Here is a 72089-nt window from a genome sequence, read left to right as displayed (position 1 = left end):
CAGTTTCAAATCTTAGGAGTGCCACCTACAAGGTGTGTGATTTTAGGAAAGTTAATTCATTTCTCTATGCCTCCATTTCCTCATTTTTTAAATGAGAATGATGACAATAATACATGGGCTCATTTTAAGGATTCATAAAGTACTTATAGTAGTGCCCAGCACATGGATGGTGCTTATAAATATTCTTAATATTTTCATTATGCAGAAGAAATGGAAGTTCAGAGAAGATAAGTGACTTATCCAAGGTCCTATTGCCAGAAGGGTCACAATCAAAGCCAGAACCCAGACCTTCTGGTTCTTGTCCTAGCACAGTTATCTCTCCCACAAGCTGTCTCTTCCACCCCTTCTCTAGAATCAACAAAACAATTATTAAATTGGATAATTCAGTAAGCACATTCTGAATCCCATCTCTGTTTGCTGATTTTTGGAATATTCACACTTTTAAAAAATTTATTTGCAAGGGACAGAAAAGCATTCCTCCCGTTCTCTGTAACTCAATGCATATAGGAACCCATACCCCACAATGAGCTTGGAATTGTAGGTCCTGGCATGGTAGACATGAGGTTAACAACAACAGTGCCTTTTGGGGCTTCTCACTGGAAAACTCTCAGATGTGCAATTTGGGAGCCTTGTAGATGTTCTCATGGACTCAAAGAACTGAGAGAATTATAGGTCAGATCAACTAATTAAAATGCCTCAGAACAATGAAAACTTCAAATAATTGGAGTGGGTGGAACTAATCATCTTCCCAGTCTTATGAACGATCCTCCTGAAAGTTCCTGATCTGAGACAATTATTCACAAGCTCATCCAGTGTTTATGCCAGTGGCCCCACCACCTTCCAAATGAGATCTTAGCTTTACCTTTGCCTCTATCCTAGTGCTTGTCCCTCAAGTCCACCAGGTCACTAAGTCCTATATATGTAGAGTGGCCAAATAATTTATTATCTAAGCCAGGATGCTTCTGAGAGTGAGGGGGTGATATTAACACTTACACTGAGACAACTGGCATGAGCATGGACTATCCTGGGCAAACCAGGACATGTAGTCAGCCTGACCTAGAGCACTTGCAAGATTGGTTTAATATCCAGAAATGAATTGATGTAGTACATCCTATCAATGGAATAAGAATTTTAAAATCACATGATCATATCAATATTTGCAGAGAAAAACATTCGAAAAAATCTATCACACTTTTGTGATAAAAACATTCACCAAACTAGTAATATTCATATAACAGAAGTGAACTTCCTCAACCTGATACATCATACTTAATGGTGAAAGACCAGATGCTTTGCCCCTAAAATCAGAAACAAGACATGGATGTGGACTTTCACCACTTCTATTCAGCATTGTTCTGAATGTGCTAGCCAGAAAAATTAAGCTAAATAAATAAATAAATAACATTTAGATAGAAAAGGAGGAATTAAAGCTATCTCTATTTGCAGAGGACAGGATCTTATACATAGACAACAACAAGAAATCCACCAAAAAATAAACTACTAGAATTAATGTGTTTAGAAAGATTGTGGAATATAAAACCAATGTACTTTCCTACACTTGCAATGAATAATCAAAAGATGAAATAAAGATAACAATTTTATTTACAATAGCATCAAAAAGAACAAAATAAATTTAATAAGAGAAGTATCTTGTATCCTGAAAGCTACAAAATGTTGTTGAAATAAAGAATATCTATATAAATGGAAAACTTCCAATGTTCATGGATAAGACAGAAGTCTTAACATTGTTATGACAGCGATACTCCCACTGATCTACAAATTCAGTGCAATCTCTACCAGAATCCCAGTTGACTTTTTAGAAATTAATAAGTTGATTCTTAAATTCATTTAGAATTGCAAAGGACCCAGAATAGTCCCAAAAACATATCTTGAAAAAGAAGACTGAAGTAGGAGAACTCACACTTCTTAATTTCTCAACTTACTTCAAAGCATGTAATCAAGAGAGTGTGGAACTGGTACAAGGACAGACATACACATCAATGTAATAGAACTGAGGTTCCAGCCAAAATGAACCAAAGACCTAAATTACAAGCAAAAACTGTGAAATTCTTAGAAGGAAACATAGGAGTAAATCTTCGTGAGTTCAGATTTTGGCAAAGGATTCTTAGGTTTGACACCAAAAGCATGAGCAACCAAAGAAAAAATAGATAAACTGGACTTTATTGAAATTAAAACTTTTGTGCTTCAAAGGACACCATCAAGAAAATAAAGACAACCCACAGAATAGGATAAAACATTTCCAAATTATATATCTGATAAGGGATTTGAGTCTAGAACACATAAAGAACTCTTATAACAATAAGATAAATATCTCAATTAAAAATAGACAGAGCATTTCTCTGAAGAAGATATACAGATGACAAATAAGCCCATGAAGAGATGCTCTACATCATCAGGAAAATACAAATCAAAACCACATGAGATACCAATTCATATCCACTAGGATAGCCAGGATAGAAAAGTCAGATAAGATCAAGTGTTGGCAAGTATCTTAGTTCAGGTTGCTATAACAAAATACCTTAGACTGGGTAATTAATAAACAACAGAAATTTATTGCTCACAGTTCTAAAGGCTAGGAAGTCCAAGGTCAAGGTGCTAGAAGATTCAGTGTCCAGTGAGAGCCTGTTCCTCATAGATGGTTTCTCCTATGTGTCCTCACATGGTGAAAGGGCGAAAGAGGCAAACAGGCTCCCTCTGGCCTCTTTTCTAAGGGCACTAATGCCATTCACAAGGGCTCTACCCTCATGACCTAGTCACCTCTCAAAGGCCCCATCTCTTAATACCAACACATTGGGGATTAGATTTCAATGTACAAATTTTGGAGGGACACAAACACTCAGACCATAGCAACAAGGATGTGGAGAAATCAGAATCCTCATAAACTGCTGGTGGGAATGTAAAATAGTTCAGCCACTTTGGAAAACCTGGCAGTTCCTCAGCTGATTAAACGTAGAGTTATCATATGACCCAGCAATTCTAGGTATATACCCAAGAAAAATGAAGACATATATCCACACAAAAACTTTTACATTAATATTTATAGCAGTATTATTCATACTAGCCAAAAGGTGGAAACCACCTAAACATCCATCAACAGATAAATGGATAAATAGAATAGGATAGATTCATACAACAGAATATTATTCAACTGTAAAAAGAAATGAAGTCCTGATATATGCTACAACATAGATGAACCTTGAAAACATTATGTTGATGAAAGAAGTCAGTCACAAAATATGACATACTGTATGATTCCGTTCATATGAAAGTCCAAAATAGGGAAATCAATATATGTGGAAAGTAGATTAGTGGTTGCCTGGGGCCATGAGAGTGGGGAATGGGACATGGGGCTGATAGCTAAAGCGTATGGAGTTTCTTTGGGAGGTGATAAAAATGTTCTGAAATTGAGTCTGGTGATGGTCGTATGTATTTGTGAATACACGAAAAACCATTGAATTATACACTTCAAATAGGTGAATTGAATAGCCTGTGAATTATAGTGCAAAAAACTCTTTTCAAAAACTTTATACAGAGTTATTTTGTTTTGAATATGATAATTCCAGTATTGGATGTCCTTTGAGTTTCTTTCTTCCTTCACGAAAGCATGTTTCCTTGTCTGTTGGTCTTTAGCCTAGAAATACATTTGGTTGATCTTTATCCTAGAAATCTTAAGCGCTTAAATGGGGCATGCTCTTCTCCAGAAAAAAAATTGCATTTGCTCTGCCAGTAACTTGAGGACTCTGTTCACCTAGGACCAATATGGCTTCCTTTCAGAATGCTAGCTTAATCCAGGGGTCTCAGGTTCATCGCTCCAGCTTTGTGCAGATGCAAGAGTTGGTTTTCTGTTCCATTGCTGCTGTTTAGCATTTAAGGCAGCCTCACTTCAGGTGCCTGCTCACAACTCACCTCTGTGGTTTTCATTAAGCTCACAGATCGTGAGCCCAAAATTGTACTAAAGCTTAAGTCTTACGGAGAATGTGATTGTGTATAAGGAATCTTCAGGGAATATAGATGACCAGAATGCCCAAAATGGAAGCTTCCTATGCAGGGTTGTTTTGGGGGTTTTTTTAACATTAGTGTCCATGGGAAATTTATGTCATTGAATATGGCTAATTTGGTCTATTATTCCTCCCTTTTTTTAGCACTTATGGGAATATTAGGAATTGTAAACTAGTCTTCCTTCCAAAAGAAGGCATTAAGGTATTTAATTAACAGAACACTATATGACATACACAGTAAATATGAAGTGTGCATTACCCAAACCAAGCTAATCATTGGAGCTATCTGGGGAACTTTTTAAAAATATGAATACTAGGGCTCTACTCATGGCAAGTCTGCTTTAAAAGGTCTTCCTATCAGTTCACCAACCCCATCTGCAAGCCAGGTATCCATTGTCCAAACCAAAAGTAGAATTATCTTTGTTATTAATGCTATTAGAAAACATATATTAAAAGATTACCATGAGAAGGGCACTGGACTAAACTTTACTTGGATTATTATCTCATGTATTTATCACCACAGCCTACAAGAGATATACTAATATTTTTCTCACTTTACAGGTGAGGAAAGCAAGATTCAGAAAGGTTAAATAATTTGATAAATGTTTTAGCAGGGGTAAAGCTGGGCTGCTGTTACAGAGACCCAATAATAATTCAGTGATTTATTTCTCACATTACAATCTGGGTCCAGCACAGAGCACTGGCAGGCAACTCGGCTCCATGTGGTCATTCAGAAACCCAGTTCCTTCACCATCTCATCTGCATGCTCAAAACTGACATGTGGGGAAGAGAAAGAGAGCCTGAAGAAAGCATGCCTACTGTCTGCAGGTGTCAGTCCAGAAGGGACACATGTGTCTTCTACGCTGATTCCACTGGGGAGAACTGAGTCACATGGCCACATTTAACTGGGAAATGGAGTAGGCAGCCATGTGCCTGAATACAATTCTTTCACTGTGGAAAAGGTGAAAAGAGTGGATTTTTATGGACAATCTCTGACACAATTAAGATTAGAAAGGTGTTCCTTTAGTCCAAGATACCATCATCTCTCATTTGGACTAATTGTCTCCTCTCCCTACTTCTACCCTAATCTCTGTATTGCATTCCCCACACATCAGACATAGTAATTCATGGTAAATATAAGTCAGATTTTGTCATTCTTCTGCTCAAAATCCTTTAATGGCTTCTCTTCTTATCCAGAATAAAATTCAAAGTCCTTAATATTGCTGACAAGTCCCACCGTATCTCACCTCTAACCACTGCTAAGGCTTTATTTCTCTCTTCTCTCCATTGTTCATGCTGGTCCAGCCACACTGGCCACTCGACCTCTTTCTTAAGCAGGTTCAGCCATCTCCCACCTACAAGCCTTTATACTTGCTGTTACAATAAGAAGCCAGCTAAGAGAAACTCAAGAGGAAGAGCATTGTAGGCAGAGGGCAGGGCTAGAACAATAAGCATGAAAGTGAAGCTGACATGTCCAAAGAACCAAAAGATATCTTGTGTGGATACAGCAATCAAAGAGAAGTGGGGAAGGCAATAGGTGATGAGGACAAAGTTAGGCAGGGGCCAGATCCTGTGGGTGGCTTTGTAAGACAGGGTAAGGATCCTCTGTTACACCCGAGTTCAAAGATGGGAAACCATTGGAGCTTTTCATGCAGGAGAGTGACACTGTCTGATTTAAGCTTTAAAAGGATTGTTCAGGCTGATGTGTAGACTATGAAATGCAGACCACAAGCCTGGAAGCAGGGAAGCAAGTTAGGATGCTTTGCTTTTACCCATTCACGTGTCTCCATTCCTACTCTCAACTAGTCTTCTACTCATCCATCTCCAGGTGTGTCACCTCTTCCATGCATGAATGATTAAATTAATAAATAAATGAATTTGTATTTTAACGTACACCATAGGGACTTATTCATGTTCAACAAGCACTTAGTGAGTGCTTTAAAAGCATTTGCAAGGTACCATGTTCTGTGCTGTGGTTAGTACAATTATGACCAAGGTACTCTCTTTGCCTTTTAGAAGCTTTAAGAACTAAAGTTCATTGAGGATGATGTTACAGACACCTATAACTAAAACATCAGGAAGAAAGTGTTAAATGCTTTAAAAGAGTTACAAGTAAAGTTCGAAGTGGACTTAAAAGGAATGGGTGATCATTTCAAGATGGAGAAATTGTGAGTGATGTCATATCTGAATGGAGTAAGACTTGGACAGGTGAAAATTATCAGGAAAGGCATTTAATTCTTTCAAAATAAATGGATTCAGAATCTTAGAGCAGAAAGAGATAGTAAAGGTCACTTAGTCCAAAAGTGAGTTTCCCCAAGTAGATCAAATTATTTTATGGCTGAACAAGTACTCTTTCAACCTTACACTTTATGGTTAAATCTTAAACACAGTTGGTGATGAGACTGCATCCTTAAAGAGCCACAACATTCTGGCATAAGCCTCCAGTCTATGACTGGATCAGTAATAAAAATACAAAATAATAGATACTAGGGCTTGGAAGAAGTGTCTGGGATTATCTGTTAAAGTCTTCTCTATTGCCTATTCCATAATACTTCTGTGATCTTCTAGCTATCTCAACTCCAATATTGGCATTTACTCTCTCTGATTCAAATATGTAATTTACCTTCATGGTAGAATAGAGAGAGCTGATGATATTTAATTTCCGCTTATTTCAGGAAGCTCAGCCAAACCAATAACGAATGTATACTTTGGAATTTTGTCTATTTGAACACTCACAACCTGCTGCTAGCCTTACAAAATCTCAGAAGTTTGATACTGAATAATATAAAGAAAAAGCATCATAATATTCACTAGAGAGAAGAAATAATTGATTTTTTAAGTAAGTCTTGAAAAAGTAAATAGTGTATGTTCAAACAAAGATTAGTGAGTTGCTACAGTCATGACTCAGTAACACTGGACTTGGGCATCTACTGATAACAAGGGTTTACATTTAGCATTCATATGAAGACTGTGTCTACAAACCTCAGCAGTTTCATGATACTGCCAGATAAGAGGTTTTAATTTAGCTCTCAATTTTCCACACAATAGAGTAATCCACTGTAACATCCCTTATAGATCAAAGATGCCTACATTTTCAGGGATGGAGGATTAGGCTAAGGATTAGGTAGAAAAGTTATTGCAATTCTCTGTCCAGTCTGGGTTGACAAGAACCCCTTCACTTTTCTCTGACAATGTTGTTTTGGAGACGACAAGAAATTAAATCAATAAGTATTTCCAGGGCAATACTTTATGCCCAGCACCACATCAGGAACCATAGGTCTTAGGAAAGAAGTAAAAAATGTAGTTTCTGCATTTAGGAAATGCCCACACTTGTTCAAGAGCAAGATATGTATATTTCTGTTTCTATATAGTATAAGAAAGAGCCAGAGCGGGGGACAGAGATAGCAAAATATTAGACAGCATGTGCTATTGGTATAAAGGGAAAAGTACACTGTAAGCAGGAGTTAGAAAAGTCTTCATGGAGGAAGAGGAGCCTTCAAACAAGGGAGGGATTTACGAAGTTATATTAGAGAAAGTAAAGTGTTCCAGGTAAAGAGAATGGCACAAACAAAGACCCTAAGATATTCCCCTCATCCCTTATTAATCCATTTAGTGATCACTTAATAAGCTTAGTTCACATGAGGACCAGTAGCCAGCAACTTCAAAAATGAGCTGAAAGATGAACTTTACGAGAATGACTTAGGAAGACCTTCAATTTTCTAACCCAGTACCTACTATGTAATCAGATATCATTGAATATTTATTAAAAGAATGAGGCTTCTGCTACTTTCCCAATGCATCTTCTTTTCTTTTTTTTAATACCTAGTTCACCCATATTCTCCTATCTTTCGTGAGATTGTTTTCCACCTGCTGCTCTCACAGCCCACAGTCATCAGTAGCATTAGCAGTTCATCTGGAAGCCAGAATACTAACTCCTGGGAGAAATCAGGGACAGTGACCTGCCAGCCCCTAGCAGCTGGAGCTAAGTATAGGCCAATGGAATCAAACTCCTCTCTCTGACCCAAACCCTGAACAATTTTAGGTTTGCGTCCATTCTAAATGCAAGGCCAGCTCCAGAGAACATTGTGGAACAAGTGCTTGGTCTTCGGTGCCCTCTGACCCTCTTTTTTGTTTCCCCTTTAGAGTCTCTTTCTCTGTTCAATTGTCTGTTTCTTTAGACTAGCCATGGGCTTTCCAGAGATTCCTTTCCCTGGTAGGTGGACTTTTCTTTTGGCCACACGGAGATAGCTGATCATTTCTAGAGAAAATCATGCAATTGGATAGGTTGGTTTCTGCTATGGACTGAATATTTTTGTCCCCTTCCCCCCAAATTTATATGTTGAGATCCTGACCCCCAAGGTGATGGTATTAGGAGATGAGGTCTTTGGGAAGTGATTACGTCATGAGGTAGAGCCCTCATGAATGGAATTGGTGCCCTTATAAAAGAGACCCCAACGAGCTCCCTTTCCTCTTCCACCACATCCGGACACAGCAAGAAGAGGGTCATCTATGAACCAGAAAAGGGGCCCTCCCCTCACCAAACACCAACTCTGCGGGAACCCTGATTTTGGACTTCCAGCCCCCAGAACTGTGAGAAATAAATATTAGTTGTTTAAACCACCCAGTCTATAGTATTTTTGTTGTAGCAGCCTGAATGACTAAGACAGTTTCTTTGTATTCATTATAACCCTCTACTTCAATAGGAAAATAGAAGTAATCTCTTCCCACCATGAAATTTAAATCTATCTGCATGCATGTTCATCATCTCCTTTCCTACCATTTCAACACAGAGTTGGAATTAAGAGCATGGAGTTAAACTACCAAAGCTGTAAGGAAAATGGATTTAGTCTAGTCAGGCCCCCTCACCTTATATCCGGCTGTGTATGATTCAGCATATCCATCGTAAACCAGTTACACATGAGTAGCATTAGCACCCATGGGCGCCCACATACCCCTTGGCTTGTTGCCACTATTGTGTACTTTGGTATACAAGACAACAGATTCGAACTGCTGGTGGCAGAGCTCGCATCTGAAATAAAGCATGTCAGCTTTGCCGCGGCTACCCAATTTTTCTTTTGCTTACCTGACTCACAACCTGCACAGGACACTGTAGAGGGATCTATGAGCCAGCCCGAAAAAAGCCTTAGACTATCATGTACTAGCAATGTGATCTTGGGCAAGTCTTCTAGCCTATCTGGGACTAAGTTTCCTGAAGAGTAAAACGGGGGTGATTTTAGAACCCACCTCACTGGGTTGTTGTGATCTGATAAAAGAAAGCCAATAAATCACTACAGTAATCAATAAAGCAAGCTCTAAGTTTATTTGCTTGTCAGGCAAGGGAACATGTACCAGTGAAAAAGTTCACTGAGTGAGGGAATGTTAGGAGAGTTATATAAACATTAAAGAAAGAGGCAGGTGGGGTTCACAGTGGTTATGCTAATTAACAATACAAAGTCTGCACTCCAGGTAGGAAAGAATGAGTTCATATGTCTGTGTAAGTCCCATTTTTCACTGAGCAGGAAAGAACCCTCGGTCAGACTCAGTGAAGGTCTGCCATTTAGGTTCACTCAGAGTTCTCTGTCATGTTTCAGCTTCAGCTGCTTAGAACTAGCTGTGGTGAAGCACAGCATTCAGTTTTGGAATTTCCTAAGCAAATACTGTTATACATGAGAAAGTACCTTTTAAAAGATTAAATTATTTAATCCATGTAAAGCATTTAGAACATTGATGGGCATATAGTGAGTCCTCAGTAAAAGTTAGCATTTATTATTTAATCACTAAAATGCTCTGGATCCTGTGCTCTCCCACCATCTGAGAAATTTCACTCCTGAATTTTCAACTCTCTCCCTCTCTACAGGACCATTTCTATCAGCATTCAAATATATTCCAGAGCCTCTCTATATAAAACCTTCTTTTTTACTTTGTAAAGAAAAAAATGGAATCCTAAGGTCAATGAGTTTCTTTTACAAATTATTTTGGGAAACCAGGTAAGCCATCAAAAAATAAAACTAAAGTTGCATCAATATCTCCCACTTTATACCAGGAAAATTTCGACTGGATCAAAGATTTCATTGTAAATAATGAAACTATAAATGTGCCATAAGAAATCATGAGAATTCTTTAATAAACTCAGAGTAGGAAAAGCCTTCCTAACTATGACACAAAACTCAAGAAACATAAACAAAATATTTATAAATTCATTAATACAAAAATAAACACTTCTGCAAGGCAAAAGTCACTATCAACAAATTCCAAATATAAATAGAGAACTGGGAAAATGTATTTGCAAGTAATATTGAAAACAAAGGGCTACTTTTCCTAATATAAAGAAAGAATGTATAAAGTGCTAAAAGAAAAAAAAAAATTTGTTTTAAAAGACCAACAACTCAATTGTTTAAAATGAACAACAATCTCCCCAAAATAAAATATAAATGGCTCCGGATGGAAAAGGGTGAATAATAAAATACGTTCAATCTCACAATTAAAGAATGCAAATTACAATAATACTGAGCTGCCTACCATTGTTTGCTCATCAGATTAGCAAAGATCAAAAATTTGATAATCATCTGTGTTGATGAGGTTATAGGGAGACATTTTCATATTGCTGATGAGAATGTAAATTGGTACAATTTCTATGAAGGGGAATTTAGCACTATTTACCAAAATCACAACTATTCATACCCTTTAATCTAGCAAATTCTACTTCTAGAAATTTATCCTACAGATCACCCACATACATACTTCCAAAATGGCAGTATGTAAGGTTATTCACTGCCGCTTATAAAATGAAAAATATTAGAAATAAACATGGCCATTGTCAAGATGAGTTAAATCAACTATGACACAGCTACACAAAGAAATAAGACCCCAGCTCCTCCTCCACACAGCCTGTAAATGTTAGCTTTCCTCCACACCCAGTCCTGGATGGTCTCACCCATTGCCAGGACATTAAATATCTTCATAGAAAATGGCTCATTCCAGAAACCTTGTAATCATTTTCGTTGTTTCCCTTTTCTTTAGTCTCTTCACCAAATACTACTAACCTACCTAAAAAAATAAATCTTAGTAGTTTTTAAAACAGCTTTATCATTGCATAATCAACATAAAATAAACTGCACAAAATTAAAGTACATTATTTGCTAAGTTTTTTGTTTTTTTTTTTTATTTTGTCGATATACATTGTGGCTGATTATTGCTCCCCATCACCAAAACCTCCCTCCCTTCTCCCTCCCCCCTCCCCCCCAACAATGTCCTTTCTGTTTGCTTGTTGTATCAACTTCAAGTAATTGTGTTTGTTATATCTTCTCCCCCCCCCCCGGTTTTGTGTGTGTGTGTGTGTGTGTGTGTGTGTGTGTGTGTGTGTGTGTGTGTGAATTTATTTATTAATTTTTAGCTCCCACCAATAAGTGAGAACATGTGGTATTTCTCTTTCTGTGCCTGACTTGTTTCACTTAATATAATTCTCTCAAGGTCCATCCATGTTGTTGCAAATGGCAGTATTTCATTCATTTTTATAGCTGAGTAGTATTCCATTGTGTAGATATACCACATTTTCCATATTCACTCATCTGATGATGGACATTTGGGCTGGTTCCAACTCTTGGCTATTGTAAAGAGTGCTGCGATGAACATTGGGGAACAGGTATACCTTCGACTTGAGGATTTCCATTCCTCTGGGTATATTCCCAACAGTGGGATAGCTGGGTCATATGGTAGATCTATCTGCAATTGTTTGAGGAACCTCCATACCATTTTCCATAGAGGTTGCACCATTTTGCAGTCCCACCAACAGTGTATGAGAGTTCCTTTTTCTCCGCAACCTCGCCAGCATTTATCGTTCAGGGTCTTTTGGATTTTAGCCATCCTAACTGGGGTTAGATGGTATCTCAATGTGGTTTTGATTTGCATTTCCCGGATGCTGAGTGATGTTGAGCATTTTTTCATATGTCTGTTGGCCATTTGTATATCTTCCTTAGAGAAATGCGTACTTAGCTCTTTTGCTCATTTTTTAATTGGGTTGCTTGTTTTCTTCTTGTAAAGTTGTTTGAGTTCCTTATATATTCTGGATATTAATCCTCTGTCACATGTATATTTTGCAAATATTTTCTCCCACTCTGTTGGTTGTCTTTTAACTCTGTTAATTGTTTCTTTTGCTGTGCAGAAGCTTTTTAGTTTGATATAATCCCATTTGTTTATTTTTCCTTTGGTTATTTGCTAAGTTTTGACACAGGTATACACCCAAAACTACTGTCACAATCAAAATGATAAACATATCCATCCCTCCAAAACAGCTTCCTATGCTCACTTGTATTCCCTCTGGCCCACCTCTCCCTATCACCCCCAAATTCCCATGCCCAGACAGCCATTTATATGCTTTCTGTCACTATAGCTTAGTTTGCATTTTCTGGAATTTTATATAAATAGAATCATACGGTGTGAACTATTTTTTTCAGGCTTCTTTCACTCACCACAGTTATTTTGAGATTCATCTATATTGTATGTATTAATCGTTCATTCTGTTTATTGCTAAGTAGGATTTCATTGTATGGCTATAGCACTATTTATTCATCTATTAGGGTAAATACTTGAATTCTTTCCACATTTTGACTTTTACAAATTAAACTTTTATGAATGCAAAAATATACTTAGTCTATCCAATCCCTTCCATTTAAAAAAAAAATACTACGTTTCTTCCCTCTATTTTTAGTACCTTCTGTAGTCTACCACTGTCCCGCGCTACCGTCTCGCCAGCAAGAACGACGCGGCACACAAAGGATCCTTCTGCAGATCAGCTTTAATGCATCTTGAGAGGGAGAGCATAAGCTTGCCAAAAATGGAGACCCCGAGCGAGGGAACCCGCGCCCTTTATATAGAGACTGCTCCTCGCCTAGGACGTGCTCCTACCTTATTGGTGGCTGCCTAATCGGCCCAGGCGTGTTACCGAGCAGCCCTGCCCTCCACCGGAAATCAGCGCCATCTTGTAATGGCGATTTCGGGCAGCTCCTCACATCTCCCCCTTTTTTATCATTTAAAGCGGCTGGTACAAGCTCGGTGGTCGCGGGTAGTTTAGCCAGCGTTCCTGTCTTGGGTCGTCCCTCTATAGACTTTGGCCTTACCCGTCATAGGTTGACCCTATCGCCACCGGGCACCATGTCTTAGGTTGGCTCAAGTCTGGGGAAGTTGCCCGTCTCTGGACACACTGGAGCCTGTTGTTACACATAGACCTGTTTGAGCAAGGGCGAACTCCTCTGAACAAGCTTCAGGGAGGCCAGCCAACAGGAAGGGGGAAGGGGAGTCAGAGCAGGCTAATCCTTAAGCATGGACAGCCAAACGTCAGGGTTGGCCCCCTGTTCCAGGGCTAGAAATGCCTGGGCGATGACTACCCTGTCTCTCTGGGTCTGGGCTTTTAATCTGCAGACCAACCATAGTAGGAGCACAGTTCCCCCACATAAGAACATGCCAACCCCAATCACTCCTGCCCACTCCTTGAAGTGGGACACGGCCGTTTTAATCCATGAGGACAGTCCGGCTGCGAAGGAGACATCCACTCTTGTTGAATTCACGGACACAATGGCCATGCGCAGCTGGTTTATCAGGTTGTCAAATTCTCTCGTCCAACCTGTTGAAAGATGCTGGGATAATTGTTTAGACAAATTTGCAGCTTTGGTATACTTTTTATATTGGATACTGGTGACACATAACCCTGAATATTTCCATTGACACCCCAATTGAGCAATTTGCCATAAAACGTCTATTTGTTCCTGCACAAGATCCACCCGCTGGTTAACCACCATTAATCCTCCCTTCAGCTGAGCGTTTAGCGCAGTCTGTGTTTCTAGGGCCTGTGTTACCGCGGAGGACAAATTATTCAACGTGGTGGCAGTCTGTACCGTGGTAGTCAAGGAGACGGCAGCAGCTGTGGCTGCACCCGCCGCCAGGGATACGGCAGCGACTATTGCCGCAGTGAGACCAAAATCCCTCCTCTGCCTGAACAAGACCATAGTATTGGGAGCTTCTACTGGGACAGGAATCCATCTAGGCATTCGAGCAACTATGGCCAAATTGAACAGCATAGCATTCCGGCACTGTGCATAAAAGCAAGTATAGTTATCACAAGCAATCTGACTCCTCTCATCACTAATATTAGTTAAAATAAACATGAAAGGAGGATAAAGGCAAACTGGTGTTGGCAAGACAGACACATTATATCCCGGCTGCAATATGGACACACAGGTTTCAAAGCACTCGGTAGTATTCCACTGAAAAGTGGCATTTCCCCAACCACCGCCCTTTAAAAAGGCGAACGGTGAAAGGTCCGTGCAGCTGCCATTCACCCCACATAACAGCCAAACATCAAAAGGGTTTGAACTGGTCGCCATCGTGGGGTTTTGATATGTCCAATTGTATCCTGCAAAAGAAACATTATACTGGGTTCCTATATAAGGCGAAAAGGTAAATTGATTTTTCACTGCCCACCCCGTCTTCTTGGACTGGCAGCCCGTCCAGGGCGGGGTTTCCCCTTTCTTAGGGAGTGTCTTCCAAGCCTTAATGGCAGTGTTAGAAACTTGAACATAAGCACCCCATGGGAAAGCCGTCTGATCAGCGGCAAATGGGCCCTGGCCTGTTAACATATCAAAGGTCCAATCTCGCTGCTCGGGAGTTAGTGCAGCAGCGTTTGCCCTAGCCTGAGCCTGTGCAGCCTCATGCCATAGCGCCTTCCATTCCATATATTGACCCATAGTAGGGAGCGCTGCCTTAGCCAACATTTGCCAGTCAGCAGGTGTCATAGCCACAGAGGCAAACCTTTCTAACAGTACTAGGGTAAAGTTGGCGTTTGCGCCATATTTTCTAACCGCCTCTGCGAGGTCCTTGATCTGGTTATACTCGACGGGGGCATGAACTCTCCCTCCGCCCTCAACCTCAAAAACTGGGAAGGCAGCTTGAACCTTTTTCCTCACTTTATCAGAGAGGAATGAGAAGGGATTAGGGGACTGTACATAAGGGGGAGGCGCCGAGGGCGCAGGTCGTGCGGGGGTCACCAGGGGCGGTCGTTTTTTCCACTCCCCGAGTGGTTTCCGCCGCCTATCGGGATGATATCTCTCCTCCTCGTACCTGGCAGCTTCCTCCTCCAAATCGGATTCCTCACTAGGGCTGAGGGGATCGGAGTCGGACTCATCCAGATTTAAATCTTCTAATTCTTGTTTTAAGGCCCCCAGCTCTTGCATAGGGTAGAGGCCTCCTTCTTTCCCTTCCAACTTTTGTCTGGGTTTTGAAATCCCTCCTTTACCGGCAGATGTGCCAGGAGTGTCACTTTGTTGTTTTAGAATCTCTCCCTCGTCGGTAGACTTACCGGGAGGGCCCTTTTTCTTATGGGAGACGTCTCTCCTCCTGCGGGTACCCATCCTCTCACTCCGTTCAGTTTCTGACATGCTGTCTTGGACCTCCTCTAATGTATTTTGCCCTACTATCACTACCGGTTTACAGCCCTCATCTTCTAAGCAATTTTTAATAAACTTCCAAATGGTCTTGGTGCCCTGACGGAGGTCTCCCTCCGCGTACTTGCGGTCAAGGTCTCTGCCTAGTTTGTTCCAAGAGCTCAAAGTCAAGGAGCCGGAACAAGCAAACCACGGCGCTACAGGATCTACCTCTTTTACAAAATTTTTGAGCACACGGCCCCCTACCTTTATATCACGTTGTCTCAGCACGGCCTCTAACGCGGTAACCATGGACTGAGTGGAACCCATAACGCGCCCCACTCCGTGGGAGGCGCTGTGAGACGCGCCGTTCCCTTACGTACTAGAGGCTCACACAGGTCTCTGGTGCAGCTGCTTATCTACGTCAGTCTGACCACACCAACGGGCGATTTCAAAACCTTTTAAACCAACCGGATTAACCCCAGACCAAGAACAGGCATACCTCTCCGAACTTACCCTCCTGCAGTTCTGAATCCTCCCTGTCTCCAGGGGGTCTCCGAAGGTGCTGACGATGACACAAGTTCCCGGGTTTCGGCACCAAATGTCCCGCGCTACCGTCTCGCCAGCAAGAACGACGCGGCACACAAAGGATCCTTCTGCAGATCAGCTTTAATGCATCTTGAGAGGGAGAGCATAAGCTTGCCAAAAATGGAGACCCCGAGCGAGGGAACCCGCGCCCTTTATATAGAGACTGCTCCTCGCCTAGGATGTGCTCCTACCTTATTGGTGGCTGCCTAATCGGCCCAGGCGTGTTACCGAGCAGCCCTGCCCTCCACCGGAAATCAGCGCCATCTTGTAATGGCGATTTCGGGCAGCTCCTCACATACCACCATCTCTAATAATGAGTAGGTATAAAGATTTCTAACTGATCTTCTATCTTCTACTACTCATCCTACCCAATCCATTCTCCACTCTACAACTATAATTACCTTTTCTAAAAGGGCTTTCTTGTTTAAAGCCCTTCAATGATCACCATTCCGCCCACACTGACCTGGCCCAGTATACTAAGAATAAAATCCAGACTCCATAGTCTAAAAAGCCTTATTCAACCTGGCCTGTCTGACTTTATCTAAGACCACTGCCTCTCATGCTCCAATTTTATTGTATTTTTTGGCAGCTGGACCTTACAGGGATCCAAACCCTTGACCTTGGTGTTACAAGGCAGCGCTCTAATGACCATAGCCAACCAGCCAACTCTCGTGCTCTGTACTTTCTACTCCAAGTTTCTTTCACACGATGTTCCCTTTTCTTGGAATGTTCTTCCCCACTTCATCTATTGTCTTGCAACTTCTTCCATTCCTTCCCTTTAAGTTTCTGAGAAATTGATAGTGGATTATAAACAACTATCCAAATTTTCTCCCACTGTCAAAGAGATAAGAGATGAATTGAACCATTCAAGAAGTGGAGCAAGAAATCTTTAATCTAAGGAAGAAAGAAAATGAACAAGGCCAAAGACAGGAAGTACATGATGCTGATGTCCAAAGTGCTAAGAGGCATGTCCAGGGGAGTCATCAAATATTTTCACAGATAAAGGGCACATAGAAGCAACCAAAGGAAAATACGTATTACTGAAGACAATTAAAAATTAAAAGCCAGCCTTGAAGAAACATTATATTATGAAATGGAAAAAAGATGAAAATTTTTAGAGAAATAATTACTAATATGAAATACAAAAAAAAGATCTAATGTAGAAATAATAAGCATTCTTAAATAAAAGAAGCAAATGGTGAAAGAAATGGTACTAAAAGATTTAAAAACAGAAAGAGAAGACAACCCACTAGAAAAAATGCCCCAGGAAAATCTGATAAAGAATATTTAATGCCTAGACATAACCTGAAATAAACTAAAAGCTTTAGGGACATCTGTGCAGAAAAGGCAAGTCTACAAATATAAAGGCTGGGAGGGGGACAGAAACTGACTGGCCTCAAGCTTTTCTGCAGCAGCATTTAATGCCAGAAGACAATGGAGCTCTGTTTACAAAGTTCTGAGTAAAAGAATGGGTAATTTTGTGTCCAACCAATTGTACTTTAAACATAAAGACAAGAAACAGAAACAGCCTTTAAAATAAACAACAATTCCTGAAATTCAGTGCTCATGAGTTCTTTTTGAAAAAGCCATCTGACAACAAAATCCAGCAAACCAAGTGTTAAGTGAAAATAAAGAACCTGGAAATGAAGGGTTGTTCATTAAACCCATTCGATGGTTTAAAGAAAAAGCAATACTATGAAAATTACAGTTAGAGGACTGAGCAAATTTGATAATGTCAAGTAATAATAAATTTAACAGAAATATGGTGTTGAAGGGGCAAGGTAAGGACTGTCTATTCCCTCATCTTCAGAGCAGGAAGTCTGTAGATATTGTTTAAACTGAATCATTTTGGGTTTTTTTTTTAAGTGAAAAACTCTTTTGAAATTTTACAGTTATTTTTTAAAAAATAAAATTGCTTGATGTGAAGAAATTATTAATTTGAATTGAGCAATTCTACTAAATTCATTTGCTTTCTGCTATTTAAGATAAACTTAACATTTTTTATTTTTAAAAAGATTTATGGTTAGATCCTAGAATTATATCTATATATGGATATGAATACATGCCTTTCGAGATGTCTAAGACAATGTCTGCCAAATGTTAATAATAATTATTTCTGGATAGTTGATAGTGGATGCTTTGCTTGTTATGTTTTTGTTTTTGTTTTACTTTTTCTTTAAACTTTTCCATACTATTTATAAGCATGTATTGGTTTTAAAAACCAATACCTTTTAAATGGGTTCCTAGGGGCTGGCTGGTTAGCTCAGTTGGTTAGAACACAGCCTTATAACACTAAGGTCAAGGGTTCAGATCCCAATACCAGCCGCTGCCAAAAAGAAAGACTGATAAATGGGTCCCTGACTTCTGAGCTATTCCAGGATGTGGCCAGGCAGAGGGACCTTGATCAGAAGGCCCACTAGTCATGGGTCTCACACTCACAAAGATCATAAACTTAGATTTTTTTATGTTCTCTCCAAATAAGGACACACATACTATAATTGAGATACATTAACAGAATTAAGCATTTGAAATATAGGGAATCTTCTTTTTAAAATTATCTCTGGAGCCTCAAGATGTCTTTGCATCTTTCACTCTCTAAGAAGCCCTGAGTACATTATTCAAAATTAAGAAATACTGATTTAACACATTGGGGAGCATATAGCCCAGAAAAAATGACCCTAGAGGCTTCCTTCCCCTTCCTAGATCATGCCCAGTTTCAAACTTTTTACCAGGCAAACACTATGCAACCCTAACACTGCCACCTATAGCTTCAAGTACTTAACAAAACGCAGCTAAACTCTATTCACCAATTCTGGAACTTGTCACCAGGCTTTCATCGGTCACAAAAGAATTATGAACTAAAGTTTTAATAATGTTGTGCCTGCCAGAAGAATCACTGAGAAAAGTAACTTTTTATGTTGATGTCTATTCTCTAGCTGAACCACAATGAGACCTCCTACGTTTTCCGGGACGGTCCCATCTTCATATCTCTCCATTTTCCCCTAAGTCAACTTGTATGGGCCAAATCATGTGTCCTGAATTTTGGCTTGGAAATTATAGATATCTATAATTCTGAATTGCTCTCAAACTTGGCTTGTATCATTGGTGGGCATAATATATCAACTCATCTATTAGTCATTTACTGAGTCCCTTTTTATAACTTCAGCACTCTGCTATGACAGATGCTAAGACAGTCCAACAAAGGAATAGACTCTTATAGAAGCTTTCACACTATTTAGGGAGACTGAACAAGCACATTTGAAGGTTCAGAGCAATCAATTAAATAGTTGGCAGATGGAAGAGATAATTCAGTACTTCAGTAAAAGGAGGAATCCTTGGAAACTAAAGAAATCTGAGCAGACTTCACGGAGGAGGACTTGAGATGAAACAAAGGAAGAGCTGACTCTATTTTTGTTGTTCAGAGCAAGGGAAAATCAATGCAAAGTCAAGGAGACAGGATTGGGCATTAAGTAGGTCTCTGGAGGTGGAAAGAAGCACAAAATAAGGCACAGTGAAACAATTGCATATTGAGGTGTACACCAAGGGTAGGTTGAATAAGAAGAATGCTTCTAGTCCAGTGCTATGTATCTGATAATAGTAACAATATTAATCACTCATTTCATGATTACTGCATGCCAAGCACTGTTAAGAGCTTTGCATATTGTAGGGGCCCAGTGTGCAATGGCTGCAAACAGCAACCTCCTCAGTAGTGTACACAGCCTGTTGCTTGTATGGGTTGCCCTAGGGGACCTTGGAGACAGTCCTTTCCAATGGACATTCATGTCTCTGACCTAGTGCTGTCCCCAATCTAGGCTCCAGACAAGTATGCAGGGTGCCTTTGGGAAGCCCCAGGGCACAGTGGCCAGGGTTCACATTGGCCAAGTCATCAGGTCCATCTGTATCAAGCTGCAGAACAAAGAGCATGTGACTGAAGCCCTATGGAGGGCTAAGTTCAAGTTCCCTGGCTGCCAGAAGATCCACATATCAAAGAAGTGGAGCTTTACCAAGTTCAATGCAGATGAATTTGAAGATATGGTGTCTGAGAAGTAACTCATCCAGGATGGGCATGGAGTTAAAGACATTCGCAGTTGTGGTCTCCTGGACAAGTGGAAGGTCCTGCACTCATGAGGGCTTCCACTGTGCTGCCCCCTCCTTATTCATGCTCACTAACAAGTCCTATTTCCTGTCCAAAAAAAAAGAGCTTTGCACATATCATTTCATTTACTCTTTATAAATAAAATTCTCATTATCTGCCCTTCACAGAAAAAAACTTGAGGGCTCAGAAAGATTAAATAACTCACTCCATGTCCACAAACTAGTATGTGGCAGAAACAAGATTCAAATCCAAGTCTGACTGACACCAATCCACCAAGCTCCTAGTCATGACACCATCTGATATCAGGTACAGAAAATGGCTTGGATACACTGTCATGGGGACGAAAGAAAAAATTAATTCTGAAAACAATTTTGTCAACTCTTCATAGGTAAGTGCTGATATTCACCTGAGGACTCTACCTACTGGTTAATGTGGATGGATCAAACTACATAGTGTAGAAGGCACATTCCCTTCCAGTCTTGGCCATGCTACTAACCAGCTGTGGGACTCTGGCAAAGCCAAGGACACTCTGGCTCCTCTATGCAGTCTTAAAGGTCACTTTCACCTCTAAAATTCATATACCATATTTGTTTTGCATGCAAAAGTCTTACTTCTAATGACTACACTGAAAATACCTTACCACAGTAGTCGGTTGTGTTGATTTAAAACGTCCTTTTTTATAGCTCTGAGCTACTGATCCTACCACCTACTAAATATACCTTTGTTCTCCTTGGATATAGCAACAAATGCAAGTGTGTAGATTGCTTTAAAAGAAAGTGTGTCATCAATTATTACTTAATACCAGGCTGCTTACTTGAGGTTCAAGGAGTGCAAGGACTGAAGGGAAAATGGGAGCTCTAACTTAATTTGCAAAGAAGATAAGTAACAAAAGACATGTGAATGCTTAAGAAACTGGAAGGAGGCTTGTTTTTATTACTCCTAATTCAACTACCAAACCTCACTGGGTGGTGTTCAAAATATTTCTATGAAGACAATATATCTCTCGCTCTCTCCAGAGACAAGAGGCTCAATATTAGTTTAGTCCAAGGAAAAATATTTCTATCACTTGGGTACTATATTTTAATTAATTGGACATATTTTCACATTAGGCTATTGCTTGTTTTTGTTTTGTTTTTCTCTAACTGGCTTACTGAGCTCAGCTTCATAAATCCTCTGAGCAATACCCCAAAATTGCAGTGCTGTGTTTCACCTATTTCTATGACAAAATAAACTTCTTGTCTCCGTACTTTAAATGGAAATTTCTTTTTATTGTTATCATCCACTGTATTTATTTCTGGAATGTTATTCCTCATAAAAGTTCTTTCTAAATACAGATAATGAGAAACAAACACCTTGGGTCTTCTAATGTAGAGTGGTATGAGTGTTCTAGGGTAAATGTGGCTGGATTACAGCTAGGTCTTCCCACATGCCAACATCTGTAGTTTAAGAATCTGGAATGGGCGCTAAACCTTTGGCTGGACTCCCTATGCCCACAGATGGAGGGGGGAGAAAAAGGGGTAGTCAGGAGCAGCCCCGGCTCCCTCCCCAGGAGGCACAGAGGGCAGGGACCTTGGCAAATGACTTTCTTACTGGCCTTTTGTGGAGTGAGTAGACCCCAAGGGTCTGGGAGAGGGGCCAGCCCCCACCCCTCAGTCCCTGCTGCCTGCCCAGAGTCAGGCTGTGGGCATGAATGTTGCACCCTCCCTTCCTCCTTCCCGCTGCCCTTTGGGGGGTTTGATTCAGGAGTTGTTCCCAGTGTCCAAGGCTTTGATTAGAAACTTACAGTGGCTGATGCTTACTTACAAATTTTGATAGCACAATTAAAGCTTTTTGATGACAAGTTTTGAAACTGCAAAGACGATGAACAGAGAAAGAATATTGAAACTCTCAAAAACACAAATAGCATGGTAGAATCAATTAAACACTGCATTGTGTTGCTGCAGATTGCTAAAGACTGGAGTAATACAGAGAAGCATGCAGATGGAATTACAGGTCCTATTAACCCTGTGGATGCAACATATCAACCTAGTCTCTGATCTGTAATCAGAACAATGCCTTCTCAGACTGTCTTACCTCCAGAACTGCACAGTAGTGTAAGTCAGAGCAGCATTCATCTTCCCTACCAGTTGGACCTGTATTACCTACCTTGGAACGACATCAGACTTCAACATCAAATAGTACAGGCAGTGGACATTCACCACCTAGTAGCAGTCTAACTTCTCCGAGCCATGTCAACTTGTCTCCAAATACAGTCCCAGAGTTTTCTTATTCTAGCAGTGAAGATGAATTCCATGATGCTGATGAATCCCATTAAAGTGGCTCATCCCCAAAGCACTTAATAGATTCCTCTAGACGTGCCTCAGTCTTGAAACACAGCAGCTCAGGAAATAGTCTGAAGTACCCAGATACCACAGATTCACTCAATTTCCTATTCAATGGAAGAAGTGATGCTGACCTTTTTGATTCATGTGACAATAGAGATAATGATGGGGAGGCAGAGGCAGAGCAAGAGCACGGGAGTGTTATCATGCACCTGTTGTCACAGGTTAGGCTTGGTGTGGATCTTACTAAGGTAGTTCTTACAACATTTACTCTTAAAAGATCTATTTTAGAAATGTATGCAGATTTTTTTTTGTATATCCAGACCTGTTTGTGAGCATTAGTGACCAGAAGGATCCCAGGGACAAAATGGTTCAGGTTGTAAAATAGAATCTCTCAGCCTTTCATGCAGGAAGGAAAAGATCAGTTGCTAAAAAGCCATATAACCCCATTTTGGAAGAGATCTTTCAGTATCTTTGAACATTACCAAACAATACTGAGGAGAACACAGAGCTAGTTTCAGAAGGACCAGTTCCCTGGGTTTCCAAAAACAGTGTAACATTGATGGCTGAGCAGATTTCCTATCATCCATGCATTTCAGCCTTTTAGGCTGAGTGTTTTAACAAGAAAATATTATTCAGTGCTCATATACGGATCAAATCAAAATTCCGTGGGATGTCAATTGGGTCACACAACATAGGGCAGGACCGTGTCATGTCTAGACTATGGCGAACATTACATTCTCACATTCCCTAGTGATATGGAAGGTCTATTCTCACAGTGTCCTGGGTGGAATTAGGAGGAGAATGCAATATTAATTGTTTGAAAATAAGCTAGAGTGCAAATATCATCTTCCACACAAAACTTTTCTACGTGGGCAAGAAGCACAGAATTTTCGCTGAGATTTTTTTTCTGCAAATGACAAAAAGTCTTTTTGCTTATTTGAGGGGGAATGGAATGGTGTAATGTATGCAAAATATGCAACAGGGGAAAATACAGTGTTTGTAGATACCAAGAATTTGCCTATAATTGAGAAGAAAGTGAGGAAGTTGGAAAATTAGAATGAAAATGAATCCCTCTGCCTTTGGAAGGATGTAACTTTTAACTTAAAAATCAAAGATATTGATGCAGCAACTGAAGCAAAGCACTGACTTGAACAAAGACAAAGCGCAGAAGCCTGAGAAAGGAAGGAGAAGAGGAGATTGAATGGGAGACAAGGTAATTTCATGAAGACAGAGAATGTTGGGTTTATGATGACTATTACTGAAACATCTCGGTGCTGCCAAGCGTTAGATTGGGAAATACAAAGCGTACACTTGACAACCAGGGCAGTAGGCATAATTAAAGCAACAGTCTTCCTTCATGAGAGCTATTCATTCCCTTCTTATTGCAGTGGCTCCTATCTCAGGGATACTGGACTTTCACATGCAGATGAACAATTAAAGCAAGAAAAGCTTCCCTTTTTTGCTTTGTCACAGTTATGATTTTGACATCAGTCCTGAGAAAAACTTCAGGTTTTGAAAACAAGATATCTGCTCCTTTTCCAAACAAGCTCCACATTTTGGAAAGCATTTATAAATCCAAGTCTCAACTCTGTACTCTAGTACTGCTGTTTAGATATTCAACCTGTTTCCTAGTTCATATAATCTTGGGATACACACACACACACACACACACACACACACAAATATACCCAGTGCCAGATTTTTCAGAAGTACTCCATCTACTGTAAGTATTGGTTCCTCAGAGTTATTTTAGGACATTATTGCAATGTATTAAAATCATAGGAAATTTCCTGGTTTCACCTCAAATAACTTATTTTGAAATTGAACTATTATTAAATTGTATCTAACCCTGGATTACAATTTAATTATACTCACTGCTTCTTAAGCCTTCATAAAGTAATTTTTACACACACAAAAAGAAACAATCTGGAATGGAGCCTGCATATTATTCTTTTCCAGAATTTAGGATCTCATTCACTGCATTCCTCTATTCCAGAATTTGGAATTTCACTGGAATACTTATAAAGTCAGAAACTGAAGGGTTGGAGATTTTATACTATTTGCAACCTAACAAGTGAGCCTGCTACATACAGTTTTATATACATATACTAACAGAACATGAGAGCTTTGGACCACAGACAAAGACTATTTATTAATCACAACAAAATCAGCAGCTACAGTAATATCTTGTGTCATTTCCCAAAGCCCCAGTTTCCACAGGATGAAACAATGAGGACCAGATGTTACCTGGGCAGGCACTTGGGTACATCATAGGAGAGGAATCCCCAAATTACAAAAAACTGATGTATATAGGTCTGCTGGTGACCTGCACATTCTCCCTTCCAGAGAGAGAGGGGGGACTTATATTTATTCTGGAATGTAAGCAAATCTCCCCAGAGAGAGGAGGAGGACTTTGCTCTCCCGAAATGTCTCTGAGGAGGGAGACATTTCTAAGCTTTATTATCTCTGTCTTCCAAGGCCAATTGCTCTTCAGACATCCTTAAACAGATAGCCTGAAAAATGTAGGAATGCCATGAAGAACAGTCTTCCACCACAGACAAGACTAGGGGCAGAAAGCAGTTGCCTCCAGAAATCTCAGGCCTCCACACCTGCATGCTCTGGATTCCACTCTGGGCTGTCACATCCTGAACTATCTTGGGAAAGTTGAATCCCATAGCTTGTTGGACTATCAAACAACAGCCAGAAAAGATCTGGCAAAGAAGGGGGAAAATTAAATACAAAATCAATAGGACAGAAATTAGATAACAAGTTCACAATGATGCTTGTGAAGAAATGATTTTAGAAAAATTTCTGATCTGAATGACTCATTGCTTTCTTACAGATACAAATAGCCTTGGACACAAGCAGGGAAGAAGCCATTTAAGGTGCTGATTAATGTGGATAGAGTCCCCGGAGTCTGGAGATTGCTCAGAGAGTTCTCAGATTAAGCCAAAGGAGAAATGATATTATCCGAAATGACTGGAGTGGAAAACCATTTATTCTGTAATGCTCATGTCCACTGACCACACAGTCTTGCTCCTTATTATACAGGCAAACCACAGCCCCCGTGATTATGACCAATTAAGACACTTGATTAGTATATTTCCATTTCTTAGCACAAAACAGTTGGTCTGAAATGGAACAGGCTAGAGTTGACAATCCAGGGTACCAATCAATGTACTGCTTGAAGAACCAAAGTGGCTCCTTGGCAAGAATAGCTTTGAAACTGGATTATGCTCTTGGCAACAAATCACCGAGTGCTTCTGAAAAATTGAAAGCATCTTGTCTGGGAAAGAGGCACTACCTCAATATTCTAGCTGAGGAACTCTCCTCTGGCGTTCACTAGCTGGGCAGGCAAACAGCCAAGATACAGTCTCTTCAGACTTTCATTTGCTGAGAAAAATGGCCTTTCAGACTCCTTGTGATATTTCGGGAACATTAAGCAGAGTGAAATCCAGGGTCATCTAGCAGGTTAATGATCCAAGTCATTAAATGGGCTACACTGATCCTCCTTCCCAAAACGACAATGTCAGTCATTCGACTTTTAAAAATGAGGACACTAGAAAAGAGAAGTTGCGATGAAAAAAATTGTGGGCAGCTTGCATGCTCCTTAAACTAAGTTCATGTTTTGAGTAATTTAAGAGGAAGAAGGTATAGAGGGATCTCCTCTCTCTGAATGCAAGTTATATATACAAACGTATGTAACAAATACACACACACATTACACATATATATGCGATTGCTTGTACTTTTACTTTTAGAATGCTGGATGCTATAAATTAAGTTTTAACTGCTAGGTTTATTGTTTACCTCTCTTGTAGCTAAATTATGCTTTATATACGCTATGATTAAACCAAGTTCTTTCTACAAACCATCTGCTAATGGCTTCATTTGTGTATCTTGCTTCATAAGAACAACCCTCTCAAGCTTCTAACTCTGAATTAGGCACTGTATTATTCAAGTTCAGATTTCCCATGGGTATTGTTTAATTCTTGAGATCTGGGACAAAGTTAAAAATGCTGGAAACAATGTTTCCGAGTCCTTACCTCTCCCTATTTCCTGTGTGTGTTCAAATCATTAACTCTTAAGAAAATATTTCTTGACTAAAAATAGGTTTCCCCACACAGGCTTTGGGGGCCATCTCAAGCAGACAAATCCAGAAGGGCCACAAGCCAGTCAGTCTAACAGGAAGAACGTACCATGAATGAGAGAGGCCATTCTGCTCTGGAAAATAAATTCCCACCAAGAGGAGCGGTACTCAGATAGGCATCACTGAATATAACAAAAAGAGGAAATCCTGTCTCTGTTAAAATAGAATCCAAAATCTCCAGATCCTATCGCTGGGAAGTAAAAATCCAGATAGAAGATGTCTCTGAAAAAAAGTGGCTTGTTTTAGTCCTCCTGTGAGGTAGGCAGAATTCTAAGATGACACCCAAATGACACTCATCCTTGTGAAACCCCTTCCCCTTGAAGTATGGGCAGAACCTGAAAATATAACAAGATATTACTCCTCTGATTAGGTTATCTTATATGAGCCAGCTGACTTTCTTTTTTAATTATGGTTTAAAAAATAACATGATATTTACCATCTTAGCCATTTAAAATGTACAGTTCAGTAGTGTTAAGTATATTCACATTGTTGCACAACAGATCTCCAGAAATTTTTCATCTTGCAAAACTGAAACTCTATACCACATGAACGACTCGTTCCCCTGCCCCCAGCCCCTAGCAACCATCATTCTACTTTCTGTTTCTATAAATATGACTACTGTATTAGTCCAGTTTCTGTTGCTTATAGCAAAATACCTGGAACTGGGTGATTTATAAGAAAACGAAATTCACTGCTTACAGTTTCTGAGGCTGGGAAATCCAAAGTCCATCGGGTGGTGGTGACAGTGACCCAGGGGCCTCACATTGCAAGATAGTGGAAGCAGAGAGAGAGAGAGAGAGAGAGAGAGAGAGAGAGAGAGAGACTCTCCTCTTCCTTTAAAGCCCTCAGAACCACACACTGACCACCACTTTTAATCCATTCACTACTGCATGGTCCTACAATGGTCCTACAATTCAATCACCTCTTCAAGGCTCCACCTTTCAATTACCATTATAGGATTTCCCATCTTCTTAACAGTCACCGTGGGGATTAAGTTTCTAATACATAAAACTTGGGGGACACAATTCAAGCTTTGGTGCATTTGGGGGGACACAGTTCAATCCAGTACAACTGCTTTCAATGCTTCACAAAAGTGGAATCATAAAGTGTTTGGTTTTTGTGTGACTGGCTTAGTTCTCTTAACATAATGTCCTCAAGTTTCATCTATGTTATAGCATGTGATAGGATTTCCTTCCTTTTTAAGGCTGAATAGTATTCTATGGTATGTGTATACCAATCTTGATTATTAATTTATCCATCAATAAACATTTAAGTTGCTTTCACTTCTTGGGTATTGTGAATAATGCTACTATGAACATTGGTGTGCAAATATCTCTTTGAGACCATGCTTTCTGTTTCAGAAGTAGGACTGCTGGATCACATGGTAGTTCTGTTTGGAATTTTTTGAGAAACTGCCATACTGCTTTCTACGATGGTTGCACCATTTTACTATCCCACCAACAGTGCACAAGTGTTCTAATTTGTCCACATCCTTGCCAACACTTGTTATTTTCTGGTGTCTTTTTTTTTTAAATGGTAGTCATCGTAATGAGTGTGAGGTGATATCTCATTGTGATTTCTATTTGCATTTCTCTAGTGATTAGTGATGTTGAGGATCTTTTCACATGCTTGCTGACCATTTGTATATCATCTTTGAAGAAATATCTGTCCAAGACCTTCACCTATTTTTAATTGGGTTATTTGTTTTTTGTGTTGTTGTTGGGTTTTAGGAGTTCTTTATATATTCTGGATATTAACCCCTTATCAGATATATGATTTGCAAATATTTTTCCCATTCCATCAGTTGCCTTTTCACTCTGTTGATTGTGCCCTCTGATGCACAGAAGTTTTAAACGATGTATTCCCTTTTGTCTATTTTTGCTTTCATTGCCTATCTTTTTCTGTGTTATATCCAAGAAATCATTTCCAGATCCAATGTCATTAAATTTTTTCCTATGTTTTCTTCTAGGAGTTCTATGGTTTTGGGTCTCAGGTTTAGATCTTTAATCTATTTTGAGGCAATTTTTGTATATGGTACAAGATAAGCATCCAACTTTATTCTTTTGCATGTAAATATCCAGTTTTCCCACCACCAGTCATTGAAGAGGCTGTCCTTTCTCCTTTGAGGGGTCTTGACATCTTCGTCAAAGATCATTTGGGGTCTTGACATCTTTGTCAAAGATCATTTGACCATATACATGAGGGTTTATTTCTGAGCTCTCTGTTCTATTCCGTTTGTCTATATGAGCACAGTGGACTTTAAGAAAGGAAGACTATTCAGGTGTACCTCACCTAATCACATGAACTATTTAACAGCAGTGAGTTTTCTCTGGCTGGCCACGGAAGAGAAATCAGAGGTTTAAAGAATGAGCAAGATTTGACAAAGACATGTTGCTGAGATGGATGGACCATGTGGCTAGGACCTGAGAGCAGCCTCTCAGAGTTGGGAGTGTCCCCCACTGAAAGGCAACAACAGGAAGGAAATGAATCCTGCCAACAATCTAAGTGAGCTTCAAAGTGGATCTTTCCCCTAGTCAAACCTCTTGATGATAACACAGCCATTTAACATCTTGATTTTAGCCTTAAGAGACCTGACAGAAGACTCAGCTAAAATGCGCCAGACTCCTAACACACAGAAACTGTGAGATAGTAAATTTGTGTTATTTTGTGCTACTAAATTTGTTACACAGCAATAGAAAATGAATACACCTTGGTTATACCTTCTCCTTTTGATTAGGCCATTAATGGCTCCATTGTTGGTGCCCTTAGCCCAATGGACTCCATGGCTCCTTTGTTCTTACCAAAGTTGAGATTGGCTGGAATGTGTTTCTTCTTTAATTTACTTATCTTTAGGAAGACATTTTTTAATCTACTTAAGTTTGCAAATAGGTAATACACATACACAGTTTGCAGTCAAAATACATGTCAAGATATATAGTGAAAACTCACCCTGCCACTGTTTTTCTCATCTGTCCTGTTCTCGCCCGCCACCCGTCTCGCCAGGTAATCACCGCTATCAGTTTCTTGATATTATTCCCAAGTTGTTTTTAAATGAACATATGTGACAAAGACTGTTAATTACTTTCAATATTAGTTCCCCTCTTCTTAAACAGTATTAGAATTTCTAGTTGGGCACATGGCTGCCAGGAATAAAAGCTATATTCCCAAGATTCCCTTACAACTAGGTGTGACCAGGTGGCGATATAAACAGAGGGTTATGTGACAACTTTCAGGAACCTGCCTTGATATGTGCCCTTTGCCCCTTTTTCTTCCTATTTTCCAACCTGTTGCCTGAAAATTAGAAGCTTAGGGCAAGGACAAGCCCATGCCCTAAGGATGAAGGGCATGTGAACTGCAAGGAAACTGACTCCCTGAATGTGTCATGGAGCGCAGCTCCCATCTCTGTCCTGTACTGCCTGCCCCAGACATTTGCAGAGAGAAATAAACTTCTATCTTTTTTAAGCCACTGTTCTTTTGGGGTATTAAGGCATATACTGCATCCTCTGGAATAGCACCTCAACTTTCAGTAGGTCTTTACACCATTCTTTCAAACTAGCTGCTTCTGAGTCATGGGACATGTGGTAAGAACAGAAATTTCTGAGAGAATGAGCCTATTATTGCACATCTTTGCTATAAAATGCGTCTCTGGTCAAGGCGAATGCTGAGTGGGATACCATGCTAAGGGATAAAATCTTTAAGTCAACAAATGCTGGAAGAAGCATTGTGAGAAGGGAAAGCAAATCCATAAGCTGAATACATATTTATCAATTAAGAACAAATTGCTGTCCTCTCCAAGATAAAAGGGCTCTGATGTAATAAACCTGCCACAAGGAGCCTGAGTGATCCCTCCAGGGAATGATGCCACATTATGAGATCCCCTTTGGCCTCTGCCATTGATAGGTTGAGCACTCAAGCTGTTGTGGTAGCCAGATCACTAGGGTGAGGGGAAGTCCATAACCTCTACCCCTGCTGCCACAGTCATATTATACAATATGTCACTGAGCAAGCCCCAGAATGCCTGGAGACAGAGGCTGGCTGACATGCACCCTATAAGTCATCTTGTTCATCTCATTATTGAGAAACTCCTCTGCAATGAATGATCTTTGATGAACATTTACATGGGTCAAAAACAATTTCACATTTAGTGCCCATTTAATCACATTCCCCCTAGATTTCTTTGTACCCAATCTTCCAGTATTGTTCATTCCCTGACAAAGAGTCCAGTGTGTTATTCACTATCCATAAATTAGCACTGATCCATATATGGGGCCATTTCTCCTTCCATGCAAAGTGTACAACCAAATGTGCCACCTGAAGTTCTGCCAGGAAAATTTCCCTTCACCATATTTTCTGGGTCATTTGTAAATGAGGCTGAAATACAGTGGCTATTTGCATCTGCTGGTGCCAGCACTCCTTAAAGGCCCATGTGTAAACCAGGCATGTAGCTTTTCCTCCTCTGCTAGCTGTTCACAGAGAATTCCCAAGAGGTCTTCAGGATAAGTTGAATGAGAAATAGCAATATATCAGCCAAGGTACCATGGGAGTCTGAGTTACCTGATCGTGCAGTTATTTGGGCCTTCCAGACCTCTTCAGTCTAGTCTAGGATATTCCATTTGTGCTTGATTAACATTGGAATGCTGCTATATGTGTCCAATTTTATGATTTTGTGCATCAGAGATAATTAGTATCCCATAATCATATTTCATTCAGTCTTTATCAAGATCCAGTAGTAAGCCAGGAGCTGCTTTCCAAAGAGGGAACAGTTATTTCTTAATTCAATTTTATTTATATATATTTTTGTGGAGTACAGTGCGTTGTTTCAATACATGAATATACTGTGCAATGATTCACTTAGAGTAGATAGGATAGATTTTTACCCTTTAGTTCACCCCCCATCCTTCCCTTCACCTCCACCCCTCCCAGCCTCTGGTAACCATTATTCTATGCTCTACTTTAAAAAAAAGAAAACACACACACACACACACACAAAGATTAACATCCTTGTAGCAAAAAGAACTCTTAAAAATGAATTAGAAAAATCTAAGCAGAAATTTGGAGAAGGATATGAACAGATAAGTCACACACCCCAAAGAAACTCATGTGATTAGTAAATACATTCTAAGATCTTGTTGCAAATGGGGGCAGGGCTGGCCCACCCGCCATCATCTGAGGATCCCCGGGCTTCAGCTAGTTCCATTGCTGGCCTGGATGTCAAAGAGGGAACAGTTATAAGGAGAAGAGACCATGTTTTTACTCTGAAACCTTAGGGATCTGGGCTGTGATTCTCCTGGATCTTACCAGAGACTCCATACAACATCTCTGTCTGCCACAGACATTTCCAAAGCCTCTGGGTCTTCAGGGTCTTAAGCCCAAATAGCAGGGCATTTTGAACCATAGCCTTGTCTTGATTGAATTTTTTCATTGGGAAACATTCGCAACTGACCCAGTTTGTGGGTCAGAGCAGTACACCCAAATGTGTTATATGTTACCTCCAAAATCAAAAGGGACCCATCAAGCACTGCCCTCTGTTTTCATTGTACAGAGTGCAAAGCGAATCAGCTAATCACTCACTCACAAGGGGGCTTTCTGAATGTGCCCCAATCCACTGGATACCCATAGAAACATCCCCACAATGACAAGCCCCTTGCTAAGTTTATTTCCCATGCTCTGGCATGCATGTGTTTTATTGTGGCATCTAAAGTACTGGCTACTTCCCACTCACCATGTTGAATTGATATAACTTTATTAATATGACAGACCAACATGACACACTATGAGATACAGATGATCAATTTCCCTCTGGACTATGTTATGACAAAAATAGAGTTGACGTAGCCCTGAGGTAGAACAGTAAATATACTACACTTCCTGCTTCATGAAGCCAAACTTCTTTTGAATATCTTTACTGATCACAATGAACAAAAATGTCTAGGATAAATCAATGGTAAAATATCAGCCATAAGTAATGAGGGGTTGTGCTAACTTAAACCAGTAAAGACACTACATTCAGAACCCTGGCTGAGATGGTATTACCTCCTGAATTAGCTGGCAATAATCTACAGTCATTCTCTGAGACCCTCTGGCATTTGAACTGTCCAGACAGGTGAGTTAATTGAGAATATGGTAGAAATTACTCATTATATAATTATTAAGTCTTTGGTTAAGTTATTAATCCTTGTAATTCACCCAAAGATGTGTTGCTTTTGACTTACTCTCTTGACTTGGAGATCAGGATGGTGGCAGCTCTTAGCACTCACTCCATGGGTCAGGAACCAATACAGGGGTTCTTCATTTTATTGAGTATACCTGTTACTACTCTACCACCTGGGACAAGGGAAATAAGTCTAGGGATGGGTCCAGGGTCTCACTGGACCCATTTTGGGATGGGCTTGGAACAAGACTTCATCTATCACCTAAACTCCGTAAGTCTCTTCTTAACAAGTAGACCACAATGGTGTTTTGGGTCTCCAGGAATTAGCATTACTTTAGAGCCATTATCTAGTAATCCCAGAAGGTCTGAATATAAAGGTTTTTCATCATATAGTCACCCTGGTAAATGATGCAGTTTCTTCTAAGGAAAGTTTATGGCCACACTCCATAGTCCTTCCTCAACTGGACCAACCTCCTCCTCAATCAAAGGGCTCTAAGACTGTGTACTGTCTTAGATCTTGGGAACTGGACAAAAGACCAGGTCAGATTTTTGCCTACCTTTCCTAGAATTTTTTCTGCTTATTGAATCAAGCAGTATTTTAGAAATCTGCTCATCCGTTCCATGCTTAAGGATCCCATGATCAATTAGCCACCATCACAGCATCACAGATCCCTACAGGTCAAAATATCTGACTTCCACTCAGGACCCCTGCGGCTTATTAGATTAATGCACTCTTCTCCTTGTCTCTTATTACCTTCTGGGCTCCACCACTCCTGTATTCCATTATTCTCATGGAAATTAGAAACCTAACTTCATCGTTGTATCTCCTACCGTCATTTCCAGCCCAGAGAGAACAGCTACCATAGAACTCCTCAAGGATGCTGGTGCTCCTTTTCTTTCACTAACATATTTCCTAACATCTCAGGAAAGTCTCCTCCAGACCTTTTGGGTATATGGTTAGCAGGTGGCTTATTAGCTTGCACATAAACAATCCATTGCAACATTTCTCTCTCCCTAAGCCTTTGGACTTCTACCTGTACAGTAGGAACCTCCAGAGAAGTTCTAATACATCAGCCTCAGTGATTGCATGTCACCATTGTGTCCAGACTTCAATAAAACATCACAGCACAAGAGCAAGAGAGGGCAAAATGCCCCAGACCTAGCAACGGTGGGAAGCTTCCTCTAACCCCAGGCTTGAAGAGGTGAAGGGGGCAGATATTGCCAGAATCCTACCCAATAAGAGCTGTGGCCTTTGGGAGAGGAACACAGCCACTGCCAACCCAAGGCCTAGGGGAGAGAGAGCCAGGTGCTTTCCAGTGGCCTTACCAATGGAAGCACAGAGGGTGATGAAGCCCAGCTGATTTATTCCATAAAAGGCAACTCCCAGGGAACAAAACAAGGCAGAGAGTGTAAAAAGTCAATATAGAAGGGTATAATATAGACAGTATCCAGTACTTAACAATGTATTGAGAACTTCCTTTTTTAAAAGCTGCATAGAATTTCATTGTATGTATACACCAAGATTTACTTGTAAACCAGTCCTCTGCTGGTGGATACTTAGGTTGTTTCCAATCTTGCTATTACAACAAACAATACTATAATGAATAATCTCACACATATAATATTTTCATTGTGTAAAATAAATATAACATTAAATATACATAGCATAAGATTTACATTTCAACCGTTTTTAAATGTACACTTCAGTGGCATTAAGTACATTCTCACTGTTGTGCTAACATCACAATTATCCATCTCCAGACTCTTTCCTCATTCCAAACTGAAACTCTGTACCCATTAGACAGTATCACCCCATTTCTGTTTCCCCCTGCCTCTAGTAACCACTATTCTACTTTCTGTCTTTATGAATTTATCAACTCTCGGTACTTCGCATAAGAGGGAGAATACAATATTTGTCCTTTTGTGCTGGCTTTTTACACTTACCCACTTACTTATAAGATGTTTATGGCTTATTTCACTTATTTCATACAGCCAAAATCCATCCATGTTGTAGCATGTATCGGAATTTCATTCCTTTTTAAGTCTGAATAATATTACATTGTATGCATGAAATTACAATATTTTGCACATATGTTAACATTTTGTATAAAGCGTTGTATGATAGAAATGGAATTACTGGATCTAAGGATATATACATTTGTAATTTTATGCCTATTACTGAAATGTACCCCCTCCCATCCCATTAAAGGATTTGTACTAATTTACTCACATCAGCAATGTATGTGAGTACCAAATTCCCACATCCTTGCCAACACCGTCTGCTGACTTTTGGGTATTTGCCAATCTGGTAAGTGGAAAAATGGTACTGCAGGTCTCTTACTATGAGCAAGGTTGAGGATATGTTTAATATGGAGGATGGGAGGGCTTTCAAATACTAAATATATACTAAATATTAAAGACTATTAAGAGAATTAAAAGAGTGCAATAAATATGTTTAAAATTTATCTTAGAGAGCAAAGATTTTATACCTCTCATAGCCACCTGGCTCTCATTCTTCAGGCTATCTTGATATTTCTATACTTTATCCCCAAAAAGCTTGCATGACTTACAAAGCTTTCACTTGGGTTCCCAACTTAATATGTAGGGGCCTATCAACAGGGGCCAGTGTCTTCTCAGAGGCCACCACCAGATCCCTCTTATAGATGATCAATACCTCTAAGGGAGAGCTCTTCCCTTCCTAAGGCCCTCTGTCTTGATTTCGGTTTCTGGCCTGAAAAACACACAGCAGCACAGGTAATTGATGCCAGAGCTGACATCAGCCTTTGGGTGAGAGAGGGAGAGTGAGCTGGCAGCAGCATATATCATCCCACTCATCACCAGGGTTGATACACCGATCTGGCTGATGAGAAGGTGTTATCTTTCTTGTCGCTTCTCACTAGTCTTTCTGAAGCTGTGCACTCAGTCAAAGAGGATGTTAACCCAGATTTGAGGGTTTGGCAGGGTAACCACATTTTCACTGCAATCAGAGATAGCCCTGGCAGAGCCATAATTTCATATCCCATGTTTCCCAACCTTGCTCAATAGTAAGAATCACATGGGATGTTTGTTAAAAATCTAGTTTGTCAGGCCCTTTCCCTGGAGATTGTTTTAGAAGGTCACAGAGGGAAGCAATGTGCCTGAGTCATGCAGCTGGTAAACGGCAGAGTCAGGACCTTGGGATTCCAAAACCCCACTTTTAGACCACTTACTAACTATATACATGTGGGTGAGTCACTTAATAACACTAACCACCGTTTACAGCGGGCTTTACAGTTTATGGAACAATTTCACACACATTACTGTTTAATTCTTATGACCCTATGAAGTTAATCAAATTGCCCCCATTTTACAGAGGCTCAGTAAAGTCAAGTGATTTGCCTAGGCAGGGGTCACATGTTCAAATACCTATAGAGACTAGTCAGTTCCATCCATTTTTTCAATCATTGATTCATTCTTTCATCTGTTTAACAATTAAGCATTCATTTATTCACCCACCTAAAAAGTATTTATTGAGTACTGATGGCTGGAGATATAGCAATAAAGATATAAAAACCCTGCCTTCATGGAGTTTACATCCTAGGAGGGAAGACAGTAAGCACATAAAGAACAAATAAATAAGATAATTTTAGATTATGATAAGTGCTATGAAAGCAATCAAACAGGCCTTTTGCATAGAAAGGGAGGGTGCTTTGCCTAGGGCCATCCTGTATAATAGCCATTTGTCTACATGTGTCTATGGAGCATTTTAAATGTGGCTAATCCAAATTGAGATATGTTGTTAAGTATAAAGCACATACCGTATTTTGAAGACTTGGTACAAGAAGAGAATGTAAAATATCCCAATCATAATTTTTATTTTGATTACATGTTAAAATGATATTTTGGACATATCAGATTAAATAAAATATATAAGCAAAATCAATTTCACTTGTTTCCTTCTATCTTTTTTTAATGTGGCTACCAGAAAAATTTAAATGACAAAGTGGCTCACATTTGTGATTCACATCATATGCCTTTTGGATGGCACTGAACTATGGTGACCATGGAAAACCTCTCAGAAAAGGTGACTTTTGAGCTGAGACCTAAATGATGAGAAGGATCTTTGTCATAAGAAGATCTAAAAGAAGAGTTCTCCAGGAAAGGGCAATCACAGGGAAACTGGCCTAATATAAATTGGGACCCTTGGACTTGTAAAACAATAAGTAGTGGTGGAGCTTGTAGAGAACTATCGAGTATATCCCACTAAAATCATTCAAAAGGTTAAACACTCTGAAGGACAACACAGTGAGGGCCGGTTGTTTTTGACTTTGGGCAGGAGTTTCTCAGCCTGGCCTTAGGTCACACTGTCCCCCCACACTGACAAGGAATGAAAGCCATGGCCCAGGAAAAGCCCCATCAACCCAGCTGATCAACTGGGTGACAGCTTTCCCTGCTCAATCTCTCTTATATCCAATTACACAGCCAGAAAACACTTGGATAATTTTTCCTCCGAATCCAAATCCCATGTTCTTTCCACTTAGCCTGTTGTGAGCAATAGAACCCCTTTGAGAATCTGATGAAAACTATCAGTAAATCCCCCCCACCATCGATACCATGACCATCACAATATGCTCCCATTCATATTGCACATAATTTCAGGGGGCTCAGATAAAGAAGATCTGGAGTATAGTTGTTAGTTGACTCTGTTCTATGCACCATATCTGTTAATGGGAAGACAATAAGATTGATTTTCTTTATGTCATTAAAATACCATGGGGATCAAATGAGATGGCATTGGTGAAATTGCTGTATGAATGTAGGGTATTACTATTACACTCAGCTAGGATTTAAGGGCCTACGGTGGCAGTGCTGGTGCCTCAGAGAGATTTTTGGTTTTTTTGTTTTTTAACCTAAGACATAATTAGAGATTTACCAAGAAACAGAGGAGCCCAAACAATTTTCAAAAGATACAGGAAAATTTTGGAAATCTATTCTAGAACAGTGTTTCTCAATACTGGCTGAATATTAGAATCACTTAGAGAAATTAAAAATTTCTGATGAAATAGCACAACCCACAAAGAGGGGAATGGGCAATATCTTAAAAGTTTGCACATGGCTTTTGACCTAGCAATTCCACTTCCAGGACTCAATCTCAAAGATAGGACAGTAAATTTCCAAAAATTGGTGAGCACAAGGCTCTTCATAGCTACACTATTTCCAAAAGCAAAATCCTGGAAGCAACCCAAATATCCAGAGATGAAAGAATTGATTTGCCCAAGACCAATCCCCTATAGGCTAGTCTGCTAAAAATGGTGTGGGCCTCCTGTGAAGCTCTCTATAAACCATTATGGCCCTGGACTTAAGGCAATCAGTTCTGGTCAGCTTAGATCCCCACAGCCCCGTCACCCTGATAATGCCAGGGCTGGGGCTGGAACTTCCTCAAACCCGAACATTCACATGGAAAATCCTGCCACCAGCATGCTACCTCATACAGCTGTAATGGCAAGACTTGGACTCTGACCCCTGATTGCACTGTGAGGGGGGCTGGTGATTTTCCCAACCAGTAAAATAATCTGGCAGAATAGTACCAAACCAGGAGATGCCACACCACAGTGCTCTGGTACCCAGTCCTGATCACAGGAGAGGGGCTGGTATTTCCTTTTTTTTACCCCCCCATTTAAGCACCCCACAGCACAAGGAAGAAGGAGTCTAGTGGTTAGCCCCACCTAGGATGGACAATGGGACACCAGTCCTGTGTCTCTGAGTTATTTCTAGTGAATTCTGTGCTAACAGGCATGATATACACACTACTTGGCCATTTGCCCATTTTTGCTCTCAGCTGGTTCAGTGAGCTGGGCATCTGGTCAGACAGCCACCATACCTTTCTGGAAGGTCATCAATAGTCCAGGGATCAAAGTCCGACTAGGGGGTAGGACAAATCCTCTTGGGGTAGCACGGCCAGCTGTTGGAATAGTTAATCACTAATTGTTTGTGGGTACCCCATGAAGTCCTTAGCTTCAGGAGACCCAGGGGTAAGACCTCCTAGAATAGAATTTTTTTGTTGTTATTAATGACCTTGCAAGAATTTCTCAGGAAAGGGCAGCTCCATTGAAGAGAAGGCTGCCCCAGCACCCCTGATAACAGTACAACCTCCCTGATCACTGAAGAATGTGTACCTCAACCTGACCACTTAGTACTCAAGATAGAGAGGTGTTAGAGGAAGGCACAGACCACCCTAGAGACTGGGACAAGAGACATTCCAAAATTATACTCCCTCCCTTTTAGAATAAAATAGTAAAATATGCAAGATGAAATAAATGAACTTAATCTTGTATTTTGCTTAGATCCATGATCTCATTAGAAGTTGCAACATGGGGATAGTCTAATTCTTTTATTCCTTTTTCACTTATTAGTTGAACCTTTTTCATAAGGAACTTTTCTTTATCTTCTTCTTGTGTATCTTGAAGTACAACTTATACAAGAAAGGCAGAAAAATCTCAAGTTCATTTCCTGTTTCAGACATGGACCATCCATTTCTCCAAGGAGTTTTGGTACTTTCTGGTGAGAAATGATGTTTAGAGACTACAATCTGGGCTTAAAAGTGCCCATTGCTCCTGAGTTGGTTATTCTGTATAGGCCTTTTCTGTGAAAAGAGTTAAGAAATATGTGTTTTTTTTAAGGAAAAAATATATTAGGATTTCACTATGATGTTTCCAACTCAAATTTAGGGCTAAAGAGATTTTATCTATTTTGGTTTTATTTTTACTCCTTTTTTTTCCCTGCTGCTGAAAATCTTAGTTCCTTATGACATAATATAATCATCGATTTGCTCTATCCGTTTTACCTGTTTATCTATCTATGTATCAAGACATGCCCACTGATCACAAAGAGAAAGACAACCAGAGTTGATATGTCTCCTGATGTGAGGCAATAGGAAGTACATCACCTATGAAACATCCTTGCTAAAAATCTCAGCCTGAATATGAAGTAGATCTAATTATTGGTTTTCAAAAGTACAGGAGCAAAAGAAGATGATAGCACCATATGGGTGCAGTCAACAAAATCTGAAATGTGGGTAACTCTACAGAACAAATGACTAGGTTTTTAAAAAAATAACTCACAAAGAAGAGAAAGAAGAGGGAGGAGGAACTTACAGATTAAAAGAAATGTAAAAGACATAATTTTTTTGTTTTTATTTTGTTTAGTTTTGTGGGGATTATTTCAACAACAAAACATACTTTAGAATAAGAAAAATTGATTTAAATTACCCAATGAAAAGTTTCTAGGAAAAAAAAAATCATACAATTCTTACAGTCAATGAAAAAAGTATTTAAAAATTCAAAATCTATACAGAGGGGAAACATAAAGAAACTGAATTAGGAATCAAGGAAACCTTTTGGCAGAAATTGATAATATATAAACTAAATATCACACCAAATTTGAAACTGGAAAATGTAGAAAATGGTGCTGCCTCTCACTATTCTGATTCTGTACATTAGTGCAATTCTCAGCCAATGCAGTAAAGTAAGAAAAATAAATGAACAGGATTGTAAAGAAAGAAAAATGCCTTCATTCCCAGTTGAGCTAATTGTGTACCTATGAAATCCAATGAATCAACAGATGCTAGAATTACTTTTATTTATATTTACAAGCTGTGTTTCATAATATGAAGAGAAAAATATTTTCCTTTTTCTCCTTGCCCAAATGCAATTCTCAGTAATTTAGTGAGTATAAACTCAGCTCATGTTTTCGTATTTTTGCTGTGTGTAAATGCATGTGTGTATATGCAAGAATAATCAATATTACTTACTGCTTTATCCCTCATGTCATTTTCATTGTTATCATTCTATAAAACCAACTCAGAAACTTGATTTTTCACTGAACAGTGTGTCCCAGAATACTCTCACACTTACACAGATCTAAATTTATTATTTTTAACTGTGCAGGCTTTTTACTTTATATAATGTTTCTTTATTTGGAGGTCTGTGTACTGTAAGAATGTGTGAGTTTTTCTATGGGACACACCCAGTTGCAGAATTGCTGGGCATTTAAAACTTTAATAAATATTCCAAGTGGCTGTCCAAAGCAATTGTGCAAATTTCATTCATCACCTGTATTCAAGACTTGCTGTTTCCCAACCTATTCTCAATCTTATTAGAGTAAAAGAAGGAAGATATTTACAAAATTAAGTAGACCTATATGTCATATGCCTTGGAAATATGTATAAGACATGCTTTATTCTGCAAATTAATAAGTATGACATAGTTTGGTTAGAATATAAAATAAACATTAAAAAACATTACAAAACATAGGAGAAAGTATATCAAACACTTTACAATGGTTACCTCAGGAGTATGAACATGGAGTGCAAGAATAAAAGTTCGAACTTTCACTATTCCACTGGTGGACATTGCTAACCTACCAGAAGAGTCCAACAGCTCATAGAGTCTTCCTGAAGTCAGCATTTTTATATGCAGACTCTGGAGAGTTCTTTGTCTTGGGATTCTATGTGGATGGTAGTGGGATGATTTGCGACCATTGCTCTCTTGAACCCAGCATCATTTTCTGGAGCCACGTTCCTGGTCCCAGCAGTAAACCTTTGTAGACCCCTCGTTCTAAAGCTGCCAGATTAGGGATCTGGGCTTCTCTGCAGCTCCTTGTTGCATATCTTTCCCAAGAGGCACCAGTGGAGACCTGACCACTATTTGCAATGCTGCATGCTGCAGCTGAAAACATGGGGACTCTCCATTACTTTGAGAACATCGACCCTGCTGCTGTGACTGAAGATAGGGCACCCAATGCCTTAAATTTCTATGCCTCATGTGTATGAGAACCTGATTCTAGAGCAGCAGTTTCTCTTGGTAATTCTGAGGCTGTGTGACTGCTGAAGATGACATCCCCAACCATTCTGCTGCTGTCCTTGAAATAGTGAGTAATGACCATAAGCCTTCTGCTACCCCTGCCACTTTCCCTGCACACTATGAACATAGTATAAAAGGAAGGGTCTTGCATGCTGTCTTTCCCCCATCTCAGACCTATCTCTCTCAAAATACTGCACAAAAGATGTAGGAAGATGAAGAAAAATTGCTGATCTTTAGCTTGAAGAAGATCCACTTCCTGTGTCACCTTGATATTCCAAAGCACAGCTTGGTTCCTTTTTTAATGCCTGGGACTACAGTCACCTGAGCCATCTGTTCACTGGGAACTCCCTATGTCTCCAAAGAAAAGTAGCCAGTTCTGCCCAGTAATGCCACCTGGTCACAAGAGAAGGTCTGCTCAGTGGTGTTGTTTGGAGATTCCACCTGGGTATTCTTGAGGTTTAAAAGTGGGTGACTTTGGACAGGAAACATGTTGTTTCCTGGCAGCAAACATTCTCTCTCTATAGGTGGTAGTTTGGCTCCTCTATTTTGGAACCAGTTGTTAATTACAGGCACATGACAATGGACTTGTTCGGCCAGTTCTTCACTAATTGTAAAATCAGGATAAGGATTCTGTTCAAATGACTGATTAAGTATGTGTAATTCATGCTTAGTAAATTTATGTCATGGTTTTATTTTTCCTTTTCCCCATTTTGTTCCTCTTACTTTGTTATGGCTGTCTTCTTCAATTGAAGATCCTGTGTTCAAGTCCTAGCACTGAGGTGACAGGCTATTGGGAAGGGCTAATTGCTGCTTTGCTGCTGCCCTCACGGGCCCCTCTCCTTGTCCTGGGCTGTTCTCTGGGCCCTCAGATGAAGGTCATTCCCACGGCAGCTTCATGGATGACTTCACCTCCTAAAGGCACTGCATTTGAGTCTGCAGTGCTTTGGGAGCCCTTTGATGCAGATTTTTGCCTCTGAGACAGAGACAGTGATGGGCCCAGTGGACTCCTAGGTCCACTAAATACAGTTGGGGAGCCTCTGACAGATGACTCAGATATCACTCATTAAGCACAATGCAGAAGATACAAGACACAGCTGGAACTGAAAAACAGAGCCTTCTACTCTCAGCTAGGGCTCATCTAGAAAAATAAATTGAGACATATTAACCAATATGTAGATATTGCTTGTACTTAATTCATATAAAACAACTGCAAAAAAGTTGTTTATAAGACAACTGGAGAAATTTGACAACTGACTGGATATTTCATGACATTAAGGAATTTTATTTACTGTTTTAAGCGTGATAAAGATAATGTATTTAAAAAAATAATTTTTGGAGATACATATTAAAGTAATGAAAGATGAGATGATAAGCTCTTTGGGATTTTCTACATAATGACCCAATAGTTGATCATATTGGTCATGAGTTGATAATTGTTGAATCTGGGTGATACATGCATGCGGGAGAGACCATTATTATACTATTCTCCCTATCTTTACATACACTTGAGCTTTTCAATAATCAAAAGGTTTAAAAATAAAACTGCTTGTGTCCAAATCCCACCCTAGGGATTCTGATTCAATCTGTCTGGAGTGGGGCCTTGGAACTGGGATGTGTTTAAAGCTCCAGGTGATTCTAGAGTGCATCTAGCACTGAGAACTATCATTCTAGGCTGAATTCTTAAGAAAAAGAGCTGGGTCTGGGACATTTTTATATCCCAAGCACATACAACAGTACTGGGCACATAGTCTAGTCCCAGTGCAACTGAATATTTAATGAAAATTATAAGGACAGCACTTTTTATTTTTATCTGACTCAGAAAAAATGAGGAAAAGGTGGGCCGGCCCGTGGCTCACTCGGGAGAGTGCGGTGCTGATAACACCAAGGCCCCGGGTTCGGATCCCATATACGGATGGCCGGTTCGCTCACTGGCTGAGCGTGGTGCTGACAACACCAAGTCAAGGGTTAAGATCCCCTTACCGGTCATCTTTTTTTTAAAAAAAAAAAAAAAAAAAATGAGAAAAAGGTGGAAGAAAAATTATGACCTCAAATGAGGACCAGGTTAAACAAATTGAGAATCTGTGGCCTGCCTGAAGACCCTCTACACCAACTTCTCTTCCCAATCTCCCTGCCAATCCAACCTCCTCTTCCAATCAAAGGGTTAACCATCTTCATTTTAGGTCCACTCCATTCATACTCCAGACAGGCTGGATAAATTATAATAAACAAGTCTGCCAGGGAGAAAAAGCATCAGAAATAGATTTTTTCAAGTGAAAAGAGGTTTAAAATTTGTTAACCCACTCTCTTCCTAAGGTCAAAGGTACCTACATCTATGAAAATTCCCTCTTAATTAGCCAACAGATCTGCCAATTTTTGCAGGAATAGACTGAACAGCAAGAATTATGGTGCTAGGCTTTAATCCCATGGAAGGGCTTGCAGGGAATTGGCATCTCCTTCACTTTACACCTATTTGTTGAGAGCTGTTCCTGCCCACCATTAGGCACCTTGGAGGGACAACCGGATGCAGGCAACTGATGACTGCTGGCAGGGACATCTGGGCCAGGTCCCTTCCTTTTCAGATATTTATGTCCAGCTGCCTGCTGGACATCCCACAACCACCTCAGACTCATCCAGAAGTGACTTCATCGTTTTCTCACCAAACCCCCTCCTCTTCTCATATTCTCTAGCTCTAAGACGGCAGCTCCACCCACCCAATCTAGAAACCTGTAATTGTCCATGCTCCTTCCTCTTTCTCAAACTGCCAGTTCCCACTGGTTTTATTGCCTATGTATTTCCCAACTCCATGCCTATCTCTCCATTAGTTTAGGTTTTCTACTATAGCAGATGTCTCCACAAATCCATCATCCATGTTGTTAGAATAATCTATCTAAGATGATCACATGTCCATGTTACTCCCTTGCCTGGAAACATCAATGGATTCCTTACATTTTCTAGAGTAAATCTAAATTCCTCTACTGGGTATGCAAGGCCTCCTAAGATCTGGCCTTTGCCTACTACACAGTCTCATCTCTCACCATCCTCACTGGGCACTTTATGTGCCAGCAATAGAAAAATATTTGTAGGTCTTCACACATACCATGTTGTTTCTTGCTCCCTTGCTTTTGTTCCTCAGCCTGGAGTCTCCTTTCGTTCTAATCTCTTATCCTCTCATCAAGCTCTACAGCCTCATCCACACCTTCCTCCTCTAATCCCAGCCCAGTCATCACTTTACAGGAAGTCTTTGCTAATCTGAACACACACATGCGCACACACACTCACACACATACATATACACACATACCACCCAAGTTGGATACTGTGCCCTTCTCTATGCTGCCGTAATACTCTGGGTACATTTCTACCACTACAATTATCAAATGATTCTCCAATCATTTGTTTTTATAGTTACCTTGTGCGTTAGACTGTGAGTTTTTTGAGGGCCAGGGCTTATCCTAGTGCTCCTGATATCTCCAGTGCCTGCCCCACTTCTTGGCACCCAGTGTTTTTGTTTTGAATTAATGAATAAACTTGAGATGGATAAGGGGAAAGCATGCATGCTAGTGAGGAAGTATTGTAACCAGATGATGAAATCCTGAATTAAGTCAGGAAAAACAGGAAAGGAGACAAGAAGACAAGACAGAGAATTTAGGAATCAACTTAGACTTTTAGCAGAGCAGAGAAAGAGATCAAGGTTGACTCAGTGGTTTCCTTCTTTAATGACTGGGGAAATGGAAATACAGGAAGAGGTAATTTTTTGAGGGGTGGGCAAAATAGTGAGCCCTGTTTTAGACATGTGGAGTTTGAGGTATCTGAGGGAGAGGTCATCTGAGAGATGAAAATTGTCAACATTGAATGGTATTGAAACCATCAGCATGAATTAGTGCGCCCAGAAAAAGTGTAAAGACTGAGTATGGAAGACCATCGGTTGTCTTGGATCTTTACTTTTAACCTTCTCTCCTCCCCTCTTTAATGTTCTCCTTACATTCATTTTAATCTGATTTAATTTGTACTAAAATTAATGTGTACTGGAGGGAAGAAGAATCCACAGTGTGATTTGTCCGTCTGGATTCCCCAGGGATAGTTTGACAAAGGAATGTCTCCTGAGGCAAAATGTATCAAGAATGAGATCAGGTGGAAGAACCTTGTGTTTGCAGGGAAAGCCAGTCCTTCACAGATATTACCTTGAATGGTTACTATTAATGCTGGAATTAGGAAATAATTATTCATCTCTCTGCTTTGCTCTGCTTTTAAAATTGTGTCCTCAAACTAGGCGTACACATAATCTTGAATTATTTACCATTCCTAAATCAATTTTACAAGATAAGAAAAGCATGTATACCCATGTTTATGTAGGACTATGCTAGACACTGAAGTTTGCTTAGGTTCAAATAAAATAATCTCTGACCCATACCTAGCCCAGATAAAATTAGAATTTATGACGTGTAATTTAAACTTCAAGAGATAATGTAGGGAAGGAATTTCATATTTTAGATCTGGGGTTTTTTTGGTTTGGTTTTTCTTTTCTTTATTCAGCAAGGATTTAATAAGAATCTGTCATTTGTCAGGTACTTGCTAGAGCCTGATCACATGGTCATGGCGACTTCCCTCGTAGAACTTGCAGTCTACTGGGGGAGAAAACAATATGGTTTGTCGGAGAAAAATGAGGTATTAAAATAGAGTACTGAGAGAAAAATTTAGATAGTTGAGAGAACACTATCGATGATGATAGAAGTCAGGGAAAAGGGTGAGGAATAGGTAAGTGAGGAATTATACAAGATATAAATGGAAACAGGAAAGGCATGGCCATGTTTAACTTTATTTATTGTTAAATAAGTATAAAGTTTCAAACATTAAGTGGACTTTTGGACTATGACAAGTTCACTGTGGTGAATTTGGGGAGGCCTTAATTGATCATATGGGATATCTATGTTATTGAAGATTGTTACTGTATAATCTATGACTTGCCTAGAAGTCTTTTTTTCTTTTCTTTTTTTTTTCTTTTCTCCCTTTTGTTGTTCTTTTCCCATCTATATTTCAAAGATTATTCTTGCTCTGAAGTTCATATTTTAAAAACTTTTTTCAAAATCTATTTTTGCTTAGAACACAGATGCTTACGTTTTGTATGAGTTACATGGAAAAGACTCATACTGTGCTATAATTGCATTATCAATGTTCAGGATTATTGTACCTTGAAAGTTCAAATAGATTCTAAATTGCCCTTTAAAATCTCTGCTGAATCTTCAAGGAGCTTAAATAATATGACAGAGTCTGACAATTATTTACTCACCTTCATTCTCCTCTTCCATTGTAATAAATTGTAACTGGCATACAGCTGCCCAGCTAGACTACATTTCCTAGTCTCACCTGCACTGCAGCCTACAAGTGATGTGTGTCATTTTTGGAACTATACCTTAAGGTAATCAGTATATACTTCATTATGCTATCTCTTGTTCATCTTGTAGCTGGAACATGGGATTGTCATGACCAACTTCAACTGTGCAAATGAAGACAGTGCCTTGGGAATGGCAGGGCAACAAGATAGAAAGAACCTGAATCCTTGAACGACTTTGTGGAACAGAGACACTCTGTTGACCTGAATCACACGCCAGCAGTCTGGGAGACAGAAATATATTTTATGAGTTAAGCCACAGCATTATTGGGTCTCTCTCACAGCAACTTAGCAATTATTTTAATATAAGGACTGATGAAATATGGGAGGTACTCTTGACTGCAAAGCTGTTTGAAGCGACAATTCAATCCAGTATGAGAACAAAGATACACTGTCGGTAACAGGAGGCAAACTTTAATCACTCGACCTGGATCCTAATTGGTTTAGCATTAAATATTTTGCTATGCTAAGACAGAAATGATGTGACTGGCACTGCAAGATACAATAGCTGAACTGTACATTAGTTTTTAAAAATACAACTGTGATTATCTACAAGTATCAAAGACTGTTAGATTAAAGAGAATTATTGAGGTGGGAGAAACACTTGCCCCAAGTGGTCTGTAAGATTTCATTTCCCTTTGAAAAGAAATTATGGTACTAGTGTGCAATATAAACATTCTGGAGGTAGGCAATATGTGTCAAGTGAGCAATACAAAGTTTAAAGAGAGGTAGTAAATGGCCAGTAATAAGAGTATTTCCAAATTTTATTCAAAAGTGGTCCCTTTTCTATGGTTTTTAAACCAGCTTCCAATACTTCTGTCTATACTAATTTTTAGACTGGATCAGAGAGGGGTATTGAAACATTAAAATGTTTTCAATGACTTTCATAACTTCTGAGTAAAATTGGTGTTACAGTGTAATGAGACCAGTAGCTATTTGTTAAGATTACCTAGGAGTCATTTTAATGTATTCCATTGAGAAAGTGTAAACTTGAAGGTGAAACCCACAACACACTCTCATCCCTGCCCCCACAAAAAGTTCAGCATCTATCAGCTGCTACACTCTGCACTTCTATAATCTTTTCCCCATCTGTTTTCCCAGGTCCCCACTATCTTCCTTCTACTTTTTCCCTGAAGCCACACAGAGGATTAAATGCGCAGTTAAGCAATGTGTCAGGAGGGGGTTAAAATATGATGCCTTCCAAATTGAGAAGGTACTTTGAGACCAAAGAAGGAAGTGGGCAGGCCCATTTGGTAATCAGAGATATTTATTAATTGGGTGACTTACTGACAGGAAAACTAGATGCAGAGAAGAATCAGACATCAGCAGATGAGAGCTCTCTCCACTGCAGCTTAGATAATGTTTATGCAGCAAAAGCCCCTGTTACTAAAAATAACTTTAAGGAAACATCTTAAGAAAAGTCATGTAAGAACATCATTCACCAGATGTCTTTGTGATTCACGATGGAGGGGGATCTTGTGATTTTAGTGCTCAGATCACTGACGCCACCTGCTGAATCATTCACTCTCTGAAAGCTATGTTTCTTTTATAGCTTGTCCTAAGGTTTAGGTGCAATTGGTCGGTGAAACAAAGGAATGAGAGTAAGCAGGAGTCAACACGGCAGGTGGGGTACAAACTCACATTGATTTTGTTTACCCTCTAACAAGCAAAAACTATACTTTAGCCACTGTTCTTTAGTCTCGGAAGTTAAAATCAAGAACAGTTTAATAGAGAAGTCTTTAAATATTTCCAAAGAGAGTGAATTATTATTTTGAAGTCTATCAAAATGTCATGCTTTTTTGTAGATATTGATAAACTGAGTCTAAAAGTTATATAGAAATGCAAAGGATCTGGCATAGCCAAAGCCATCTTGAAAGAAGAGATAAAGTTAATGGAATTACATTACCTGATTTTGAGACTCACTGTAAACTTATACTAATCATGACGGTGTAGTATTAGCAAAGAGATAGATGATAAACTCAATAGGACAGAATAGAGTCTGGATAGACAGCCACGCATATACCAGAGTCAAATGATTTTCAACAAGGATACAAAAGCAACTCGATGGAGAAGGGAAGATAAATCTTTTTAATATATTATGCTGAAATAGTTATCCAAACTGTGTGTGTGCAAAGTGGGGGGCACTTAACCTTTATCTTAAACCATATACAAAAGTTAATTCAAGATGTATCATAAACACAAATATAAGAGCTAAAATTATAATGCTTCTAGAAGACAATATAAAAGAGTATCTTCACAATCTTGGGTAGGCAATGGTTTTTTTAGAGAATAAACAAGTATTAATCATAAAGGGAAATAACAATTGGAACTTCATTGAAATTAAAAACTTTTGGGCTGGCCCCGTGGCTCACTCAGGAGAGTGCGCTGGTAGTGCCGAGGCCGCAGGTTCGGATCCTATATAGGGATGGCTGGTGCGCTCACTGGCTGAGCATGGTGCAGACAACACTGTGCTGAGGGTTGCGATCCCCTCACCGGTCAAAAAAAAAAACTCTTGCTCATCAAAAGACACCATTAAGATTAAAAGGCAAGCCAAAGTCCAAGATAAAGTTCTTGGAAAGATTTGTATTATCTTTTAATTTTATTTTTCCATGAACTTTGAAGTACCCTCATGTATATGAATGTCTAACAAGCACATGAAAAGGTGTTCAAGATCATTAGTTGTTAAGGAAATGCAAATAAAAACTACAGTAAGATGTCATTGCAAACTCAGTAGAGTGGTTGAAAAAAATTTTTTTAATTTAACAGATTGAAAACACCTAATGTTAGCAAAGATGTGGAGCAAACAGAACTTTAATCATCACTGGTAGGAATATAAAATGGTATAACTGCTTTGGAAAACTGGCAGTTTCTTAAAGAGTTAAACATGCATCTATCCTATGACTTAGCAATTCCAAACCTAGTGTTTATACAAAAGAAATGAAAACATTCATCCACAAAAAGCTCTGTATGAGACCGCTTATAGCAGCTTTATTTATAATAGCCAAAGACAGGTAACAGCCCAGGTGTCCCTCAGCAGAACAAAGAAAGTATTGTAAATTCATACAATGGAGTACGGTTCAATAATAAAAAGAGACAAACTAATACATGCAAAAACATGAATGAAACTCAGAAACTTTATACTGAGTAGAATTCAGATGCAAAAGGGACGTACTGCATGATTCCAGGTATATGAAGTGGTCCAGCAGAAAAAAAAAATTGTGATAAAATCAGAACAGTGGTTCCTTCTAGAAGTGATGAGGATTGACTGGGAAAGGGTATGAAGGAATTTTCTGGTTGATGGAAATATTTCTGTGTTTTGATAAGTGACTTAGATGGATATATGCATCTGTTAAAACTGGTTTAACTGTACACCTAAGATCTATACATTTCACTGTCTTTAAATTATATCTTAATTTTAAAAAAACAAAACTCATTTTCTGCAAACAACCACATCGTGTATTCTCTAGCCCTTTTGGCCTTACACTTTCCATAAAGAGTACATTAAGCTTTGAAGTCTATTCCCATGCATATCCAAGCTTTTGGATCATGGAGGGGATTACCATGAACATCATATGGGAAAATAGGATCAATATGTCACTTGTCATAAACTGCAGAACGGAATACCAAATAAAATAAATCAAATTACCAATTCCAAATATAAAGAGGCATAAAATAAATAGAGAACATTGTAGATTTACAAAAAGCAAATAATAAAGGTTAATGGACTAACATTTAACTATTTTGAAATGATAAAGCTAGATATTTGAAAGAAAGGGTCACTTTTCTTTAGTTCTAGGGAAGCAATGTCTTAAATAAATCAATTTGTATTACTGTTCCTATGCTTCATTAGGAACTGGTTCATAGTCCACGAGATATTTAAACTGAAATCCATCTCACAATATCAATTTTTGTTTCTGAGAGACCAGATATGAATGAAGGAAATAGTTTTTCATACTTAGATTTCAGCAGCACACAGTATAGACAATACATCTAGGTTTTGGTGGCCGGAAATTACTAGTCCTTTCAATGGGCAGTGTAATTAAAACTATCCCTTATCTTGTTTCCCTGTAATGTGCCTCTCCTTGTCTCAAAATCTTCTATTGAGATCAGAGTGGACATTTCCCCATTTGTTCTTGATTTTCTTGACCTATTGACAATGATTCTCGCCTTTATTAAGCTCAAGCCAAGCTCCTCTGTGCCCTTTTCCTGTCTAGGGCCCAACCTTGGCCTATAAAGACTTAAACAAACAGTAACATAGTTTCTAATAGCTCAAGGCCACATCTCTAGGATGACCTTAGCTCTCCTTAAAGTGCCTGTCTGAAAACACTCAAGGCTTCCAAAAGAATTCACTACTTGTTTGAGTTGACACCTGAAGATAGGGCCCCTGTCTCCCAGTCTCTGTGGCAGGGTAGGAGGAGCCTAACTTCAATAAATACCAGTTAGCAAGCCCAGATAGGTTCAACATGGACCAATCCCCCTTTCCCACTTTTGATAATTTTTCCATTCCCTGACTCTACTGAGTGCCACCCCCCCCCGACCCCTCCCTAGTCCCTCATTCTCCCTTTAAAACACCCAGTCATCTCTGCACAAATAGAAGTTGAGTTCAGTTCAGGTTGGACTCTTTTCCCTATTACAATAGTATATTACTGATTAAAATCTGTCCTTACCACTTAAACTAGTGTCCAGCCTTGTTTATCTTTGACACTATTTAGGTGTCATAAAAAAAAAAAAAATTGCTCAGAGTAGAGTCTGTAAGAAGTTTATGATCAACTAACAGAGACAGGGCTACAATGAATATAAACACAGATACTATAACATACTGATAAGAGTTGGATGAGATTTTGTAGTAGAATGATATAATTTGATCAAAAAAGTCTTCTGGAAAAGAGAAACTTTGAGAAAGCAACAAGAGGGAAGATATGGTTCAGAAAAGAACAAAAGGTTCCATCCAACCAGTCACAGCCTTATCACGGACGAAAACCAATGGTGTGCAGGGATATGGCCTGAGAAACAGACAAGTTCGGTGAGAGTGGAAGGGTGAGGGCCATGAAGAAAAGAGGGAGTAGTAGGAGTTAATCCAGGCTGTGAGAGAGTCTGTAACCCGGGGGACGCCAGAGCATCCATTAAAGGTTGCCATCCTGAGCTGCAATGGCCTTTCCCCACCTGGCTGTGGAAAGGCTCTGTCCAGTCCACAGGATGGGTGTGAGCAAACTGGGAAAGGGGTTCTTGCCTCAGCAGACTCGGAGCAGCTTCTGAGAAGACAGCCAGGAGATGCGAGCAAGGAAGGAGTTCAGAAACACTGAATTAGCAGATCTGGGCATTTCAACATGTACCTTTTGTGCCGGGTCCTCAGAACACAAAGAATCTGAGTTACTTTCGGGATTGTGGTGAAGGTAGGGATATTGTTTTCATTTACTTTTCAGGGTTTTTTTGCTCCTATTCTAGTTTGCTTGGTTAAGGCCACAACCTGAAAACCTAGAGATTCTCCTGACCTGATGGCATAGTTAGTACTAATCTCATTTATAAACATTTCCAGCACTTTTGTAAGTTCCCAAGTCCTCCCAGTCAGTTTACTTCTCTGATCTCTGTCACCATCTCTACTTCATTTCCAGGGGGTTTCCTAATTCAGATCTTCATTAACTCACAATGTAACCATCAAATGCAAAGATTTCCTAATTGTTTCACTGTTTCTATCTCTCCTCCCCACCTCATCCTAATACATCATTCACCCTGCTGTCACACTCATCTAAGACACAGGTCTCATCTTGTCACATCCCTACTGAAAAACCACCAGTGTCTCCTTATCACCTGATAAAACCCAAACCCTTGGCACAATCTAGCCCAAAGGCACCTTCCCTCTCTGGCCATCCCTCCTCTCTCTTCCTCTTGCATCCCCTGTATCCCTCGCCCTCTGTCTTCTAGGTGTGAGAGACGTGTCATTTGTCAAATGTGCCAAGCCTTTTCATTTCTCCATGTTTTACTTGAATAGTGCCCCCTGCCTGTAATGTCTTCATCCTCACACCCCCGCCTCTGACCGGCACTCTTTACATACCCCTTGATCTTAAATGTCCCTTCTTCCATGCAGCCGTTGTGACTCTTCCAGACAAAACAAATCCTTCCCTCCAGTATGCTCCCAAAGCCCTTGGTTTATGTCTATTGCAATTCCTATTGCTTCTATCTTTATTTAACATTGTAAATATATTCTCTGTTTAAATAGTCTTTAAAAGATTATAAAATCCTTGAAGGTAGATACGGAGTTACATACCTAATTTGACACATAAAGATATATTGCCTCAAACTGTTTATCATTTTCTCATGTGTCCTAATCCCCTCTTTCTATCTAGGTTGTAAGCTTCCGGGAGTTAATTACTGTTATTCCTTCCTACCCTCACTTCTCCAACCATTACCATTGTAATGAGCTTAAGTTATCCTATTATCTGTAAAAAGATGAATTAGATCACCTAATGGGTTCCATATCTACGTCTAACATTTGGTAATTCTAAAAGCAAACAGTGGGGACCCAAATATTTCATACTGATTTCACAAGGGCTGCTTAGGCAGTTATGTATACTTAGGAATTGAATAGTAATTACCTTTTTTAATAGAAAGGAGGAGCAGATGTATGAAGATCCTCCTTCCTGTATGCTCATATTCATTGACAACCTACCATGTGCTCAACACTAATCTAATGCAGGGGATACAGTAGAGAAGAAAAGCACACAAAGGCCCTGCTGTCATGGAGCACACAATCTAGGTGGGCAGACAGACAATCAGCAAAGACATAAACGGCAGGATCAGGACAAGCTAGGAACCTAATACTACACTCCCACTACTACTGTTAACAACAGCAAAAACAACAATAATATAAAGCAGGGTAAGGAGCTAGTCAATGTTGAAAGGCAAGGAAGGCCGTTTTAGAAATGGCCATCAGGGGAGGCCTGGCTAAGGGGATACTAACATGGCAGAAAGAGCTGCCTGCCTAGCAGTCCCTAAGGCCCTCCTCATCGCTGTCTCAGGAGGAGGACACTTTAGTGTGGCTAGAGCCCAGTGTTTTGCCAAGGACGGGCATACTTGATTGTTTAACCGGTGAAGGAAAAGAACTTAACAAGATGAGTGAAGAAATAGATGAATGGGTAAACAAATTATGGCATGGCTACAAAATAGATTATTATGTAGTCATCAAAAATAGTACTTTTTATTCCTGCCTGGCCCCGCCCGCCGCTTGCCTGTCCCCAGTCCGAGGCCAGGCCCCCTTCTCCCGTGTCCATCACTCCTTGCGGAATGCGCCGCCAGCAGGTCTAACAAAATGCCCTGCGAAGTCGCAGACATCGGCCTGGCCGCCTGGGGGCGCAAGGCCCCGGACATTGCGGAGAATGAGAAGCCGCGCCTGGTGCGCATGCGGGAGAGGTACTCAGCCTCCAAGCCACTGAAGGGCGTTCGCGTGGCCGGCTGCCTGCACGTGACTGTGGAGACCGTCCGTCCTCACTGTGACACTTGTCGTCTTGGGGGCTGAGGTGCGGTGGTCCAGCTGCACCGTCTTCTCCACTCAAACCGTGTCGCGGCTGCCATTGCCAAGGCCAGCATTCCAGTGTTCGCCTGGAAGGGCGAAATGAAGGAGTGCCTGTGGTTCATTGAGCAGACACTGCATTTCAAGGATGGGCCCCTCAGCACGATTCTGTATGACGGCAAGGACCTCACCAACCTCATCCACACCAAGTACCTGCAGTTACTATCCAGCATCTGAGGCACCTACGAGGAGACCATGACCGGGGTCCTCAGTCTACACAAGATGATGGCCAACAGGATCCCGAAGGTGCCTGCCATACACGTCAATGACTCCATCACCAAGAGCAAGTTTGACAATCTCTATGGCTGCCAGGAGTCTCTCATAGATGGCATCACATGGGCCACAGATGTGATCACCAGCAAGGTGGCGGTGGTAGAGGACTATGGCAAAGTGGGCAAGACTGTGCCCAGGCCCTGAGGGGTTTCAGCCAGTGTCATTGTCACTGAGATCGACCCCATCAACACACTGCAGGCTGCCGTGGAGGGCTATGAGGAGACTACCATGGACAAACCCTTTTTTTTGTCACCACCACGGGTTGTGTTGATATCATCCTTGGCCGCACTTTGAGCAGAAGGATGGTGCCATTGTGTGTAACACTGGAAACTTTGATGTGGAGATTGAAGTCAAGTGCCTCAATGAGAATGCTGTGGAAAAGGTGAACATCAAGCCCCAGGTGGACCGCTACTGGCTACAGAATGGGCACCGCATCACCCTGCTGGCTGAGGGCCAGCTGTTCAGCCTGGGCTGTACCATGGGCCACCCCAGCTTCATGATGAGCAACTCCTTCACCAGCCAGGTGCTGGTGCAGATTGATCTGTGGACCCACCCAAACGAGTACCCCATCGTGGTTCACTTTCTGCCCAAGAACTTGGATGAGGCAGTGGTTAAAGCCCACCTGGGCAAACTGAACGTTGAGCTGACCAAGCTGATTGAGAAGCAAGCACAGTACCTGGGCATGTCCCATGATGGCCCCTTCAAGCCTGATTACTACCGCTACCGAGAGCCAGAACTGCCCTTCACCTTCCAGCTGCCATCCTTGCCCAGGCACGACCATTCCTCCCCAAGAGCAAATGGCACCAACTTTTGATTGGTTTGCTAATGTTCCCCTTTGACTCCCTCGGGCTAGTCACTCAGTTTTTGGCCTCTGCTACATCCCTCATACTGTCCCAAGTGTGGCAGGGGGAATTGAGAGGCCCCTCTTCAAGCCCTGGTCATGATGGAGGTACAAGGGAGATATCTACTGGAACTATGAGCTCGGGGGTCTTGGAACTGCACACTCTCTCAGTTCTTCCTTAGGCGGGAAGTTATTAGTGCTGGTCACAAGGACCATGCACTTTATCATCTAGGCCTTCACCTGACCTGTGGACTTATCCCTATGTGCTTGGTTTACAGGTTCACTGATTCTTCAGCCCATTACAGATGAAAGGAGGTATATCAAAAGGCAAAGAGGAACTGTTGGAGTTTGAATGTTCCTGAGAGCCTGGCTTAGCACTGGGCTTACTCTTAAACCTAAAAACAATGATGCTGATACTTTTAGTCCCTATCCTCCAGGGGTTAGAATATACTGTTAAGGGTCAGCCAGAATTTTTTTTTTAAAGGGGGTCAGCCAAGACCGGACAAGAGAAAAGATAGCCAGAGTTTGAGAGGAACCAGGAAAACATAAAAGCAGGCTTAGATTTGCTACCACTTTGTAACATGATGGTTCACATCACAACCCTGGGTCAAAAAGAGATTTATTTGGTGTATAAAATTTATATAGTGTTTATAAATGTTAAAAGAAAGCAGAAAGATGGATAAGTAAACATTTTGGTGCAAAAAAAGTATGTTTTAACATGCAAAAATGATGACAACAAAATATGTGATCTACACATATGTATGATCTCCTCCAAATTAAAATTTAACGATGTATTTATGTGCACAGAAAGTATACTAGAAGGAACATCACAAAATATTTTTTAAGGTTTCTTTTTTTTCCCCAATTGTATTGTGGTATAATAGGTATACAAAAAATTGAACGTAATTAAGGTCTACAATTCAGTGAGTTTGAACATATGATACACTCATGTTGCCATCACAGCAATCAAGGTAATAAATATATCCACCACCTCCAAAAGCTTTTCGTGTGTGTGTGTGTTAAGAACACTTAACATGAGATCTACCCTGTTAACAAATTTTAAAATGCAATATACTTTATTGTTAACTATAGGTACTATGTTGTACAGCAGATATCTGGAACTTACTCATCTTGTATAACTGTAATTTTAGACACAGTGAACAACAACTCCACATAATTCCTCGTTTGACCATTTCAGATGTTGCAATAAGAAAAATCATGTGGTATTTATCCTTCTGACTTTTGACTACTTATTTAACTTAGCATAATATCTTCCAGGTCCATTCATGTTATCATAAATGGTAAGATTTCCTTTTTTTTCTATTTTAAGGCTGAATAATATTTCATCGTATGTATATGCCACGTTTTCTTTATCCATTCACCTGTTGATGGACATTTGGGTGTTTCTATATCTTGGCTATTGTGGATAATACTGCAATGAACATGGGTGTACAAATATCTCTTCAAGATCCTGATTTCAATTCTTATGGCTATATACCCAGATGTGGGATTGCACATCAAATGGTAATTCCATTTTTCATTTTTTGAGGCACCTGTATACTCTTTTCCATAGCCCCTGTATCGTTTTACACTCCCACATAGTGCACAAGGGTTCTGATTTCTCCACAGCCTTGCCAGCACTTGGTATCTGTTGTTTTTCAGTAATAACCACCCTAACGGGTGTAAAGTGTCATCTCAATGTGGTTTTGATTTGCATTTCCCTGATGAATAGTGATGTTGAGCATCTTTTTATATAGCTGTTGGTCATTTGTGTGTATTGATTGGAGAACATCACAAAATATTAATAATGGTTGTCTCTGGTTGGTAGAATCACAGGGGAATTTTATTTTCCTCCTTGTCCTTTTTAAAATATTTTAACAGCTTTCTATATCAAGTATGTCTCACTTATACTTTTTAAATTTACTTTTATTTTCATTTTAAAAATGCATTCATTAAAAATAATTGAAATAATATAGATGTGCATAAGGTAAAAAGTAAAGATTGCTCCTCCCTGACCCTCTGATTTGTCTTCCAGAGCTTTCATGCTAACAATATTATTCAATGGGTTTTTTTGTACCATTAGAGAATTATTAAATGCATGTACAAGCATATATTGCATAATGTTATATTTTTCTCCTACCTACAATCGTAATCATAACATATATACCACTACGGAATCCGTCTTTTTTATTTACTTAAAAAGACTTAAATGCATTTCCGTGTCAGAACATAGATGTCTCATTCCTTTTCAAACACTGGGTAGAATTCTCTTGTTTGGATGTTCTATCGTTTATCTAAACAGACTGTTTCCAACTTTTTGCAGTTGCAAACAGGGTTGCAAACAGCAAATGTCTGCAGTTTGAGGGTCTCCACAGCCAGCAGAGGTATCTGACAAGTGTGGCATCTGAGAACAGACCACCTCAGTAGCTGCGTACTGACCCGCCTTTACTGAGGCTAAATCCTCCTAGCTGAGAGTGTTTTCATAGACCTTTCTTCTCCACTGCTTTCTTGGTGAATAGACTATTTTTCAAAGCTCTTCACCTATGACTCCATTTCTGAGATTAGCCAGAGTATCTGCTATTGTGAGGAGCAACATGTACATGCCCAAGACACACGTATTCGTCTCATCTGCCCTGGACACAGCCCCTGTATGCCTCCTCAGAGCCTCTTCATCACATCCTTTCCTTCTATAGGTTGAAACCAACCACCAGGTTGGGCACCACTTTCAGACTTGAAGAACCACACTCTGGAGTATGGAATCTGGCTTCTTGAGTAGCCATTGAAGAGCCAGATGACACATCCCGGAAGTGTGAGGAAGTCCTGACAGGCTAAACCTTGATCAGTGAGAAAGGAGAGATGAATGGCAGCCAGGATGAAAATTCTCTCAGTTTTGAAAATGTTCAGAAATTCAGGAAAAAATTCCGTGACTTTCGCTCTTCTGTGGACTAATCAGGGATACAGTTCCTTCTTGCAACTCCTCCAGAGAAATCCGGCCTACCAGGTGAAAGTGCCCATGCAGCCACCTGCTGGGTCTCTGCAGTTTGTTGTGAAACCTCAGCCAGTGAGGAACCATTGTGTTGCTTCACAGTTTTCCTTGCCTTATTTCTCTTTATTACTCACCTTCAAATCTTTAGATTTGCACATTCCAAATAAAGTATCAGGACTTTATTTTTGCCTCAGCCTCTGCTTTCTAGAGGACCTACTTTAAAAGGGAAAACAAACCAATTATATTTAAATAAATAAATAAATAAAAGGGAAAACAAGCTTCTTCTGAAATAAAACTACCTTGTAAGTTGTTTTTTAGGAAGAATGCCCAGCAATAGATAAGACCCTGTCTCGTGTGTGTGTGTGTGTGTGTGTGTGTGTGTGTGTGTGTGTGTGCAAACCTTAATACCTCTTTTTTATTAAATGTAATGAACGTTGGTCATCATTGTTTAAGGAATAAAGAAATCAATGGTGAAAAAAAAAACCCCTTATACATGCATACATACAAGGGGTCTTTAAAAAGTTCGTGGAATTGTAAGTATCGTCTTTTAATTCAATTTTGCGATGAACTTTTTGAAGTATCCTCATATATACCTTTTCTTTGTGCACTTTGGGAATTATCTGGAGGGTAAGTTTCTAAAAGTTAAAATACTAAGTCAACTTTATTTTGATAGGTACTGCTAAATTGCTGTTTTAAATTTCCACATAATTAACCTTTCACCATAGTGGGAACTGTTTCCAAGTCCCTTGTCGACATGGAGGATTATCAAACTTTTTTACTCAATTGCGTGATTTTGAAATTTCCTATTGTCATTTTTATTAGCATGCTATTAATGCATAGATTAATTTAGAATTCATGTTGTGACAATTGCTGAGAACAGAGTACGTACATTTTAATATCTTCAGCAGAATTTTAAGGTTTTCTTCATATAAGACAAGTGCATTTCTTGTTATTGTGGTTAGTCCTGTGGTTAGTCTAAAAGGATTCATTCTTTCCATTATACTTTCTAAGTGGTTTATATTTTTATATATTAATTTTGAATCTAGCTACTATTCTAAATTTTCTATTACTTTCAGTCATTTTTTAGTTGATTCTCTTGGAATAAAACTATATTACCTGCAAATAATGACAGTTTTGCCTCTTTTATTCTGAAATCTATACCTCTTATTTCATTCATTCATTCATTCAACAAATAATTGAGTTTTTATTGTGTGCTGGGCACTGGACTAAGCCTTGAATCCTATAGCTTCGAATGCTATTTTCAGAACTGTGCTCAGTGTAGAGGACAACAAAACAAATCTTTGTCTTTTTAATTTAATTTTCATAGGAAAATTAATGTTCTTGTGTTTTCTTATAAACATAACTAGTATTTGCTTTGAAATATACACATTTTTGTCAAGTAAATGATATTAATCTACACCTATTTTATTTATTTATTTTTTCATACTTTGTTTGAAAAGTGAATTTAATTCCGTGAGTGGAAATTTATGTTTAAATTAATTAAAATTTAAAATTCAATTTCTCAGTTTCACTAGTCACATTTTTTTTATTTCATTATAACTGACATAAATTTTTATTTTTTAATATTTTTTTTTAAATTTTATTTTGTCGATATGCATTGTGGCTCATTATTGTTACCCCTTACCAAGATCTCCCTCTCCTCCCTCCCCCGCAACAATGTCCTTTATGTTTGCTTGTCATATCAACTTCAAGTAATTGTGGTTGTTATATCTTCTCCCCCCCCCCCCGGTTTTTTTTCTGTGTGTCTGTGTGTGTGAATTTATATGTTAATTTTTAGTTCCCACCAATAAGTGAGAGCATGTGGTATTTCTCTTTCTGTGCCTGACTTGTTTCACTTAATATAATTCTCTCAAGGTCCATCCATGTTGTTGCAAATGGCAGTATTTCATTCGTTTTTATAGCTGAGTAGTATTCCATTGTGTAGATGTACCACATTTTCCGTATCCACTCATCTGATGATGGACATTTGGGCTGGTTCCAACTCTTGGCTATTGTAAAGAGTGCTGCGATGAACATTGGGGAACAGGTATACCTTCGACTTGATGATTTCCCTTCCTCTGGGTATATTCCCAGCAGTGGGACAGCTGGGTCATATGGTAGATCTATCTGCAATTGTTTGAGGAACCTCCATACCATTTTCCATAGAGGTTGCACCATTTTGCAGTCCCACCAACAATGTATGAGAGTTCCTTTTTCTCCGCAACCTCATCAGCATTTATCATTCAGAGTCTTTTGGATTTTAGCCATCCGAACTGGGGTGAGATGGTAACTCAGTGTGGTTTTGATTTGCATTTCCCAGATGCTGAGTGATGTTGAGCATTTTTTCATATGTCTGTTGGCCATTTGTATATCTTCCTTAGAGAAATGCCTACTTAGCTCTTTTGCCCATTTCTTAATTGGGTTGCTTGTTTTCTTCTTGTAAAGTTGTTTGAGTTCCTTATATATTCTGGATATTAATCCTTTGTCAGATGTATATTTTGCAAATATTTTCTCCCACTCTGCTGGTTGTCATTTAACTCTGTTAATTGTTTCTTTTGCTGTGCAGAAGCTTTTTAGTTTGATATAATCCCATTTGTTTATTTTTCCTTTGGTTGCCCGTGCTTTTGGGGTCATATTCATGAAGTCTGTGTCCAGTCCTATTTCCTGAAGTGTTTCTCCTATGTTTTCTTTAAGAGGTTTTATTGTTTCAGGGTGTATATTTAAATCCTTAATCCATTTTGAGTTGATTTTAGTATACGGTGAGAGGTATGGATCTAGTTTCATTCTCCTGCATATTGATATCCAGTTATCCCAGCACCATTTGCTGAAGAGGCAGTCTCTTCCCCAGTGAATAGGCTTGGTGCCTTTGTCAAAGATCAGATGGCAGTAAGTGTGTGGGTTGATTTCTGGATTCTCTATTCTACTCCATTGATCAGTGTGTCTGTTTTTATGCCAGTACCACACTGTTTTGGTTATTATAGCTTTGTAGTATAGCTTAAAGTCGGTAGTGTTATGCCTCCAGCTTTATTTTTTTTTGCTCAGCATTGCTTTGGCTATGTGTGGTCTTTTGTTATTCCATATAAATGTCTGGATAGTTCATTCCATTTCTGAGAAAAATGTCTTTGGAATTTTGATGGGGATTGCATTGAATTTGTATATCACTTTGGGGAGTATGGACATTTTCACTATGTTGATTCTTCCAATCCAAGAGCATGGAATATCTTTCCATCTTCTTGTATCCTCTCTAATTTCTCTCAGCAGTGGTTTGTAGTTCTCATTATAGAGATTTTTCACATCCTTGGTTAACTCAATTCCTAAGTATTTTATTTTTTTGGTGGCTATTGTAAACGGGCAGGCTTTCTTGATTTCTCATTCTGCATGTTCACTATTGGAGAAAAGAAATGCTACTGATTTTTGTGTGTTGATTTTGTATCCTGCTACTGTGCTGAAATCATTTATCAATTCCAACAGTTTTTTTGTAGAGGTTTTAGGCTGTTCGATATATAGGATCATGTCATCTGCAAACAGGGACAGTTTGACTTCATCTTTTCCAATCTGGATGCCCTTTATTTCCTTCTCTTCTCTGATTGCTCTGGCTAGTACTTCCAACACTATGTTGAATAGGAGTGGTGAGAGTGGGCATCCTTGTCTAGTTCCTGTTCTTAAAGGAAAAGCTTTCAGCTTTTGCCCATTCAGGATGATATTGGCAGTGGGTTTGGCATATATGGCTTTAATTATGTTGAGATACTTTCCCTGTATACCTAACTTATAGAGGGTCTTTGTCATGAATGACTGCTGAACTTTATCAAATGCTTTTTCAGCATCTATAGAGATGATCATATGGTCCTTGTGTTTGAGTTTATTAATATGGTGTATCACATTTATTGATTTGCATATGTTGAACCAACCTTGCATCCCTGGGATGAATCCCACTTGATCGTGGTGAATAATTTTACGTATGTGTTGCTGTATTCTGTTTGCTAGTATTTTAGTGAGGATTTTTGCATCTATATTCATCAAGGATATCGGCCTGTAGTTTTCTTTTTTGGTTATATCTTTACCTGGTTTTGGTATCAGGATGATGTTTGCTTCATAGAATGAGTTTGGGAGATTTGCGTCTGTTTCAATCTTTTGTAAAGAATCAGTGTCAATTCCTCTTTGAATGTTTAGTAAAATTCTGCTGTGAATCCATCTGGTCCTGGGCTTTACTATGTTGGGAGCCTTCTGATAACAGCTTCAATCTCCTTTATTGTTATTGGTCTGTTCAAATTTTCTACGTCTCATGGTTCAGTTTTGGGAGCTTGTGTGTGTCCAGAAATTTATCCATTTCCTCCAGATTTTCAAATTTGTTGGCGTATAGTTGTTTATAGTAGTCTCGAATGATTCCTTGTATTTCAGATGAATCAGTTGTAATATCGCCTTTTTCATTTCTAATTTTTGTTATTTGAGTCTTCTCTCTTCTTTTTTTTGTTAGCCATGCTAATGGTTTGTCAATTTTATTTATCTTTTCAAAAAAACAACTTTTTGATTCATTGATCTTTTGAATTGTTTTTTGGTTTTCAATTTCATTCAGTTCTGCTCTGATCTTAATGATTTCTTTCCGTCTGCTAACTTTAGGTTTGGATTATTCTTGTTTTTCTAGTTCTTTAAGGTGAAGTGTTAGGTTGTTCACTTGCCATCTTTCCATTCTTCTGAAGTGAGCGTTTAATGCAATAAATTTCCCCCTCAATACTGCTTTTGCAGTATCCCACAGGTTTTGGTATGATGTATCATTGTTTTCATTAGTTTCAATAAATTTTTTGATTTCCTGCTTGATTTCTTCTTGGACCCATATGTCATTAAGTAGAATGCTGTTTAATTTCCATGTGTTTGTATAGTTTCCAGAGTTTTGTTTGTTATTAATTTCTAGTTTTAATCCATTGTGGTCTGAGAAAATACATGGAATAATTCCAATTTTTTTGAATTTATTGAGACTTGATTTGTGACCTAATATGTGATCTATCCTGGAGAATGATCCATGTGCTGATGAGAAGAATGAATATTCTGAGGTTGTTGGATGGAATGTTCTGTAGATATCTGCCAATTCCAATTGGTCTAGAGTCTTGTTTAGATCTTGTGTTTCTCTACTGATTCTTTGCCTAGATGATCTGTCTAATATTGACAGTGGGGTGTTCAGGTCCCCTGCTATTATGGTATTAGTGTCTATTTCCTTCTTTAGGTCTAATAGAGTTTGTTTTATAAATCTGGCTGCTCCAACATTGGGTGCGTACATATTTATGATTGTTATGTCTTCTTGATGGATCAGTCCTTTTATCATTAAGTAGTGTCCCTCATTGTCTCTTTTTATGGTTTTTAGTTTAAAGTCTATTTTGTCAGATATCAGAATAGCTACTCCAGCTCATTTTTCTTTTCTGTTTGTATGGTAAATCTTTTTCCATCCTTTCACTCTTAGTCTATGTGAATCTTTATGGGTGATGTGGGTCTCTTGTAGGCAGCATATAGTTGCGTCCTTCTTTTTGATCCAGTCAGCCAGTCTGTGTCTTTTGATTGGGGAATTTAAGCCTTTTACATTAAGAGTTGTTATTGAAAGGTGTGGATTTATTCCCAGCATTTTATTGGTTGTTTGGTTGTCTTAGGTGTCTTTTGTTCCTTGCTTTCTGATTTACTGTTTGGTTCCTGTGTTTGTTGGTTCCTTAGGTTGCAGATAGCATTTTTGTTTGTTTGTTTTTTCTTCATGAATGCCATTTTTATTATTCTAGTGGGTTTTGATTTTTCTTGGGTTTTTATGGCAGTGGTAGCTATTTTTCAGGAACCAAACCCAGTACTCCCTTGAGGATTTCTTGTAAGGGTGGTCGTGTGGTAGTGAACTCCCGCAGTTTCTGTTTGTCTGAGAAATATACTATTTGCCCTTCATTTCGGAAGGATAGCCTTGCAGGGTAGAGTATTCTTGGCTGGCAATCTTTGTCTTTTAGTATTTTGAAAATATCATCCCATTCCCTTCTAGCTTTTAGGGTTTGTGATGAATAGTCTGATGTTAGCCTGATTGGGGCTCCCTTATATGTGTTTTGATGCTTCTCTCTTGCCGCTTTTAAGATTCTCTCTTTGTCTCTGAGTTTTGCCAATTTGACTATAACATGTCTTGGAGAAGGCCTTTTTGGGTTGAATACGTTTGGAGATTGTTGAGCTTCCTGGATCTGAAGATCTGTGATTTTTCCTATACCTGGGAAGTTTTCTGCCACTATTTTGTTGAATATGTTTTCAATACAATCTCCGTTTTCCTCCCCTTCTGGAATACCCATCACTCGGATATTTGAGCACTTAAGGTTGTCTGATATCTCTCTCAGATTTTCTTCAATGTCTTTGATTCTTTTTTCTTTCTTTTTGTCTGCTTGTGTTATTTCAAACAGCCCATCTTCAAGTTCAGAGGTTCTCTCTTCAACTTCGACAAGCCTGCTGGTTAAACTCTCCGTTGTGTTTTTTATTTCACTGAATAACTTCTTCAGTTCAGCAAGTTCTGCTACATTTTTTTTCAGGACATTGATTTCCTTGTACATTTCCTCTTTCAGGTCCTGTATACTTTTCCTCATTTCATCATGATGTCTAGCTGAGTTTTCTTGTACCTCATTCAGTTTCCCTAGAATTATCACTCGAAATTCCTTGTCAGTCATTTCAAGGGCTTCTTGTTCTATAGGATCTAGAGTTTGAGATTTATTAACTTTTGGTGGTGTACTTTCTTGATTTTTTGTATTTCTGGTATCTTTTTTTTGATGTTTATTCATTGTGGCAGGGGGTTTCACAGTCCACCGGTTTGAGACTATTGACTGACTAAGATGTTGCTGTGGTTGCCAATTTGGTATGGCTACCTCCGTGACTTCTCAGTTGGCCTCTAGTACCTTGTGTGTATGGTTGCCATGGGTCTTGGGCCTCTCCAAGGAGCCACCTCTCTGGTCAGCTTGGACTCTGCTGGGCTGCTGGATCACGGGGCAGTACCGCAGGGTGTGTGGTCTCTGCTGAGCTTCCACTTCCCATGCAGGACTTCTCCCTGTTCCGTGCGCTCTGACCCGGGCTGTTGGATCATGCAGTGGTGACCCCACCGGGTGTGTGGTTTCTGTCGAGTCTCCGCCTCCCTAGCCAGATGTCTCCCCGCTCTGTGCGCACTAGGCCGGGCTGAGACGTGTCTTCCGCAACCCTTGTCTATCAGCTGGGCCTTCAAGACGCTGCTCGGCACCGCCTCGCCCAGGAAGTCTACCAGGTTTCTGCTAGGCACAGACGACCAGTCGCTCTGGGTACCTTTGTAGCACTGTGTAGATCTTTCTCAGGACTTATCACCTTCCTCCTGGTATCGCGGTTATTTGTGTACTTGTCTTATCTCCCACACCTGAGCGTGAGCTCCTCGGGGGAGGATCCCGCAGCACACGGTTCACCTTTGTATCCCCCCGGCGTGGACCGAGTCTGGTGCCCACCCGCAGTCAGCTCTCCGGCAGGTTCAAGCGGACTCGGGAACTCTCCAACCACGCTATTCCTAACCCGAAATCGGTTAGGCATTTTTCCGAACTGGTGGCCGCAGAGATGGTATCTGCCTCCCAGTAACAGGAAGTTTACCGGGGGCTGGAGCCCAGGGTGTGGTGGAGTGACAGTTGGCCCAGCCGTACTTCCTTGCCCTCCCAATGCTGGCCGGGGATGCCCCATGCCACCAGCCCCGCCAGAGAACCGCGGAGGGAGTGGGAGGGGAGGCCGGCCTGCAGGCCCCGGGAAGCCCCGCGCCGGGGCAAGCAAGTGGGAAGGCTCAGTGAGGAGCCGAGCCGGGCGAGGAGGACAGGCTTGTCTGAGCCGGGCTGGAGCTGCCACCACCTGGGGGCGGTGAGTGGCCCGGTGGGGCTGGCGGAAGCTGGGCGGGCGTCTGCCCCCAGAGCAGGGCTGGGTCGGGGGTCACTCACAGGGCTGTGCCAGGTCGGGCGGCTCCCTCTCTGCCTCTGCTTTGTCACCGTCCCATTCTCGGCTGCCGCCACCTCGGGCTGCTCAGTTGGTCCCACTGCACGGCTCGGGCTCTCCCAGGAATCTTCTTTTATGCCGGCCTGAAACCTCGAATCCTGAATGGGGCAGCTGGCCGCCTTCAGTGCGGCTCTGGCCTCCGGGATCCTGGCTGCATTAACAGCAGCCCTGGGGCCGTGTTACCTGTTTAGAGACTTGCTTTTGCAGCTAAGAAACAGTTCTTTTCCTGCTCCATACTTCAAAGCTGTTGCCTGTAAACGAGGCAGCCTCTCCTGCCAAGGGCAAAGTGGCGGTCAGCCCCCACGACCAGCCACCAGCAGTGGTCCTCCCTTAAGAGACAGCAAGAGGAAGGTCACAAGTTTCCCGGCTGCCTAAGGCCCAGTGGCTGCCTTTTCCACCTCAGCTACTCCGCGCCAACCGCCGCAGCCACCGCCATCTTGAAGAATCCCCTACATCTATTTTATTATATGAACTTTTATCAAAAATGGATGTTGAATTTTGTCAAATGCCTTTTTACCATTTATTAGGATGATCATAATAGGTTTTTTAATCTATTCGTATGGCTGATTATATACTATTAATCCCATTTTTAAATTATTTTTGCATTTCTGCAAAGAACTTTGCTCTGTTGAAATGTGCTGCTTGATTCTATTTACCTATATTTTAAATACTTCTGGAATTTTAATACAATCCTTTGTTCTATTTGCTAATATTTTATTCAGAATGTAAGCATAACAGATTTATCTGTAGTATTTTAAAACTATTTAAATGGTCAGAAAAACATGTATACACTGCAACTAAAATAGGCATTGATTTTGTATTTTTGTGCCTACAGAATCCTGAATTGAGAAGGAAACAAGAATAACAGCAGGAGAAAGTTCACATCCTTTACTTGCAATCTTGGCTTAATGTTGTTTTATGAGAACATCAGTGAACCTGAGCATGGTAAAATAGCCCAGCCTTTGATTTGCCAATATGTAAGGGCTAATCACCAACAATTATTGCACAAAGCTTAAAGCTAAAGTGCATGTGTTTGTAGTCAAACAGACCTGAGTTCATGCTTTGGCTCTGCCACTACTGGCTCCACGACCTAGGAAACACCATTAACCTCTCTGTGGTCTACAAGATGGGAATTATCACTCTAACTACCTCGCAAGGTTGCAATGAAGATGAAATAAGATAACACATTAAAATAGTTAACTCAGTACCCAGTATGTTAGACGTGTTTAATCAATATAGATATCTATTACAAGGGTGCTTCGAATCATTCATGGAAAAACAGAATTAAAAGGTATTATGAATATTTCCATGAACTTTTTGAAGACCCCTCGAATTATTGATTAATAATTTGTTATTGCCACTTTTCTCTCAGTCTTCTAAAGTCAAGGTAAAGGGCTCTATAGTCCATATGCTGTAGGTGTTTGAACCAAAAAAGCTTATGTGCTCATCCTCTGATCTACCTTGGTTAACCATATCTTGAGTAGTGTGGGTCCCAACTTCAGTAAAGGGTTCTGACTTACAAAGTTTAAAAATTAAGAGAATATTGACATTTACTGTGCTCTATTATAGCATCTTCCTATGTCAGAAGTTGAAGTACTTTTGGTCCAAGGCTACACAGTAAAACAAATATGATTAAAAGGAAAAAAAATTGTAAGCACAAACTTTTCTACCTAAATTAACTATGAAAGTATATAATGCTTATAATTGGCAATTAAATTAACATGGGATATGAATTTGGGAATGGTGGTAGCTGATATCATAGTCAGTTACTTCTAACCAAGCTGCTCTTTAAAAGGGACTGAGACAAAAATGGAGTATTTCTGATTCTTCAAATAGCTGTGTTAAATTATAGACCCACCTTGCTTAGTGAATTCTACTGAGATCAGTGAGGCTCAGAAATGTTTTCTCTCTTTCCCGCTGACCCTGATAAAAACCTGTCCCACTTATTTATGGTTTCTAGAAACAGAATTATACAATTGAGGTTCCAGGTCTGGGCTCCACTGAAGTGGCTGTGAACAAAGTTCCAAAAAATGTGGAGGAGATGGTAGCTGATTCTCTCTCCTTATCTACAACTGCCTGAATGCACTAGTCTCCACCCATAACTGCAGCCAACCACAAGCTCTAAAGACCATCAGCTCATCAGGTTATATAAATATGGCTGCAGAAACTGGGGATTCTAAGCATTTGATCAAATGATGATCATTTTTAAGAACTTCGTAGCTCTTAAAATTATATGGGTATGTTTAATGGACTGGCCCCAGGTCAGGTCCAAGTCTTATGAAACTCACAGCTCCTGGGACAAACTGGGATTGCTACTGTCTATCCTATCTTGCATAACAGTAATTAGTTTGTGTATTAGGCTGTTAAAATGAAAACATGCACTAGGATACTCAAATCAGAATTGGAAAAGTGATGTAATTTCCCCTCCTGGGCATTTGCTGTATAAATGAAATGTGGCCAAAGGTCCCATGCTAACCAGACACAGGGTTCATGTGTCAAATAAATGTGTAACAGGGAAATAAAGACAAGTCCAGAAGTAACCAGAGTGCAAAAGGATTTATTATTCAAACAAAAACCCACAAAATTTGCTAAGCAAATTTAAGTGAAAAACTAATAGTATATATACATGTTTATATGCACATAATAACTAAAATATGTATTATAGATTGTTTTTATAAAGAAAAGAAAAAAGACAGGAAGGCAATAAAATAAAACATTAACAGTGAGCTGTGATATGATGGTAGTGTGGGTTATTTTCTTCAAGTTTAGTATTTTCAAATTTTCTACAATGAATCTATTTTACTTTTTCTTTGTTTGTTTGTTTGTTGTTTTTTTGGGGGGGGGGGTTGGCCAGTAAAGTGATCACAACCCTCGGCACAGTGTCATCTGCGCCACGCTCAGCCAGTGAGCGCACCAACCATCCCTATACAGGCTCCAGACCTGCAGCCTCAGCGCTACCAGCACCGCACTCTCCCGAGCAAGCCACGGGGCCGGCCACTGAATCTCATTTTTTTTTAACTAAACAGATTCAATGCAAACAGCTGGAATGAGAACATATTTTAAAGCATACTTCAAATCAACAGTCCTAGCTAAGGAGACCTAAATAATTAACAGTCCACTTCTAGCATCTTGTCTGGGATGGAGCAGAGGCTTTGCAGAGAGATGCTGGGAAGTCTGCTTTGGCTAGTGGTTCCAATAACCCTCCTAGTCCTGAAACAAAAGGCAACAGACTACAAGTTATTCTTACTTGGTGGTCAGCTAATACTCAGATAGAAATGATTTGTCAGCTATATTAAAAGGACACAGAACTGAACCTCCTGATCTGTCTCACTCTGCAGTTAATGATCAACATGCCATTGGAAGCCAACCTAACAATTATTAAATAAAGCCTCATAATTGTTAAAATAAAACAAAGTTTACTGTCTACAACAACAAAAAAAGAGCCAACAGAATCATGAACAATCCTCCAAACTTCTGATATTAGAGATGTGAAAAAATATTACCCAGCTGAAAGGTAAGAAGCAATTTGTTATTATGCAAAGAAAAGAAGACAGTACAAAAAAGAACGAGGAGAAGAGGAAAACAAGAAGGCACATGGATTGAAACTTACTCTCCTGATCCAAAAGAGCAGGAGCTAATGTGATACTTGACACTCAGGCTGAAGTGTTTGCCTCCTTTGAGGCAATGGTTGAAAATTTTAAGGAAAAATAAAAATATGCTGTGTTGGACTCAACTGGGCAAGAACTGCCAGAGACACCTAGCATGTGAAAGGAGGTAGACACCAACCAGGTGGCAGTGCAACCTGGCTATCAAGTATCACTTACTGGGAGCACTTACTACTGATAATTTGCAAGAAAATGCTTATTTGTTTTTATCAAATAAATTCAGGAAAGTAGTACTGAAAAATCCACGAGTTTCAAAAGAGGTCTGTCCAAGTGCTTACAAGGCCTTTGGCAGTGCTTAAAGAAGTTGCCCTCCATTAGCGAAGTTGTCTGGGAACTGACTAGCTCACTAAAAGCCTACACTGTTGTGTGTTCAGGAGTAAAATCAAGAGATTGTCAAAGAGTGCATAGCTCGAGTCTACAATTATAGTCTACAGTATGATAAAATATCCTAAATCACCTTTGCCAATCTCTTTCTTAGCTGTTTACAGGCATGGATTTTCCCTTACACATCTTGTGCCATTTTCTTGGGAGAAGTTCACTAAGATTTTCATAGTATATCCACTACACTTGGGTGCACACTGAGTAAACTTTTATTAGATGTTTCCAAATTTGATTATTTCAGTAGATATTTTTTGAAGAAAATATTGTTTTTCAATTTAAAGAAATTGTTTTCTAGCCTATTCCATTCTAACCATTACACCTTTCTCCTAAAGGACTGTATATTTTTTCCTTCTTCAGGTCTTGATAGCACCTGTACCTATCTCATAAATGATTGTATTTTACTTTTTATTATTGCTTGTATTTGTATTTAATTCCTTTATCGTGCTGAAAGCCATTTAAAGCAGGATTTGTTTTACTCATCTTTGTATAATCTCTAATGCTTACCAAGTGGTAGGAACACTAGAAATATGTGTTGAGTTGAATTGAACATAATTACTTGATATAAATGATATGAATTATGCTGTCCTAAATAATTGGTACAAAATATCCAAATCATATTTATTATATCATTCACTTCCATTAATCAAAAGCCTCCTCATTGCCCTGCACTTTTAATGATTAATGTCACCAACCACCTCCCAGAAACCTCTCTATCACCTTCAAGAATTCTCTCCTTCATCCCATCAGCTACCAAGTTCTGTTGTTCCTACTTCTGCAGTATCTCTTCCCTCTTCTCATTTCTACTGTCTTGCTATAGGTCCCTTTATTTCATAACAGGCTGTCACAACACCATCCTAATTTGTCTTGCCACCACTGCCATGGTAACCTTCCTAAATATGAGTAAGTTCTTATATTTCTTCCTCAAAAACCTCAAAACACTCTAAGTAACCCAAAATCTAAATGGCTTCTCCCAAGGCCCTCAGCCGTGGTTTCAGGCCCATTCTCCAACCTCTTCTCTACAAATGGCTCCACAAGCCCCACACTCTGTCCACGTGAGTCATTCACCAGCTCCCAACATTTTATACACTTTCATCACTCTATGTCCTTGCCTAGACAATTTTCCCTAAAATTTCAAAAATTCTACATGAAGCTCAGATTTATGTAGTCGAAATTAATAGAAAAAAATTTTTTAATTAAAAAAAAGAAATTAATAGAAAGAGGTAAAAAGAGGTGCCTGAAACTTCTTCAGCTATTAGAAGTCATGCATCTCTTTAGCAATATGAGTATAGAAGAACTAAAGCTAGAAGCAGAGACTCACTTAACATTACTTCCCCACCCCCACCCAATATATACCATATAGGTATCAAACTCCTGGAAAGCAGAAAAGTAATTATACATTTTTAATCTGAAAGA

General features: G+C 39.7%; 1 non-coding gene and 2 pseudogenes across 1 annotated transcript; all 3 read left to right on the top strand.

Moving 5' to 3' along the window:
- Positions 1-19649: 19649 nt before the first annotated feature.
- LOC134379360 (small nucleolar RNA SNORA70) lies at positions 19650-19784 on the top strand. Its single transcript, XR_010023760.1, has one exon. It is a non-coding gene; the product is annotated as a small nucleolar RNA SNORA70 (small nucleolar RNA).
- Positions 19785-20602: 818 nt separating this feature from the next.
- On the top strand, positions 20603-23729 carry LOC134379066 (oxysterol-binding protein-related protein 9-like; annotated as a pseudogene).
- Positions 23730-41455: 17726 nt separating this feature from the next.
- On the top strand, positions 41456-55625 carry LOC134379065 (adenosylhomocysteinase-like; annotated as a pseudogene).
- Positions 55626-72089: the final 16464 nt, after the last annotated feature.

This window comes from Cynocephalus volans, chromosome 5 (assembly GCF_027409185.1).
Source record: "Cynocephalus volans isolate mCynVol1 chromosome 5, mCynVol1.pri, whole genome shotgun sequence".
NCBI classification, from domain to species: domain Eukaryota; kingdom Metazoa; phylum Chordata; class Mammalia; order Dermoptera; family Cynocephalidae; genus Cynocephalus; species Cynocephalus volans.
This window is presented reverse-complemented; position numbering and strand designations above follow the sequence as displayed.